Raw genomic sequence first — 72,089 nt, 5'->3', positions numbered from 1 at the left:
TTTAAATCTTCACTGGTTGCCTGGTAACCTCAAAGTTATGACAAGGATAAAAAAAAACGCCTTGCTGCTGAGACTGTATTATTTGCACAACTATTAATACATGAATGTAATCATTTTAAACTGAGGAATTAGGGAAGTCACAGCAAGAGCTCTCTGTGTGTTATGGCAACAGCAGGTCATCACAACACACACCAGTGTGAGAGAGAGAACCAACACACACAGGCAGGCAGACAGAGCTGTTCACCAGTGACAGACTGCATCCACACCAGTCGAGAGATTTGAAGGATCTACCAGCAATAAATGGAGAACAGCAGGAGGCGGCCCCTGGTCTTTCACAGGTCAACCAGAAAGTTGAGAGACTGTGAGATGGAAAAGGAGGTTCTTGAGATGCAGGTGGAGGAGCTGAGGGCTCGGCTGCAATGTGCTGCAACCTACAGCGGCCGTCAGGAGGAGAGGGTGAAACAGCTTAGCATCCAACTGGAGAGACTGTTGGAGTACGACCGAAGAAAGACAAGCAGCAGGCAGCAGGAGATGCACAGCACCCTGCAGGATGAAGTGAGGAAGCTGAACCATTTGTTGTGGCAGGCGCATGCCAAAAACCTCTGGGAGCATAACAGGAGGCTGCAGCTCTGCAAAGAACTGGAAAAGACCAAAGAGCAGCTGGCTCGTCAGAAGGGACTCAAAGAAATGTTCATCAACAGAGGGAAGGAAACACGCTATGAACTAGAGAGGCTCAATGACGCCGAGACCATGGACGCCATGAGGATCGCCACAGAGGTTTACGGTGATGTCAAAAAGAAGCAGAAGAAGGTGATTCAAAAAGAGTTGAAGGAGCTGACGGCAGCTTACACAATCAGCCAGCAAAAGTTCTCAGCAGGGCTCCAGGTTGAGAAAGATCTAAAAAAAGCTCTTCAGCAAGAACTCGAGCAGCTGAAAGTTTCACATCAGCTCAACGGGAGCTATGAAACTGAGCTAAAGGCTGACAGAGAAGAGAGCGACAGCCTTCAGAAACAGCTCGAGGATGAGATTCAGCATGAAGCCGAAAGGATGCCAGAGGAGCCGGGGGACATAAAGCAGCTGAGGGCTGAGGGCAGCGCCCCGTTTCATCGGATGGAGGAGGAGATCCAGACCCTGAGGAAACAGAGCCAGGAGCTGGTCACTAAGCTCCAGGCTGAGGCCGAGGTCAGTCGGGGCCTCCGATCTGAACTCAGCAAGCTCAAAGAAGAGCAGAAGGACAAGACCAGGAAGCTTGCCAAGGAGACTCCCTCCGTGATGATGGATGATGGAGGAAACCAAATACTAAGGAGAAGCTTGAGAATAGAAAAAGAAACTCAGCCTAGAAAAAAATGTAAGATACATCTATAAAAAAGTCAATAAAGCATTAAAAATGATACAATTTTGCCTGTTTTCTTGTATTTTAATTGTTTAGTATTTTTAGTTGGAAACAAAACATTCCACTTGTGTTGGGTCTATGCTGGACTTTTTTTTTTAAATAATCTGCTATTAGAAATCAAACCTTTTAACTAAGTCAAAGTTTCCTTTGACTCAGATAATAATATTAATATTAATAATAGGTTTATTTGACATAGCACCTTTCACAGAGTCACAAAGTGCTTCACATGATACCATTGTTAAAATAAGACCCAAACTGTAAAACGATTAAAATAGATATAAAATACCAATGGAATAAAAATTACAAAACACCAACCTGAGCCAAAGGCCAGTTTTAACGAGTGAGTCTTCAGCTGCTTTTTTAAAAGCATCAACAAAGACCACAGAACATAAGAAGAATAGGAAGGGCTTCCTGAAATCAAAATACTGAAGATCAGCACTGGGCATTCTAGTCTGCTTGTCTTTATTTATTTTAATGGCAAATATGAGACTAAATAGTTAATTTCCAAAGTTCTGGGTTTGGATAGACACAGCCAAGCCAAGCCAGCCAGGAGAGTGCAGCCACAAAGAGCTGCATGCACCTCCAACATGCATGAAGGTAAACAAATCCTTTTCATTTTCTGAGTAGCCTCCAAATGTTATTTTTTTATCATTACTTCTTTTTTTTAAATACACCGTTTAAAAGGCCCATTTTCTTTACATTTGGATAACACATTCTGTCCATTACAAATGTAGAAATAACTCTAGCACCATAGCTAGCACCTCCTTCTCATTAAGACTCCCAGCGGGAAGATTTGGTTTGCAAATCACTCACACACACACACACACACACACACACACACACACACACACACACACACACACACACACACACACACACACACACACACAAACCTGTGAAATGCCCTGTCAATCAACACACAGTGAAAGAGGAACAGTCAACTTGCAGTGACATGATGGATGAACAGAAACAATAAACCTGCTAATTACTCAGTCATTAATTATCTGGCAGCTTTACAATGCAGCCCTCTGGATCAGAGAATTGAAAACAATCGCTGTTATTACGCCTCTGCAAACAACTGCGCACTTGACCTTTTGAAATCAAAGCAGCTCGGTTGGCATTTTGCGGAGCTGCCAAAAGGAAACTGTCCCCCCCCTCTGGGAGCTCTGAGCGAAGTCATTTGGCAGCTGTGAGATCAATATGGGTTGTTGATAATATATGCACATGCAGTATATATCTAATGTAGACGATCCAGTTTTTACAGTTGATCAACTGGCTGAGAAACACTAGTGTTTACTGGGTTACACTTTACTTGAAGGTGTCTACATAAGAGTGACATGACACAGTCATGAACATGTCATAAACATTATAAACAAGTCATAAACGTTTATGACATAACGCTTCTGTCATTAAGTGTCATTCGGTTATGGTTATGGTAAGGGTTAGGGTTAGGGTTCATGTGTCATGACTGTGTCATGTGTTCCTGACACTGTCATGTCACTCTTATGTAGATACCTTCAAGTAAAGTGTTACCATTTATTGTCACTGTATGGTGGCTTAACGTCATAGAAACATAACGACTTGCCTATGGTAATATCTGTCCAGGAATTACAAGTAAAAAATAACCTTTTGCCTAAAAAAAAAAAAAAAGGAAAAAAAAAAAGCATTAAATAAATAGCTTCAACAGCTGCAATATCATTAACCAAATCCAACAGTGAAGATAAAATGTTCATGAAACCATTCTCTGACTCTAATAACTGCCACCAATCAGGGACTGCACTTTAGCCGCAGGGACTACGACTAAATTAACCAGCAACTATTTTGATAATCGAATAAAATTAAAAATCATCTACTGGTTCCAGCTTCTCTGTCATACATGTGCCGCTTTCTGTCATACATGATAGTAAACTGAGTTGAAGCCGTTTGAATCTCTTAAATTATAACAGCCATTTTTCTTTAATTTCTGACAATTGTTATGATACACGCCTTTATTGTCTCTTTTAAGAGAAATTTGTCTAGGGCATTTGAGAGAACACAGGTGACATCCCACAGCCTATATAAGTATATATCCATATACATGTACAAACAAGCAACCGTTAACATTTAGTAACACACACAGTACTTAGTACTTATACACAGAACAAACATACACACCAAGAATATTGCATGATACTGTAGAGTACACCACATACAGTATGTTGCACATTCCCCCTCAATAAAAAGCCATAATGTTGAATATTGCATGTATAGACAACAATTAGTTAGTTGCACTCTTAAAGTACTTTAACTGAATCAGTCTAGTATCTGCAGTCCTCACAGATTCGGTCATTCCCTCTGAGCTCTGTGACAGACGCGCCAACAGCTACGCCATTTGTGTCACACAGTGTGCAAATTTACACAACCTTATCCTGTTGTACAATTTAACAAATGACTTAACAAATGTTATCTCACTTAACTGAATAAAAAGCCTTTGCTTGCCACAGGCCAGGATTTATCATGAATAAAACATGAACCAACTCCTCCGCCCCTTTAATATCAAAAGAGAAAATACCCTCCTTTAAGGCTAACATTGTGATCTGTGTCTCTTTACGGTACAATGGCACACAAAGACAAAGTGCTTATTATTCGATCTGAAATCCCATTTGTTTAATAGCTGAGGTATGCATAGTGCAGCTTTGAACATCTTTAATGCATAAATTTAAAATACAAATGTTTTCTGAGGCTTTGTGTTGGGACATGATAAGAGGAGCTGTTTTTCTGCTGTTTACCCCGGGCTTCAGGCGGCATTTTTCCTGCTTTTGATACTAAAAGACAATTTGGATAGAGAGAAATAAAAACATTCTGAATGCAGGGCTGCAAATCAAAAGTCTTTTCATATATACATTTGAATTGATCCATGGCTGCATGTCCTACACAGTCACTAAAGTACTGTAGGGCAATCGCAATGTCAAGTTGTGCGACAAACCCGTCGCAAAAGGCTGCGATGTTGCACACAGGGATTTCTTGAATTAGTTGAAAGAGAGTATCATAAGGTAACTGCGCTTTAAAATGAACCTATCATCAACCTCCGCCAAGAAGGTCATGTTTTAGGGTCTGTCTGTCTGTCTGTCTGTCTGTCTGTCTGTCTGAGGAAAAACTACTGGTCCGATTTAAATGAAACTTGGTGGAAGGGTGTAGCATGGGCCATGGAAGAACCCATTCTGAGTGGAGTGGTGGTGTTGGAATAATCCTGAAAAATGAGTTCCCGACTAAAATAATTCATGTAAACGTAAAAGTCGGGAGGTTAACATTGGAACATTGGAAGATAGGGCATGCCTCGGCGTCTGTTTGCACTCTCCGACTGCCCTGGTAGTTATTTTTTTATTGGTGCCTTTTGTGTTCAGTTCAGAGTTAAATTTGGTAATAGGACTTCAGCAAGCATTATAACAAACACTGGCACTCCACAGGGATGCGTACTCAGCCCCATCCTCTACACCCTGTTCACCCACGACTGTGTTGCCTCCCACAAGGACAACTTCATCCTGTGATAGGATGCATCACTGGCAGGGACAAAGCAGCCTACAGGAGGGAGGCAGCCAGTCTGGTGTCATGGCGTGAGGACAACAACCTCATCCTCAACACGGACAAGACGAAGGAGATGATAGTGGCCATTGTACATCCGGGAGCTCGAAGTATAGAGGGTGAGCAGCTTCAATAACCTCACTTGGACACTTCTTGTTGACGTTCGAAGTATTGTCAAACAAAACGGAGGCTAGCTCGCCCCTCCCTCCTCCTCATCCCGTCCTCTCCCCCTCCCTTCCGTGCCCCAGCGCACTAACCCCCCCAACCCCCACCCCCAAATCCTTCTTCGTGGTGCAGGTTGGCGCCGTTTGTTTTTGTTGCCGTTTGTGGAGCCTGGGCTGTCTACAGAGACCGCAATATTTTTTTACAGTGTGTTCAGGGGACAGGCAGCTAGCGGATAGTGAGGAGACGTTTGCTGTATGTGACAAAAAAATGCTGTAGCCTAAAAAAACGTGTGACATTGCTTAGAGCACCTTTGACACCACACAGCTGGTAAAGAGGGCTCAACAGTGGCTGTATTTTCTACAGAGGCTGAGGAAGTTTGTTTATGTCACCTAAGATCCTCAGCAACTTGTACAGCTGCAATGTTGAGAGCATCTTGACCAGCTGCATCACCGTATGGTACGGCGGCACTACTGCTGCTAAGGACCGCAAAGGCCTGCAGAGAGTGGTGAAGACTGCAGGGAAGATCACCAGGACTCCCCAGCGGATAGGACTCATAACTCTACTCAACTCTTTACATTTCTCCAGTTTGCACATTCTTAACTTGCACTATTTACATTTGCACGGTTTATTATTATTATTATTATTGCTTTGTTTTTCACATGCATTAAAATTCGGCATTCTGTGGACAGCAAAAAGTTTCATTGTATAGGGAAACATGTTACCTTACTGTGCATATGACAATAAAACTTTGAACTTGAATTGGTTTCATTTTTTTTATTTAACAAGCAATTTGTTGTATAGCAGTATACTAATATCAGTAAAAAAAAGGAGAACCGAGTATACTTTAATATCTATTTATTGAAAGTAATATGGTTTTCACAATATTCAACATTACATCATTATATATCATATAATTTACCTCATATCGTGCAACCCTACTTAACAATCCTACAATATTAGATGTTATTTGCCCCCAATACTGCAGTACTCAGAATACCCTAAATGTCTTACGGCTAAAAGCATTTGATGGTTTCTGTCATGAGGTTCGAGGCACCATTTGAAAGCTGCTGACAGCTCAAATCTAGTCAGATACAGCATATATACATTTTAGTGAACATATCTTGTTTTATTGTTCATGTAGTTATGCACCAGTTTCCTTTTGCTTTCCTTTGCATCTTTTTTTTCTTTTGTTGTCTTTTTGCAGTTATCACAACAAATCAATTTTTTTTATATGCGATTGTAAAGAGATGTTTAAATGTGATCCATTACCTATTGTTACAATTTTTTGGATTGCTTAAGCACAATTTTCAAAACAGGGCCCGTGTTTTCAAAACACTACACACAATTAGCACAACCACACACACAATTAGCAAAACACTACAGATCCTTTGCATAATTAAACACTCTTGTAAAAACTATACACTTTTGTTTAAAAACCACACTTTGTTACCATATGAAACACACACGTTTCACATTACTATACTCTGTTTGCACGAGTTACACTCTTCTGTGATAAACCTAAAACACTTTTAGCACTTCTACTTCCCTATGATTAGAGTAGCTACCATCAACAAAGTACAAATATAATATAAATTCACCAAACACTACACAAAACCAATGTTGCAGACTGAAGAAACTCATTTATTTCTCAACACGCCCAAAATGTTGACATGGAGATTCATAATACTGTAACAAAATGTCACTTTACATATTTTACTGTAAGTTTACTGTAAAAAAATAAATAAAAAAAACTAGACATTGTCTCTTCGCCTAGCTGGATCTGTCCAGAGAATTTCATCAACATCGCAGGCAATGTTGTCAAGAAACGTCTTGAATGACGAATCCATCCTTGCATTGCTGCTACCTCCATCTGGTCACAGGCCTCCTCCATGGCTTGGATGAGGGGTACCTCAGCCTGGAGACGGAGATCATATACCTTCCACCGCCATGCCGAGAAAAACTCTTCTATAGGGTTGAGGAATGGAGAGTATGGTGGAAGATATAAGACGGTGAAATGTGGATGTTGCTGAAACCAGTTCTGAACCAGAGCAGAGCGGTGGAAAGACACATTGTGCCAGACAACAATGTATTGCATATGATCGATTTGATTTGCTGCTGTTATGTTGTAAAATTGGTCCAAGAATGTAAGTATGAGTGCTGTGTTGTAAAGGCCCATATGGGCATGGCGGTGGAGGACCCCATTCTGTGTAATGGCTGCACAGAGTGTTATATTACCCCCACGTTGCCCTGGGACATTGACTATAGCGCTGTGGCCAATGATGTTTCTTCCCCTCCTTCGTGCTCTCGTCAGGTTGAACCCACCCTCATCTACGTAAATGAACTCATGCATGATCTCCTCTCCATCCATTCGTAAAACTCTCTGAAGAACAGTGTCAGGCAAAACTGTGTAGTTCAGTGTAGATGTAGTATACATATTACAGTACAGTAAAAGATTATGAGACAGTATGCAAGATCATACTGCTAAAGTGAATACATACCTCTGCATAATCATGCCGCAGTCGTTTCACCCTGTGGGAATTGCGCTCGAAAGGCACTCGATAAATTTGCTTCATTTGAATATGGTTTTTCTTTAGGATGCGTGCCAATGTTGATGTTGAGACCTGATGGATATCGTTGAAACTGGCGTGGTCGTTGACAATGTTAGTTTGGAGCTGATTGAGTGTTATAGCATTGTTGGCCAAAACCATGTTTACTATCTCCCTCTCTTGCTGTTCTGTGAACATAGGAGGCCTTCCCCCTTGCCGTTCCTGACCCTCAATCCTATGTAGAAAAAAAAACAGTATACAATAGTACAGTAATGTCACAGGAAAAGGTAACAGAAGTGCTGATAGTGCATAGAATACAGTACTGTAAGCAGTTACTGAAACCGTGCAGATGTGTTTGATATGATGATATTTTTACAATACCTATTTTCCAGTCGAAATGTTCTTATCACACTTGCCACTGTGTATCAGCTTAGATTTGGCTGTACTCGCAGTCCAGCCTCCCTCAGCGTCAGGCCGTGGTTGACAACGTGGTCAACCAGTGTTGCGCGGATCTCATTTGTCAGATTCGGTCCTCTTTGAGCACCTTCTTGTCTTCCTCTTCCTCTTCCGCTACCGCTACCTCTACCTCTACCTCCAGCATGGCCTCCATCTCTTCCTCTGTTGATTCCTCCTCTGTTGATTCCTCTTCCTCACCTTCTTCCTCCTCCTTGTCCTCCTCCACCTCCTCGTTCTCCTCCTCGTCTTACTCTTTCTCTGACTCTTTCCATTGTGCTTGAAGACCGATGAACTCACCTGCTGCTTTTTATAGTGCTTATACACCTGATTGGTGTGTCTACAATTAAGCAAACAAGTGTTTGCACACCTGATGACTGTGTTGAACCAATTGGTTGGACGGTGCAGTAATTTGACAGTCAGGGCTTTGGTATTGCAAGGAAGTGACTTCATGATAGATTTTTGTGTGTAATGTATGTTAAGTGTGTTTAGTGTTTTGCAAATCACTGTGTGTAGAGTTTTGCAACAAGTGTGAGGTTGACAATGTGCTTATAGTTGTGCAAATATGGGCTGATGTTTTGCTTCTTGAGTGTAAGGTTTTGCTAATAGTGTACTACTTTTAATTTTAGTGTGTAAGCAATCCAAAAAAACTGTATAACAAGAAAGGTTTCTGGTTCAAACAGAATTCAGAAACAATTGGAAAACTATGCCATTCAAGGAAACTCTCGCTACAATGTGACAAGGAGCTTGTTAACTTGTCGTGGTGGCAGCAGTGCCCTGCAGTGATTTTGGTAGTTTATTGTACAAAATAAGAAATAAAATACATTTCTTGAGGTTCTTTCTTTCTTTGGATTTTCGTTTCAGTTACACCGTGTCCTTTTTGTCTCACACGTTCACTGTTATTATCTCTTGTGCCAGGCTTTTGTTATACAACACTGCAGGAAACACATCAAACAGACAGACACATATTTAAAGCCACAGAACTGTGGACAAATGATTTTCTTTCTTTGCATACAGTAATATCACATACAGTCAGGGTTCAGTTAAAACAAACATAGTGAATGGTGTTGATTTGATTGTTTTTCTATCCAGGTGGCGTATAATGCCAATCCCATAATGGCGGGTGACTAATATGAGGGCTTACGGATCACTGCCTAAACTCATTACCCTCACTGTTTCTACCGTGACTGCTCAGAATTAGAGTTGTCTGATGTTAGGATCAATTTCAAATGGTTATCAAAGTACACAAATGTGACATTGTTGCAAATGGTGTACGTCCATGGTACAAACAAAATGTAGACTTTCAGAACATTTCTGTCATTTTTTTCTTTTGGAGAGCAGGTGGTTACATGTATACAGACCCAGAGGCGTAACTTTGGGTTCAACATTCGGGGGGTTGAGATCTCCACCTATTTTGCGAGGCTGTTTGTTTCATCATTGGGGGAACAAATTCCAACCGGGGTTCTTAGGTTCTTTGAGCATCAAACACCCTCATTTCCTGCATTGTGGTGAATTTTTCTGCAACAATTTGTGGCTTTCCTGTTTCAAGTTATGGTGAAAATGTCTTAATGTATGTATAAATATTATTATAAATTAATTAATCTGCTGTATTGTTCAAAACTTTCTACATATTCAAAACATCCCACGTGTAAACTGTTATTATATTTTTCATTCACCATTATAAAGATAAGATATTTGGGGGGTTACACTGGTCAGTTTGGATTACCCCAGTTTGGGGAGGGGTGTTAAATTACGCCTATATACAGACCTAAATATGTATAATATTAGTTTATATAAGGACTTATGACTGTCCGACGTAAAACAGCCACATACGTAATTTGTTTAAGCAGCAATTATGACTTATATTTACTTTTATTTATAATGACAGTTTTTTTGTTGTGACTTTACCGGAAGTGAAGTAACATTGGATTTTAACCCAAAACACAATCTTCTTCCAAACTTAACTAAGTAGTTTTGGTGCCTAAACATAACCAATCTGAGACCGGTTCACAATATTAATGACAAAAACGTGTTTAGGTAGGGGGTTGATTTCCTGCCACCGCTAGGGGGGCTTATTTATGAAACGCTCCTGTGGGTCGTATTAGAAGGTAGGAATAAACTAACTTTATCAGTGTATAGGGGACTTGATGATGCTTTATATTTTTCTTCTGGTTCATTAAATCCATGTACCTAAAACAACAACCCCATTGGACATACAGCCAATCACTAATTAGCCTGTTCCTAATTAATCCAATTAACTGCACTTGTAGTGTTTTGTTTGTTGCTTGTGAGTTAGGAGTAACAGCACTAGTCTCTAACACTGGCCTGTTGCTTCTGCCATTTTCTTATTCTGTGATTTCAACATTAACAGTACAGTAGCTTCCTAGACTGTTACTATATTCATGTTTCCATCAACGTATTTGTATGCACATTTTGAAGAGTCGCATTAGAAAAGGTTGATGGAAATGGCAAAATTCGAAAAAACGTCCTCAAATTCAAAAACAAGTTTTTACACTCCCTTGATGTGGTTTTTGCCTTTTTCGAAAAAGAGTTAATGCGCAAAATGGGAGATCGAAACAGCTTTGCTGAATACGTTGTGCCGTGGAGAACACGTAACTCACATGACTATCGGATGGGCGAAGGATCGGGATATGGGTCCCATCCAGTGCTCCGTACACTTGTGGCACAAGGTGTGTAGTGGAGTTGCAGTACGCTATAGCCTGTGCCTCAAACACGTGGGTTAAATTGACAAATCGGTTCAACAGCCTGAAGCATATGGCATATGTGTCGCTGACACCAAATGTCTCTGCCACAACCCTGTATTATGCACAGGTGGCCAACTTGTACAATGCAACCTCTCTCCATTTAGCCAAAGAACTTAGCTTCTAAACTCTTTGATTGCAAGCCGATTTGCATTCTACAACCATGCGTAACGTCAACTTGCGACGAAACTATGCTATGAGTAGTCTAGTTTATTCGCTCCAAACCAGTTGATGGAAACGCTTCTAATTTGCATTTCCTTTTTTTTTTCTTTTTTCCGACATTTTATAAGTTGCTTAAAATTCACCATTTGACGATGGGATGGAAACATGACTATTGTTTAGTCATGTTTTCAGTGTGCAAATTAGGAATTTCTCAAGTTGGATATATATTTTTATGCTCATGATTCAGTTATAATATGACCCTAATGGATGTACTTTTTGAATCCTGCAAGTAGACACACAGTATGGAAACTATGTGAACAATGCCTTTCTTTTAAAAAAAAAAAAAGTGCTGCTGCTACTCTGTACAAATAGGTGAAAGAATCTATATTTGGTCAACTGTCAACTGATAAAAGCAGGGAGTTGAAAACATGTCTACCGTGTTGTAACCATAAAAGCCTGTCAGATATTTCTAGAATTTTAGCCCAAAATCACAAGTTGCAAAAGCTTTTTTTGAGCCTAAATTCATTAATGTATTCGCTCATATTCATAGAGCCAACGTGTGTATAGCCTCTAAAGTCAAGCTTTAATAAGATAACCCTCCTTATTGGGGTTAATCAGCTTAAACAGTTCACTGCCGTCCTGTGTGGCTCTCCCTCCCCAGACAGGTCGGAAAGTCACTAAGCCAATTTCATTTCCTCTTGGATTACTGGATTTGGAGAGAGGGAGGGGAGGGGGTGTAAAATCTGAATATTAGCCAATGCAGTAACCCTCTGTCACACAGAAAAGCAACAGGAGGGGAGGTGAATTCCTATTGGTCGAGTGTGGGAGGTGTTATTTAGCCTTTATTGTTAACACATTGACACATAGAGGGCAACTCCTCTCTGATCACTGCTCTGTCAAACTGCAGAGGAAACTTTATAGTGTTCTTTGATGCTTGTACTCATTCCACAATTTAGTATAGTTAAGTATATGCTTACTTGCTAAAACTAACTAAATATAATCAGACTGTGGTTGAATCCCCATCATACAGGTAGGATTGTGAAGTGATCTACTTGCAAGGTGCATGAGAGGTAGTCAGAAGGACCAAAGAAATGTGATTTATCTTAAACTGCATGACCATATAAATTACATTCATGACCACATGCAGTATGTGTGAAAACTCCCAATCATAATGCATGGGACATCCTGGTGACCTAGGGGTTTAAGATGCTGACGATGTCATTCCAAGTTGGGGACCTTTGTTGCATATCATTCCCCATCTTTCTCCCCTCATTTTCTGTCTGCTCTGCTATGCAAACTATGTAAAGAAATGCTAAATGTCCCCCTTAATAAATATTCTTTGAACCTATTGAAATGTTGTAAATAAAGCGATGTCTGACGATCCCGATGAAGGCCACAAGCTGAAACATGTTGGTTACATAATACAGTTGTTCTCAATTCTAAAAGGGTTGCTTGAGGATTAGTCTCGCTTTGCCAGACCATCCACACGCTGCGGAGCAGAGGAGGGTGTGGCTACTTAGCATTCCGGGATGAAAGAAATGTGCCAAATCTGTCATTTACCAAAAACTAATTTTTTTAAGAAATAACTCCTGTCACCCTCTTCCAACTGGATCACCTCCTCTCGCACTTAACTGTTTGTTCCTCCAAAACCCCTATTTTCTTTTAGTTCCTGTGTTGCTTCCTTTGCACTTCTTTTCTCCATGATCACTTCCTGAATCCGGCACACCTGGTTGCCAGATTCATTGGTATACTGGTCCAGTTATATATTATTTAGATGCCGATGACGGCCCAAGTGATACTAACATTTGATTATCATCCCAAAGCACTCCAATCCCTAAACCAAACCAAAACCTAAAACAAATCTGGCAGCCATATATGGGCCAGCCAGAGCCGGCTCACATTTGATCCTCGGGATCAACGCAGGAAAGATGCCAGCTGAGGTGAGCCAGAAATTCTGCCCTATTTGGCCCGGCTAGCAACTTTTGGTTGCTTGTAGTCTCGCTGTGCCAGACCTTCCTCCACAGCGCTGCGAAGGAGGGTCTGGCTACACAGCATTCCGGGATGGGAAAAAAACGTGCTCTAGTTTATTGGCATTTCTTTAAACCAATCACAAATGTCATGCGCTGGGCTAAACTCTGCACAGAGCTGCTGTAAAAATAGTGGAACGAGAGAAAACTCCGATTGGACAGGTAGTCTAGCTTGCTGTCTCAATTTACCCTGCAGAGATTGAGGTGCAGTTAACTATAGTCCTCATAAATCCACCGGAGATTAAAATACCAATACAAAGAAAGCAGAAATAAACGGACATCGGCGAAAATACATGCATCCGGCGGAATTTCCTGCAACACCGGAGCAATCCCAGAAGTGGAACATCAAGGATATAGACTACTTGTGCGTTGACACAGGACAGTAAATAAAGTAAGTACTATAGTAAAACTACAGGGTATAGTATTAACTCCAGTGGCCCTGGTATGTTTTTTTGTGTTGAGAGCAAACAAGTTGCCCTCTAGAAATCCATATCCCATATTGTATAATTTAGAGCAAACAACGATGCATATTTAGAAGATGTGACGTTGTCTAATTGGACAGTTCAGTAAGCTTTTCTACACTTCACTTGTGTGTACAGTATATGGCGACCGCTTCATTGGTATCACAGTTTGCCATCTGCAGATGTTTGGTTGAAGATAAGACTCTAAGGTCATGAGTCAGAGGGCAACTTGGTCTTTGTTTTTAGACCGGGAAGTTAAGTGGAAGGAACTGATGTAGAGGTGTCAAGGCTAGAACATCCACCTTGAGCCTTTCATCAAAGCATCCAAGTCGTTGAGTCACGAGACAAATATTTACAGAGGAAGATCACTCTAACCATCAGCAGGTTTGTGGAAAATGTACAATTTAAAATTGATCATGATATTTTCCAGGGTTTTTTCCATTATAGATGTGAGCATGCACAACACACAAAATATGGTGAATATTCAATTGCATTTTTCAAGTTCTATGGTGTTGAATTGTGTCCCTGGTTAATTGCAAGAAACCTGTAGTGAGACTCGGGCTGAGTATCGGTACTCAATATACCTTTAAGGTATTGACTGAAGTAACCCAGTACAAAGTAGTATCGAAACTTCAAATGATACCTGCATTCCAACACTTTTGAGACCAGATCTATAAAAAAAAAAAAAAGACTTTATATGGATTTGCTCGTATCAAATCACCACAAGCGTCCTTTGATTTAATGTGAGGTGGGAGTGGTCCATGTGGTGGTGTCAAGCCCAAATAATACTTCATTGTACAGTTTTGTAGTTATTTCATACATATTTTAATCATTTGAACAGTTTCAAAATCTATTTGTGTAAAACTATGCAACTGAATGCTAACATTCACATGATATCAAATGAAGTACTCTATTGGTATTGGTATTATTTTGAGGGTACTCGTATTGGTACTGGCATAGTCATTTTTTAAACGATACCCAGACTTAAGGGAGACCGACAGCTATGGAGAAATATGGACTAATTTGGGGTAGAAATAATGCAAATACATTTCAAAAGTTGTCTTTTTATTTAGAGATGTCTTTCTTGGTGGTTCTCTACTCAGAAATTGTTACAATGTCACATATGGGCACAGATATTTCCTCAATAACCGATCATAATAATCATCATCATCGGTAATGAAGGTCTCTTTTGAATCAGACTCCGTCACATTCAGCTAGACAAACATTTCAAGGATGAGCCGACACTATTTTGGCATCAGCAGGTCATCATTCCTAGTATGTGTGCGTGTGTGTGTGTGTGTGTGTAAGTTAGTACAGACACTTCCTTCCTTTAGTTCAAAGCACAGGCATGTGGAGGATTATCGAGCATGTCATGGAACACTAGGTATTAGATGAGCAAAGCATGAAGACACACATTTAAAAAAAAGTACAGGCCGAACTTGAGGCCAAAAGTCCCCATGACTTATAATCACAAGACCAACAGGCCCCTGCTTGCAAGTAGCCAACCATTCAACATAAACAAATCCAATCACATACAACAGATATTCTCACTGCTAGCCAGCCATCTAATTCCATCCCTGTGACTCAGTGTTCGTCAATGTGTGTACATTTGTGTGAACAGACAAGCAGCCTGCTATGGCAAGGTTACATAACATCTGAAGGCATGTGTGTGTGTGTGTGACACTGTCCAGTCTGATGCCAACTAAAGGTTAGCAGAGATCACACACACACAAGGCTCAGAGGCAGCAGCAGGACGAGGTTATGCAACCGGTCTGTGGTTGGTCTTACCTTAATTGATGGCACAAAGTCAAAAATTACATAAAGCCTGAGATCGGACTTGAAGTCCAAGAGGTAAAAAGGTTTTTGAATCTAACATTTAGGTGTAAATACATAGACCACTGTTTGTTTTCGGTTTCCAACAACACTCAAAGTCGATTTCTTTTAAACCTGACCTGTCATTTCCCAACTTTAACCAAACTAGTGCAGTGTACATTGAAAACGTGCATTGTTGGGAAAGGGCCGATAGCTAGGCCTCAGGTGTTGCTGCTTGCAGCTTTCTTTCCAAAACCACTCATCCAAACAACTTCACACTCAACACTGCACTTCCTTGGGTCCTGAGCCATACACCTGCCATGACAGGACACGGTTTGCTAACAAAGCTCTATGCGCGACAACAGCTAGCTTTTTTGGACCAGGCTGTTCCCAGCAAGAACAAAAGCCTTCGTTCTGAAAGTTACATTGAAATGTTTGAGTTTGCTACAATGTAACATCTCCGGTCTCTCTTTCTTCATCTGTTCTTGCATGTGCGAGTGACGGAGAGCGAGCTGTACCCAGCATTCTATTAGGCTGTGTAACAATTCATTGGGGTTTCCTCTATCAATACACTACACAGTGTGTACATAACCACTACTAACCAAGTTATGGTTTGGTTTTAATTGTTTTTCTGTCAGCTGCTTAGCTGGTGTGTCTGCAGGAAACAACGGTAAAAGGTACCGCCATTCTTTTTAATAATTAATTAGATAAGTGGATGATAATACATCCACAGACTACACTGTGGAGCAACCCAGATGACATCACACTGTGTTTATGAACATCTGCCATTAATATAATAAATTCAACAGGGCCATGTGGAGCCCTGTCCCTAATGCAGCCTGGGTCAGGAGTTTAATTCCCATTGTGACCACCCATGTTAAAATGTCAGTACTCATGGTACTGTATGGTGCTTTGGAATAATCTGTCCTCCAAATGGCACTTATCACATGTAAGTTCTAACAGGATTACATGCCCAATTGGACTAAAATGTCAGTGGCGTGTCAAAAAATGTCACGCTCTAAAGTATTTTACAGACAGCTGTCCTTGTCTGCTGTTCATCAGGTTTGACAGTTCAACAGAGAAATAACAGAAGAGTAAGTTGATAAAAAGAAAAAGACTGCTGCTCATGGTTTGCCTTCTTCTAAAAATATTAGAAACACTAAAGCACAACCAGGAAAACCCGAGACGTTATAAATGCGGTGTTGCTCCATTATTTCTGAGACCAGAAGTGTCAGCGACCATCTCGACCGCGTGACGTGTGTTTACAGTGTTTGGTGCGTTGGACAAAGTACAATGTGAAAGCAAACAAAATGAAAAATGTATCAATGTTGCAACTTCACCCCTAAGTCCACCGAACTATAGGTCTGAAAGCGCCCTAATACACTCTGTGAGCATTCTTGGTTGATTCCGGTTGCCAGCTATGTTACACACAAACAAATGGACGAGGAAGAAAAATGCAGCACTCTGGTTTTGGGCCACATCTACGTTCCCAGCAGTGGGTTGTTGATGTTGGAAGAAGATCAGGCCTCTGAAGGAACGCACTTTGGCTTCTGATTTCTTTGAGAAACACGTTTACATAACCAGTGCCCTTATACCAGGCCTTATGCAACCATCCTGGATTTTAGAGTTAAACAAACATGGTTCATGTGCCACACACTTATTATACCTTTCTCAGCATGGTTTAGGAGTTATGTAATGGAAGCTCTGGGTTTGTGACATTAGCAAAGGGTGAAAAATGTGAAAATGAAGTACGCATGAGAACATGTTTACATATTTTGGCAGCAGGGTGGACTCACAGACAGAAAGATCCCAAGTGCACTTCCCTGCAACAGACACTGTTGTGTCTATCAATGGGGATTCGTCAAAGTGCCCTTGAGCAAAATGCAGAATCCTAACTGGCTGATGCAAACCACATGTATGAGGATCAGCTAATTGGCTTAATTACCAGTAATTCCTATTAGTGCTGAATCAACAAGTTGATCAGTTGATTAGTCAATAGATAGATACATCACAGTTTGCATTATCAATTATTCGTTTCAAGAACTAGTTCACCATTTTGGGAAATTTACTTATTTAGGAGGCCATTAGCTGAGCTTAGCATGAAAACTAAAAGCAGAGGCAAACAGCTCACCCATCTCTGTCCAAAAGATGAAAAAAAATAAAACCTACAAATCAACTTATTGTGTCTCATTTGTTGAATCTGTGCACAAATAGAAAGCTTAAAATAAGTCTTTCCTTAATGTGTCTGGCTCTTCATCAAGAAATAGTTCCAGGACGTAACTTTGTTTAAAATCAGACATTTCTGTCTGTGTACAAATAAAAATACATTGAGTAAATTAGTGAGCTTTAGAGGCTTTGGTAGGCCTGTTTTAAACTTTGGACAAAGCAAGGCTAGCAGTTTCCCTTCACTTCTATTTATTATGCTAAGCTATGCTAATCGCTTCCCAGTTCAGGCTTCATACTTGTGCATAGACACAGAGTGGCACAGATATTCTGATCTAACTCTAAGAAATAAATCCAATATGCTGCTTCCAGAATCTTGACGTTTGTCCCTGTTTAATGTATCTGCAAACTAAATATCTTTGGGTTTTGAACTATTAGTAATACAAAACAAGCTATTTGAAAATGTCAAAATGGGATCTGTGAACTTGTGATGGACAATTTACATTACATATGTCAGAACTATAGTACTCTTAAGAAGTCTCTCAGACAAAGTATTTAGTCTTTATAGCAAAGGACTGTTAACACAGCTCCCATCAGGTTTAATGGGAGCGACTCAATCCGCTACCAAAACCCTACCTTCATTGAAGCTCACCGTATTGCTTCCTCCTCCTTTCGTTGTCATGGGAAACAAATCCCTATTAATGGGCAAAGGCTCCCGATCCATTATAAGCCATTTGGTGCGGTTTTATTCATCTTTAATTAAAAACAACGAACTACATGACAAATGACTGCAGTAAATTATCTGTAAATTACAGCAGTCATCAAATTAATTACAGTTGCATCAAAGACTTATTCTCGTCAGGCTCCATAACAGAGGTTGTTACTTTGTGTTTATTTGCATATCGAGTCTGCAATACACAACATGCAGGAAGTCTAGGCTTTTTCATCCAGTTCTACTTTACAACATGATGATAGTGTTCATCCCAGTTAAAACTCTCACTTCAGTGATAGAGGTTCATTTTCAGAGTCAAATGCAGCAGCATGTTGGATTTTTCCACTATAAAATGATGAGTACAATTGCCATAAGGGTGAAAAAATCAATAAGGATTTAGGCACAACTCTGGCTTTATTATTAGATTAATCCCACAAAGCCCCCAGATGCATGAGAGTTAAGCCGTCTGTGGGTATATCATGGCGGCTGGCTTCTCTGGCTGCTTGTCCCACTGAGAGTGCTATTGTTCGGTATGCATAATGTGTTAACATAATCCTCGGCCAGCGCCTGCCCCATTCCACCTGGGCCTTCCTAGTTTTGAGGCCAATGCAAAATCCAGAAGAGATTTCCGTAAGAGAGGAAGAGAAAACTTCACCTGACCACACAGTTCTTTAGGAAAAGGGAAATGAACCCAGAGTGGATTATCTGCATGACTTAAACCAGCTACAAAGAAAGCTTGGCATTATCTAATGTGGTGGTTCTCAATAGCTTTAGCCCATAAACCCAAAGTCTGATTCATGACCGCCCAATGGATACACATAAGCAGAGTGGGGTGATAAGTGTCAGGGATTTTTTAGCCTCTTTTTAAGCCATATTTCAGTCTCTGCATTTGCCTTAACTCCTTCACAAGAAGGCTTTGAATGATTAGGCATGGAATAAATAACTTTACAAAATAAATTACCTTATAACTTATACCTTAATTCCTTTTAAGACAAAACTCTGCTCACACAGCTACAAGATTTATTATTTATTTTAGGAAAAATTGGAATTGGTTTTGATTCAGAAATGATTATTGTAGTAGCATTAAAGCCAATATTTGGGTTTATGTTTTAAAATTAATTTTATACCAGTAGTCTGTAAATTTAAAATTTACAAAATGTGATATTGCGATATCGATTATGAATACTGCAATATCAATTTTGATATTTTTAAACGTGTAAAATTACTTAAAACACAAGGTTTATATCAACTGACAACATGAATAAATAAATAAATAGGGACCATGTCTACAGAACAGGACATGGTTACTGGTTGTACAGTATAAAATAAATAAATAAATAAATAAATAAAGAGAAACAGGACACAACTCTCTACTTCTATTCTATTCTATTTCTTCACTTACACGGTCAGTCTGTCGAAATATGCACACACATGGTACGCTCCATAGGGTTTGTCACGTAGTGGAGCCATGCGCTGACGTGTACTAACACGTGCAAGTGGCACGGTAACTGGCCAATGAAACATGATCATTATAGCGTTTCCAGGGGGCTCTAAATCGAACACAACTAAACCACACAGCTAACGGAAGTAGCGCTCCACAAAATAAACGAAACATTGCATACTTATTGCGACACTTTCGATATAATATTGCGAAACATGATATCGCGATAACAATATTGAGTCGATATATCATGCACCCCTAGTATAAACAAAGCTATAACAGTTAGGATCAGTGGAGTCTTTATCTGCTAAACATGTATCAACAGAGGGTTTCGGGTTCACATCTTTCCTCACATTAACAATCCAAACCTTAATAATCAAGTGCCAGACTTTGTTCCTCTGAGCAGCTAAAAAAAATGGATACATTCCAACAAATGACACCAAACATCAATAAGCCAGTCTGGCTTTGGTCCAGGTTTGCTCTTCAAACTCTCAAAGGGTTTAAACAAGTCTTTCACGATCAGGTTTTCCAATACATATTGTACCTGTGAATCAACACTGGACCGCCCACCCACCTGGAGTCCATGACTTAGACCAGACTGAGTAAAGACAGAGGCCTATAGACAGAGCATCCTGCTTAATGGTCACGGAGCCCAGCAGTGCTTTGGAGACCGAGCATAAAGGGACGCTTTTATTGTTTTCTGATATATGGGAAATAGACAAATCCATAAATCTGCTGGATTCATTCAATGCCGCAGGGCTAAGTAATTAAATAAGTCATGTGCTAGTTGGCACAGACTCACCACAGACTCCCCTCCTCCGATAGATGTAGCCAGGAAAACAACCGGGCAGCTTGATCATTTCCTTTGTCACTGGTTAATTGGCTTTCTGTGGCGACTGCCATCGCCATTTGCATTACAAAACTACACAGTCAGAGAACACCTTTGTGTTCCACCAAAACATGGAATCATCGACCAGTAGACAATCTTTTTGCCATCTGTCATGCTGGGAAATGCTTGAATGTATTTAAAATAAATGTATCAATATGAACAAATACACCACCATATTTAGAGAGTAAACTCAGCTCTAACACACACACAGAATTTTTATCCTCTGGAATATTATGTTATTTAAAATTCCCATTACTTTCTGTTTTTTCAATTAAAACCCAACTTCACCCATACACCCTGAAAAAACAAATGGTCTTTTTGTAAGCGTCATCGTTCAGTTAAAAAAAAAAGGTGGTGACTCACCAGTCTGTTGTCAAACAGCACTCTCTCATTGGTTAATGTCCCAAAGATTGTTGGCTGAAGAGAGGAAAGAGAAGGTTCTGTTACTTTTCATGCATGCACCAAAACATGGTAAGAAATCATGAATCATCGGTATTGATCGGCACACTTTAATCTCACACATCGAGTATATTGTGCTCATTTTAGGCCATGAGGCAGGAAAATCACAGCTATTGATTCTCCAAGGAAAGTAGACTGGGCACTAATGGCTATTAAACTTGGACTTAGAGTCTGTCACATAACACAATAGGTTTATAAAGGGAATTTCTGACATTTCAGAGCTGAAAGGTCACCTAACTCCCCCTAACACTTAAATGTTGCAAGACAGAAAACCAGCCCTGCTAAGCAACTGGGGGATGAATGCCTTGCTAAAAGCACAGTGGTAGTTGTTTTCTCTTGAATATAGTGCACTTAGACTATAGACAGTAAAAGTATTTAGCATTTCATTACCAGTTTTATGTCTGGCATAGGCCTACAGCGTGTAAAAGGACCATAATGCAAAAAGATTAGACTGAATTACTTCTAGTAAGTTATGATTTAACAGTTCAATTAAAAAAACTTCAAATCAAAATGGTTTTAGGTGAGTGGGGTTTAGGGGAAACTCAGACTCATGGTCTCCAACATACAAGTCTATGAGTGACAATGGGAACACTGTACGGCCTGTCTTTGTTGTGACTAGACCTCTTTGACAGTACAAGGCAACATATTATTGGGTCTTTGCTGAACAACAGTCGCTCCCGTATCAGCCAAGTCTGGCGGACACAATTGATCCAACAAGGTAAAACAAATAAATCCATTGGCAAGAAGATGCGACCGAGCAGAAACCTGCTGAGCTGTGCAACCGACGGCATGGGGGAAATAATGACGCTAATAAAAAAATCTAAATTTATTGCGGTGGGACAGGTGCCTTTGCCGAGAGTAATGGTAATCCTCTGCGTCTAATGTGGACCTGGATGTGCGCAGCATGTGCACGCTAATTAAAGTTAAAAGTCTGAAATACCGAAAAAGCCGACAGAGCAGAAATAACTGCTTCCCTTCGCAAGTCAGATGATGACCCAACACTGAACAAAGAGACGTAAACCAGCCAGATCTCAGGGGGTTCCTCCACACAGGCATACAGTCTCTACATGCAGAGAAATCACTGGATTAAAAAAAAGGTGAGCTCTCCGAACCAAGCATGTAATTAACAGTGTTTGTCCCGGCATTCAGAGGCAAGTCGATGAGACTATAAACAAATAGAAATTATGGAGAGCAAACAGAAGTGATTTTACACACTGTTGATTCAGCTCTCTTGTGATTAGCATCCACAACTCTTGAGTTTTACAAATTAATCAGTTACGGAACTGCAGCCAGAGAAATAAAAAAAAGGTACATGCATTTTTTGTACACCTTAAAAACACAAAAGTTTATAACTCTGTATCCTCAGTAAGTATGGATAAAAAGTCAAATATCAAGTAAAGTTTCTCTCGCTTGTCCAGAAGTGAAAAACAATTGAAAATGACCCTGCAGCGCCCACTTCCATGGGCTGCTGCTGTCAGGGTGGGCATTCGCTCAACTTTAATATCCTCCAGTTGAGCACTGGCAGGGATTTATGGGTAAAAGCCTACAGCTGCATGCTGTTGCATAACTCAGCCCTATTAGCCAACCTGTTTCTCTGTGACACAGAAACAGGAAATCAATGGGAAAGGCCACTTGGATGCTGCCACGATAAATGTTGCATTTATTCTCCTTTTGGTAGAGGTATGCAAGTGTGTGTTTGATTTGTTCGTTTGTGTGTCATCACGCTTGTGGAGAAAAAGAAAACTTGAGGATATTTTTAATGATGAACAAACATATGATGCTGAGATTAGAAAAAGGGAAATGATCTCTTCTCAGGCATTGACTTCCCTGATGCCATAACGTATAGAGGAAATCCTCTTAAACCACATTAGCAAAAAAAGAGGGATTTAACTGATTAAATCCTGGAGGTTGCGATCCATTTGCATTTTCTAGCCAGAGGATCAAGAGATCAACTCATATTTCATGAATTCTGAATACAGTCGTCTTTAACTGTACCACGCAGCCTACACAAGCCATTATACCGAGCTGTAGCAGACCATACATGGCATGAAAAATGCATGTAATGACCAATATCATTTACAAGTCCCCCAGCAGAACTTGTGGACATTTTGTCCCTGTGTGACCAGTGCAATATTAGACATTTTTGACCCTCTGCTAAGCCACCGTACCAGCTGTTCCCTAATATTATTTATTCTTATTAGTTATTAATACAGGCTCCGGCTGAGTTCTATGAATCTTTTATGGGGTAGTGCAAGGACTAATTGAAATAAAAGAACATATTGTACAGGTCATCAGTTCAGTTAGCTTTTTAGGAATTATAAGGGGAAAGCAGTGAGGGCTGCTGCAAGAAAAGTCTCAAGGTTATTTTTTTTAGACTGCAGCTATGGACAAGGCATTCATAAAGAGCCTGAATATCAAGTAATTATATTTGAGAACCGTAAGTAATTACCGCAGTAATTATAGCAAAGTTAATGTTCTTGTTACAAAATATTTTCTTGTATTTTGTAAGAATATGCTTGGACTGGTTAAACGTATTTTAGCAATATAAAAAAGGACCACCTAATAAAATCAATATCTGCTTAAGTGTACGCTATATTTACAATATTTTAACTTGCTGTATCATTCTCTTCAAAGCCATGAGACAAAATCTAAACATAGTGTACAATTAAACCTTTTTTTTTTGGGTGGTCCTTGTTTTTTTTTTAAGTGGCTAAAATATATTTAGCTGCTGCTGCCCTTCCATACGGGAGACGTGCTGACCGTCATCTACTAATACGCTGACTATTGATAAATACCTCATACAACCCCACTTCAAAAAGATCCAAACTATCCCTTTAGGACCGACTTGAGCCCTGCGTGAAAACGCTGCCTTCTCATTCATTGTCCAGTGGCGCAGCGGTGGTGCATTGCAGGGGGGCTCTGATAAAAAAAAAAAAAACGCTGGGTCGTCCTCTACACTGATGGGGACTGTGAGTTTAACGCATTAAACATCACAATACTGTCAGTCATTTGAAAGGGCAGAGTAAATGAGAGCCCTGGTAGTTTCAAAACCAATATTACTGCAGACAACTGTTTATTGCCAAAAACACCTAAGGTTGAGGAGTTAGAGAGAGAGATTGAGAAAAGGAAAGTAAAATGAAGAATGGCAAAAGAAAGGATGATATGAGGAAGGAAGCAATAAAAAGCACACATCTAGTGAACAAAAACAACATTTAGACCTTCCTCTGTGCCACTCAGCACTTTCCTTTCCAGTCACAAGATAATTGCTTTGGGGCCTTGGACCTCAAAGCAGTACTACCACCTGTAACCCCTGACCTGTGACATCTTACAACCACACAGATGCTGATATAGGATGACCACTGGGAGACCTCTGATCTATGGCATCTGAAGGGTTATTATCTTGATGACAGGGACTGGTCTGAACTCAAGATGACCCGGTAAAGTTGGATTTCCATGTTTACAACCAAGAGGAGACCCATAGCCTTTCACCCCACTGACCTCTCTTCTGCATCCTAAATGATTAATCCTGCAAAGCCAAGTAGCATTTAAACAAATACTATGTTGAGAATTAATTATGTGTTTTTCTGATTTCTCATTTAAATCTGCATAGACGCCTAGAGGTCTTCTAACCTGCAAATGACCAGAGGCCTTTGAGTTTTGACTGAATTCTTCTATGTCAGTCTAAGTTGGTGTATGAAAAGTATATTTACATGCACACCAATATTCCACTATTATTCCGAATTATGTCATGTAAACAACATATTCCAGTTGGACATGCATTTTCCGATTAAGACGTGGGATATTCTGGTTTTATAGGCATTCTTTGTACGTGTATACAGCGCATTCGGAATATGCGTCTCAATCTGGGTTTTTACCGCAGTTTACGGCCTCTTGCCCGTTTATGGCTTATGGTCAGCTCTGTGCGTTGCTATTAAGGGTGTCGATTTAAAATCGAAATCGACCGAAATTAAGTCACAATCTCAAATTTCGAATTAAAAAATGGAATCGTCGATGCTGCCACGCCCCCCAAGTCACGTCCAGTCGGCTTGCCAGAAAAAAAACAGAGAAAAATTAAAGCTGCGAGCAGTGATGGACGGGCCCTCGCAGCTCCTTGCGACCGTGCATCCGCGCGGCACTCAGATGCCGCAAATCGTCAACAATGAAAAGGTAACTCCCTGCCGAGTTCAACGATAGCTCACACAAGACTCTACGTCATACGGTTCATTAGCTGTGAAATGGGGCATGGCAAAAGCGTAGGGGGCGGGTCAAACCATCACCAATTAAAAAGGAACTTACAAAAAAAAAGTTACAAAAGAGAAACTAGATGGCAGGTTATAGATATAAGTTATTGTTACATTATGTTGTTAATACATTTGACGATGTGTCAAATGTGACAATGTATGTATCAATCTGTAAAGTTGTTCCCCAGGGCTCCATTCTGGGGCCACTTTTATTCACTATTTATATAAACTGTCTGGGGGAAAATGTCCAACATGCATTTTTCCATTTTTATGCAGATGATACTGTTATTTATTGTTGTGTAGCTACCATTGAACAGGCGTATGAATGCTTGCAAACTGCTTTCGACAGAGTGCAAGCACAGCTTTATCAATTAAAGCTTGTGCTTAATGCTGAGAAGACCAAAGTAATGGTCTTTTCAAACTCAAGAAAAAAGGAGTTAGACCTGAATATTGTTACTGATCAGGGTAAAACAATTGAGGTAGTTTCATCTTATAAATATTTAGGATTTTTAATTGATGATCACCTTTTTAAGCTTTATATACAGAACCTAGTAAAAAAGTTGAAATTGAAGCTAGGTTTTTTCTTTAGGAACAAATCTTGTTTTACTTCTTCTGCTAGAAAAAGGCTAGTTGATGCCACATTTCTCTCTATTATTGATTATTGTGATTTGTTGTACATGAGTGCCCCATCAAAGTGTCTTCAGATGTTGGATGCTGTGTATCATGGAGCTTTAAGGTTAATTTCAAATTGCAGACCCCTCACTCATCACTGTATGCTTTACTCCACAGTAAATTTGCCCTCTCTGTCAAATCGCCGGCTTACTCACCTTTATATGTTCATATACAAAGGCATTTTAGGCAGGCTCCCATGTTACATATCTGAATTTCATTGAATGTACCTCAAGCCCGGACAGAGATGTTTAAAAAGGCTTTCATGTTTGCTGCTCCTTCTACTTGGAATGACCTACAGAAAACACTCAAACTACAGTGTCTAATTTCCTTAACGATTTTAAAGGTTATGTTAAAACTAGGGCTGCAACAACGAATCGATAAAATCGATACAATTCGATTACTAAAAAAGTTGGCAACGAATTGAATTATTGATTCGTTGTGTCGCGCGACTATTACGCCACCTAGTTGCGGAGATAAAAAAAAAATTGAGTTGAGCGTAGAGCGGAGCAGCGCAGAGCAGAGCAGCGCACAGCGGAGCAGCGCACAGCGGAGCAGCGCACAGCGGAGCGGAGCGAAAGAAAAAAGAGCAGAGCGGGTGTAGAGGAAATACGGAGAGAGACCGGAGAGACCCGTAACGTTGTTCTGAAACACTCGGCGGAGGCAGAGAAATCAGTACAACATCAAGTCATCCAAGTTGTGGGAGCATTTCACACTAAATAAATCAAAAACGTGTTAATTGCAAGATAAGCAAAAGCGACACGGCATGGCACGGGCGCACCACGGTGATGAGTCAGCACCTAAAACGTAAACATGGAGTCCTTGATGAGGAGGAAGGGAGTTCAACAGCAGGGTAAAGTCACTACACTATCCTACTTCTGTTCCGTTCTGAAGTGAGGAACGTACCGTCCCTCCAGTAGCTCTTCTGGTGCTGCTGTTTACTCGTTATCCAGCTGACTAGCATGACAAGCTAGTGTTAGCTCGTTAATAACAGTAATAAAGCAGGGATGGTATAGTTTGCAAGACTAAAGACACGGTTTTATTCACTCGCCTTTTTTGGCCCATTAATTTTTCAATCTGTTGTCATGTATATATTATGTGCTTTGTCCCATATCAGTTACTGTTGACAAATACATTAGTGTGTGGTGTATAAATGAACTTAACTTGCACTTACTACAATGATAGTAATAATTTAATGAATGTGTCTGTGTCTGTGTGCGTTTGTGTGTGTGTGTGTGTGTGTGTCTGTCTGTCTGTGTCTCGTCTGTATCTGCTATTTGGGTTATTTGCCTTTACACAACTATTAACTAAAACAACAAGTATGTATGTATTGAGTTGATGTAAATTAATGCTTTTTTGTTTTGTTTATCAGATTCATTGATTAATTGAAGAAATAATCGACAGATTAATTGATTATTAAAATAATCGTTAGTTGCAGCCCTAGTTAAAACCATAGAACATGAGTCCATCCACACGTGCAAATGTTTTAACTAATGGTACTTTTATTTAATTGAAATGCACTTGAGATGTCTTTGCCTCTTTTGTGATTGTTTTGTGATTGTAAATTGTTGTTTTATGTAACATACTTGTTCTGCTATTTTGGCCAGGTCTCTCTTGAAAAAGAGATTTTATATCTCAATGAGACTAACCTGGTTAAATAAAGGTTAAATAAATAAAAATGTAGTATGGTACACTGCGAACAAAGGTCAGATATTATATTGCATAAAATTCTAGTCTAAAAATGGCATAGCAACCTGTTCTTAAAAAAAAAAAAAAATTTAAAATTGAGATTTGAATCGAACCGTGACCTTAGAATTGAAAATGTAATCAAATTGAGGATTTGGAGAATCGTGACACCCCTAGTTGCTATGGTTGCTGTAAACAAACCAACCAGCCAACAGTTTGCAAGGCTTCAGACCAGATAAGAAGGAGAAACACAGCAACTTTAAACATTATCAAAGACTTGGAGGTCAACAGGTTTTTGGATATTCGCACACACCGCCACGCCGACCTTTTCGAGAAGCTGGTTGAAGGAATGAAAGAGGGAGACTGTGTTTGCACGGTTCAACAAGTCCACCACCGTTGGTAAACTACATGTAAACGGGAATATTAGTGGAATATTTACTTTCGTTAGCCATGTAAACAGCTTAGTCGGAATACCGTCTTTTTCGGAATAAGGGCAAAAACCGGAATATTATGTGCATGTAAACATAGTCAGTGATACCAGGTTTGCTAATTCTGATTAAAACGATCAAATATCAAATAGTAGTCAAATGTTTAAACCTGAGCTACACTGTGATCAGCTGCTCCAATAGCTTTATGATGAATAAAAAAAGCTGCTGGTAAGAATATTTGGAGGCCAAGCTGTTCAGTACAGATTTAGACTAGTATCTGGAGGAGCTTTCACTACAAAGGGTCTTTAACTTACGTAACAACAACCATCTCAAAAAGAAACGGGCAGCCTGTGCCAGCACAGGTTATGTCAAGAGTACACACTGAAAAAAAGTCTCCATCTTAAAATCCCCCAATACTGCATATCTCTTAGGCTCAATTTATGCTGCCGCTAAATTAATTTATATCTTCAGTTTATCCCAAAGTAATTTCAGGTCACGATTATCTTCAACTTTAACTGACCCTGTGAGGACTGACATTTTTTGCACCACATGAATTCCTGAGATGTCCAAAACCTCTCCCGCTACCTGTCCAATATGTTGAGCCTTTAGAAGGTGTCATGTTGTTACAAAACTTGGGTCAACGTTTATATAATTTGTGCAACAGCTGCCTAGTTTGAAAAGACTTCTGGAGTATGTGTCTCGGTCCATCATTCACCATAAGGCAGGTCACGAGCCAATCTGGCCATGCTGCTGCTGAGTGTGCATTTAGAGCCAGTTGTATTATTTTGACATTGGTCAGAGATTGACTACTGTACCTTTCATTTGCCATGCAGCCCGGTTCTTCAATCCCTTATTCTGATTTCTGTAAAGGCTTAGAATGACAGTAGCATATGTATATATGTATATATGTATATTTAAATCAAAAGACTTAATAGACAACTTAATCAATGCAACCCAAAATCCATAACTGATCAAAAAAGAAAAGATGAAGGTATTTTCTACATATATTTTAATATCGTATTATTTAAATGCTGATTTCATGTCAGCAGTAGTTCCATTTTTTCCTGCTCTTGTTACAGTCTAAGATGAATAAAGATAATCCACTTTGGTGTCAACCAACATCAGTTCAGAAAGCAGCTAAACACAATAGTAAAAAAAAAAAAAAAAAAAAAAAGGTATGTTGCTTATCAGTGCAAAACACAAACTTCTCATCGACTTTAAATGCTCTCCATGGGCTCGGTCTGAAATAACACAGCAGATTGATGATCAGCTCTTTCAGGGCGAACGTAATCAGAACGGAAAGTGTTTACCTTGTGCTATATAATAAAAAACAAAGCTGACTACACAATGTTTAAATTGGAAAATAATCTTGTGGGCTTTAATGCAGAGATGGCATGCATACTGTAGGTCTGGGAGGAAATTAAAATGGAATCAGAACTCTGCAGGAAGCCTTGTATGAAGCAGATTTGTTAATGAAGAGGGAAAAGGGGGTCACCCTGTAGAGTTATTGACCAGACAAACGTATTGGTTGGTGAAGCTATAAAGTCTTGTTTACGAAGTTACTTATTAAAAAAAGGTTAATGTTCTTTAAAGAATCCTTTGCTAATTGTTTGTTTGTAAAACTAACTTTTTTTCAGCAGCTGCAGCATCAATATTGGCCATATCATAAATGTTGCTGTAGCAAAATGCAGGTGGGAAAGGAAATAATATGAGAGCATTTGCACAAATTGCACAGCTAGCAGAGTATCAACAGCACTCCTCACAATGATGAATCTTGAAATTTTGCAAAGGTCTAAAGTTTAATTAGAAAGACTTCTGCAAACCAGGCACAATCAATGTGTGACACCTGTGTCTCACTCTGTTCATTACTGGAATTAATGATTTTTACTATGATTACGTCTTTCGTCATCCTGACAAAGCTAACAGGAAAGTGACAGAGATGTCAATCAAGCCCCATTAGCACGCACCTACATCATCCTGAGAAGGTGTCTAATCAGGCATGATAAGTGAAAACCCCTGAGTGAGTAAGACTTTTAAGATGGGTAGACAATTATGCTGCAAATCAGAGTCCAACCAAATAATTAGGAAAACAATATAGGAACTACAATGTTTGTGGCACACTGGGATTCTTTCGTTTTTTTAATGGAAAATAATGAGCGCTATTAATATTTCAAGAATGGCTGGTACTGCTCCAGTCCTAAAATATACACCAACAGTAGAAAAAGTTCCTGTGGAGACAAATACAGCCAACTACTGAAAGTGTCTTAAACATGATACATATTACACATGTATATTTGTGACAAAAACACTACAGGCTGAATGTATATTATATCTGAATACCTGAATATCTACCCAGGACATTGGTATGAAAAATGTTGTTTGGTAAATGTCGTGTCCCATGAAATATTTTCAGTCTCTGCTTGTCCTCCTGTGGTGGTTTGTGTTTATCGCCTGGAGAATTCCCAAACAGATTTTCAGTCTTCAGAGCGGAACAGTAGCAGCAGTTCCGTATCCACTGCCCTGAGTCTGTACCAACTCCATCTATCATGGAAAGGTTCAGTTCTAAACATGATAGCTCAAATTTCAAACCTGCACTTTATTCATCCTCCAAAACAAACCTTTGTGTCCAGCTGACAGCTTAGGCGGTGGTGATTATGTCTTCTTCTTTTTTTTTTTATATTGACTTTACAATTCTAAAGGCCTTTTACAGTATATATGATGATCGCTATTTCTTTTAGTTCTAACTAGGGAATTTTGAAGAATGTCTTTTTATTCATCCAGTTGTTTAATTGTTGATGTAATTGGGTTTCCACCAATGTTTGACATTTACATGTATTATTTCCCTCTTCCTTTACCGGAGGCATGAGGCCTTTTAATGAAGTGCTTCAGCTTTCTTTGCTTCTTCTCTAGAGCTCATATTTGCCTCTTTTGAAGTTTTTATTCTTTTCAGTTCAATTATCGGTTGTATGGCTTATGAACTAAACCTAAAAGGCCTGCAGTATAACACACCCTATGCATGCAAATGCAGACATTTCAGCCCTACGACAGGATAAATCTATCTTCTTTGATCTGTGCTTCCATTTGGTCTAAGACGACTGTTATGGCAGTACAGTTTGACCAATTTCTTGCAAGATCTAGAAATGTATTAATGTTTAGTTTTCTCTCTTTTAGATGATCTAATTTAGTGTTAATGAAAACACTAATATTTAAACTGATCCAATTCTCTTAAAAGAAATACAGGTTATTTTGGGTGAAATTAGTTAAACCTGAAAATTATGAGCCTTTTGTATCATGCTACCTTTTAGTTTTAGAGTTAAGTTTTAGAATACAGTAGCCATTAGTTACATACACAACTGTGTTTTGGAACATTCGCCAGCATTGTCATTTATGTTTTTGTACATTGGTAAAGTATGTTGTAACCCTTTAAAAAAAAAAGAAGAAAAAAAATCACAAATTTATACTTTTATTTCTTAAAAATGTCTACATAATTTCCCCAAAACAGCTAGGCACTGTAGTCCTAATCAAACAGCATCCAAACAGGAATATATCATGCATTTTTTGAGGCTATTTTCAATGGTGGATTAATACACATTTGGCGCTTTAGTAGGCTTAGTATTTATGGCAGCAAGACAGTGTATGTAGGATTGAGTCAAAATAAACTACACTGTGTGTGTGTTTATGGTAACGAAGGAACATGTTAGCCAGTGCAACAGTGTGGCTCACTGATGCGTTTTTGCACGACAATGGAGCTCAAATCACATTTGGTTTTAGTCTTTTCATGTGTTTGTTGACGATAAAAAAAACAGGACTTATCCTTAAGCAGTTGACGCAATGGAGGCCCTACATGGTAGCAGGTTCAGGCCAGTAACATCTACCCCAACTGTTTACTTGGCACACCTATTAAAGAATCCTCTCCTGGCTCTCCGTGTCAGTAGCACTCCTGCGGTTTCAGCAGACCTGGCCAGAAAGAAAACAAGAAAGCCCAGTGCTGACCTCATGCTTCTCAAATGATCAATGCAGGGTGTCTTTCCTCTGCTTTGATCCATGGGTGAGGTAACTGCAAGCGATACACCTCCGAACCCCTGAATGCCCAGTGACCTCACAGGGCTGCTCAGTGAAACACAAAACTGACTCAGGTTTGTTCAATACTCACTAGAATGTTAAATACAATAAGGAGAGAGCATAAGATGAAAGATGTGTTTGGCTGCATTCTCAGACAGCCAGTGATTAGCTGATAGACATAGAAAGAAGAGCAAGGGGAATTAGCCCACTGATGAGCTCAAGTGGCCGGATTATTATTTACAGGTTCTACAGATCACATCCCTAACTTACCTTGTTCAAGATGATGTGATAGAATGGTCTTTTCATGCCAATGAAGGTTTTCTGAATTTAGTGATACTGTATGATATACTATAGATAAAAAGGGATGACATTGGACAAGAAAGGGTAAGATAAGAGAGAGCAAGTAGGGAGGATGGCAGTGAAACATGGAGAGAAGATCAAAGCAGTGGCCTGCAGCGTTCAGACCTGAGTGGAAAGGCACGCAGGCGTGTAAATGTGTGTTATATCATCTTCAAAGGCGCTCAAGCATATTGCCCACTGTCCATTCTAACCTCATGAGGTCTTCTGCACACACGCACACTTACACACTCACACACTCACACACTTTTTGATTCACACCCTTGGTAAGATTAAGGTTGTTGTGGGAATTCATTACCTCAATTCACTCCCAGCAAGGCTCCACACAACTTCAACTTGATCAGAGGTCCAATCTTGAGTATAACGGACTTGTAAAAGATGTATGAAAATTATGTGTAATGCTGCATTTGAACCCTCTCTAACATTGCAGCATCACAGACTTGCAGTCTACGTGATCACAGCTATCATGTGATGTTTTGAGCCACACAGTGTTTAGAGAGTGTGTGTGTGTGTGTGTGTGTGTGTGTGTGTGTGTGTGTGTGTGTGTGTGTGTGTGTGTGTGTGTGTGTGTGTGAGAGAGAAAACATCCTGTTCCTTTAGCGTGGAGAACACTATGGGAGAACACAGAGACACAAAACAAAAACAAGAAGTCATTTAAGGGTTCCAGTGTTTACCTACCCGCTGTTTGGAGGAAGGCCTCAGCCCAAGATGGGGTTGGCTCCGGCACTGCAGGGAGGCAGAGGAGAAAGAAAACTATTATGGAGAATATCAGGATAGAGTGTCATCAGAAATATGTATTATTTCATATTACCGAAACAGTATTTTTCTGTTTTAGAGACAGTTTAGAACCTCCGCCAAGGAGGTTATGTTTTCAGTTTGATTTGTTGGTTTGTCCGTTTGTTAGTTTGTTTGTCTGTCAGCAGGAATACGGAAACTCTGCTGGCCCAAATTTCATGACATGAAATGTTGGAAGGGTGAAGCATGGGCCAAGGAAGAACTCCATACATTTTGGAGCGGATCTGAATAACGGTGCAGATACACAAGTAATTTTTCACTTTCTTTAATATTGCGAGATGTAGCAAGGCCTTGGCAGAGGTCTGCGCTCTCCAAGTGCCCTTCTAGTTACTACTACTACTACTACTACTACTACTACTAGACTCTGGTGACACTGGCTTTAGCTTTCATTTATGTTGGTAGTCGCTTGGAGGCTTCAAATAATCATGTGACCAGACTCTCTATCGTGACAAGCGATCTAATGAAATGAATGATTCTGATTTAATGATAGAAATTAGGAAAATAAAACAACATCTGACAAGGGCAGAGAAGAGCAAAGTAGAATGATTTTTTTTCCCCCATTATAGCAATAGATAATTGGGCTTGATTCTCTCCTGGCTGCCCTCACTCTGTTGTTTTGTTGCATTAACATCACATCCATGCTGAAAAATGTAAGTGGCTGCATTTAAACTGCGAGCATTAAGACGAATGGAGCCATTAGTGGCGTTTAGAGACGAACATGTTCACAGAGGGGACGACTAAACAACGAATCCTAATGAGTCTTTAAAAGGCTCGATGTGAAGCTCCCAAAGGAGTTATTTACAAAGAAAAGAACTCGGCACAATGGTGATGAATTCCCATGTGGGGACAAACGCGCACAAATACACCCAGACAAGAACACACACACACACTTTGAGCACTAGAAAGACATTATTTGATCTAAAGATTGTAAGATTTCAACAACCACCCACACCCACACCCACACACGTCTTCAAGTGGCAAAGATATTGTTTGATGTATGGATTCTCTTTTATTTAAAACACACAGAATTACACACAGACACACAATCTTACACTCAAACCTTTGATTATTTGATGGGTTGTTTCTCACACACAACAAACACACACAGCCGCACAAAAAAAAAAAAAAAAAAAATCTCACACGCCTCCTTTACCCCAACAAAGATATTCAATCCAGAAAGAAAGAAACCAGGAAGCAGCCGTAAAACCTTCGGGAGGAAGCAGACTTTTTTTTTTTACGAGCTGCACCATATGTTAATTTTTGGGGGTATGAGGGAGAGTAGGTGTGAGATTGGGGTGAGGGAGGGGGGTAAAGGTGACAGTTGAGCAGGTGGTCATATGCTGCCCACATATGTGCTGTACACTAATGCAGCAGCTTTCAGCTGACGGGGTTGATGGCTGCATGGAGCTGATTTATTTATCTATCTACCTTTGATAAAAAGAGCCTAACATCCTTTCTCCGGGCTTTGTGTAACTCAGTGGGTTTTTCTCATGATGGGATGGTTTCTTTCAAAGCTGAAACATGTTCCTGGAGGTTTAAAGAATAAAATGGTTTTCTTTTTGTTTTACTCAGGCAGACAATTGCTGTGACCTTTAGAGGAATATTACAGTGCAGAGAGGAGAGAGGCACGGTGGCTATGACTGAACGTATCTTTGATGGGAGGAGATGGACGAGGTCGAGGAGACAGCAGGGCGAGGGAAATGAGAACTGGGGGAAAGAGATAGAGAGAGAATCGCATTGTCTTTTCCATCTGATCACAAGCACAGCGACAGGACATTTTGGTTCTGCCGTTTTAGTTCCAGACATCTAATCTCCCATCTTTTGTCATTGGGCCGCGGCTGTTGGTTTTGTAACATTTGCGTCAAATGAGAACGCAAATAGCTAGCAGAGTCGGGATCGCTTGTGCGCACAGACACACAAAGAAAAACTGAAGACGCAAGTTACTGGCTGTGGTCGAAAAGTCTTTCTTGCTTAGAAAGGTTCCTAACTGAGTGAAAGTATCAAAGTGTAAGCCAACAAGGAGCTGGCGGAATTATCTAAAGGCAAAGGAAAGGCGCTTCAATGCTTCCTTTCTTATCTCCTTTACTATACAGAGAACACTGAACCATTAGCCTAGAAATCTAGACGCACCCTAGCGGCAGAAAATGTAATTTGCAACCAGGGTCAGTCAAGCAACTCTCCGTTGGCTTGCGAGCTGGAAAAACCCAATTCTGGTCAGGCCAATCACATCGTGTATAGAGTCTGTGGGCGGGCTTAACATAAGGAGGGCAGAGTTGCGACAGTTCCGCGTGAATTCCCTGCTACTTGAAAACAAAGAAGATGGCTGCTGCTGCTGGCGAACAGCGGTCTTTCGAATCGGCTTCGCCCGCGACTCTGGAAGACTTAGAGTTAAGGACTGAAGTCATTCTTAAAAAAGGAAGATGTGTTTGGAGTTTTGCCGACCGGATACGGCAAAAGTCTAATCTATTAACTAGCGTTGCTCTGGTTGGCTATGAGTGCAGAGGGAATTTGAAAGACAACCGTTTATCCCGCCCCTCGGATTGAGCTCTGCCAACAGTGAGTTCCCAGACCCAACATCTTGATGTGGGTCTGGCTTGTCAGGCTACTGAACCATTCTTTACCAAAGGAAAGGAGATAATGCTGTCCCACAATTTACGCAGCAACACTTAAAGCGACGCACCATTCAGCCGTTTAGGAAAACAAAAGTAATGCCTACCTTGCATAAATTGAAACAAATTTTATACAATCATAATAATAGGGAATCATGTGGATAAATATGAGTGTTGGGCAATCAAATACACCTTAGGAAGGCCAAATTGTGGGCCGAAACGTTGTGCATGAAGCTGTTGTGCAGACTTCACCTTCTTTGATAAATGAGTGGACAGGAGGGTGAGTATTATTTAATTTCACACTTCACTAGTGACTGGTAGCTTAAATTCCTTTTTTTTTTTTTTTTATTTAAATTCCAACCTTGGTAATAAAGTCATATTTTTCACCTGGGTTGTCCATGTTTATAGAACCTGCATGGAACAACACAGTAATAATGCCTGGGATGAAGTATCTAACATTGGGATTAAGTATCTAAGATTCGCTTTAGGTAGTTCATCTTTGCAACATTGTAGTTTCACCACGGCAGGCCCACGTTATTATCATCCGCAGTGGCATAATTACAGAGCCTATAAGTGCAGTCGGATTCTCTTAGTACAGCGGTTGTCTTTTCCTTATGAATTTTTTTTTTGGACTACTTGGACCGCAGCCACTATTCACCAGGAAGAAAATAAATTTGCCAAAAAGTTAGATGTAACAATTATACACGTATGGATGAGAGTCCAGCCTGATGGTGGCCCTATAGCAAAGATCACCAAAACCCATGCATTTTTTCATCCTGTTGGGAGGGTGCACTCCAATGTTTCGGTCTCAATGACAGTCAGGTCAGGAGACAAAAGTACAAAAGTAAAAAGTGGAGGGAAGGTCACAGCATCACTGAAATCAATTGGTGTCTTTTTCTTGGGAGCGTAAAGATGTCCTTAGTTTCTCGATATTGGTCACAGAGTTTCTCGATGTTGGTCACAGAGAAACTAAATCAATTGACTGAGGTGAAAACATACCGTCTCTCTTTTTCTTTGGTATTCTCTCTCCGTCAACCCTCAATAAATTAAACAGGCCAACAAGAAGTATGTAAAGAAACTGTCCTTTTAGGGTATTTTTTGTTGTTATTTTTATGCTTCCCTTTTTAAACAGATTATTTATCCCTTATTGTGAAACGTACTATGTTTGGTAATTAGCAGTGGGTGATTAGAGTGGATGCAGTGTAATATGCATATTTTGTAGATGAATGAATTTGTTTGACAGATAACAGGATTTGCTTCTCCACTTTGTATATTTGGGTATATGATAATTACGCTTATGTAAAAGAAACAAAGACCCCCACATGACCTGGGTTTGGGTTGTAAATTGTGTGTGTCCTCTATTTATAGAAAGATTTACTGTTACATAATAGTCTCTGTCTGGTCCCATTACATTTAACTTAACTAACAGAAAACACATTTATTTCACTTCTGTTTGTCTGGGAACCTACAGCAGATAGAAGTCTTTTGACAATGTCAATGTCTTTCGTCTTGAATCAACCAATCTAATCTGCTAAACATGTCCCAGTGGGCGGCGACCCCGGCGACCCCTCACTGCTGAACCCCCTCACCCCTGCAGGTGAGCCAGTTCAGTGGGTCACACACTCATCAGGAAGTGTGCTCGCCTGCTGTGGAAGGTCAGATGCAGAAATGTGTGTGAGAGAGAGTGAGAGTGTGTGTATAAAGGGCACAAGGAACCTAAGTGCATCCGTCGTCCTGTGGTAATGAGGTATGAGGCGTCAGCGGGGTCACGGCTGACCCCCCTCCTCCCAGGTTAACGTCAACTCAGTGAGCTTTTAACAGTTTTGACTAACAGCATTAACATCAGCGCTGATGCAGTTTGGGGACATGGGTTTATTGACGGAATTAGACTAAGTGGATACAAGTCAGTGTTGCTGTGTGTGTGTGTGTGTGTGTGTGTGTGTGTGTGTGTACTGATACAGATGTAGGTCATCAAACTGTTTACTGGAAAAAAATCTGCAATGCATCTGCAAAAGGAATAGTTTGCAACACAACTAATGGGCTGTCTTAATACGGAATATGTTAAGTTTGGGTTTGCACACTTGGGGGGTTTGACCTCGGCAAGTTCAACAACAGGAGGACAGAGTACGATCAACTGGGACAACAGATACGCCACCTGCCTGCTCAGCTCAGGTGATTACATTTAACTCTACCTTACAGTGCTATAAAAAAAAACTGAACTCGTAAAAGGTCCATTAACAGACTTTTTTGGAAAATACATATTCGTATTCAGGTTTAGTAAGAAATAAAGCAAAATGTAATACACTGTTCTACCTCGGTTTATTTACATATATATTTATATTTTTTAATGAAACTCAGTGACATCTGTACATACTGTATAAGGACCCCAACAAACAACAAAAATATGAACTTTAGAGACAAACTCGTTCCAAAAGGAATTTTATCATGCATCATAATGTTACAGACATCAGAGCCAGTGGTAAATTACCAAAGGGCTCAACAAGATAAGACTGCTCACTACAGGATGACGACACACATTGACTGGCCGGTCATCCAGGGAGCTGGTTTTAAACTCCTAAATGTCCTCAGTGTGAATGTTATGCTCTGCTATAACTGGTTTGCGGAGTGGGTCACAAGAAATGTGACTTTATGTTGTTTTGCACAACACGCTCAGCCTTCAATCTCACTCTTCACAACATTCACTGTGTGCAAACATTGTGATTGTCTGCACTGAGACTCAAGCTACTATTAACATGCCCATATTGACAAGGGACCCCCTCTGCTATTGTGTGCATGTAGGAAAATGTATGTATGCAGAGCAGTGATTTCAGCAATGACTGTATGTGTGTGTGTCTGTGTGTGTGTGTGTCTGTGTGTGTGTGTGTGTGTGTGTGTGTGTGTGTCTGCCCATGAGCCTGTGTGTATGAGACACTGTTGTGTGCATATGAATGGCAGGGGGTCTCCTCTTCCTGAATGCAGAATGCATCCAGAATATCTCATTGCTATTCATGTGAATGAGCCTCCTGGAATCAAAACCACAGCCAAAAGCATATTTGCACAGAGTTAAAATGCATGCTGTACTGGAACAGAAATCTACCAGACTTTCCTCCAAAATGAAATCTACCTCACTCCATCAAGTCGCCTAATGTTTACAGTGTAACTATTGCACAATGTAGAGAGATGTTGCCACCATCTTTACATATTTGTTTTATTTTTTTTAACATATAGTACTTTCTGTGTCTGGCTTTGAATACATTCCACCAACTTTACTTTTTTCTTTTAAAGTTGAGCTAGAGAACTGATTAAAAACATCAAAGAAAACTTAAAGCACATGCTGAGAAAAAAGAAATCTCAAAGTTGCTGTCAGGTTACTGTAAATTGATGTATTGACTCTCTGCAAACCTACAGCTATAAGTTAAGAGTCAAGTCTTTTACAAATTTTAAGAAAAGTTAAACCCAGATTTTATATTTCTCTGATTTTGGTGATTTTTTTTTGTGCAGCACTCTTTGTTGATTATATTATGTACATGCATTTTGCTAAATATGCATGATGACGTTTTCGGTGCATGCAGTTATGTTGTCTTTTCTGTTAGCCATAGTTAGGGCTGCTAATGCTAACAAGCCAGTATCTTTTCGGTTTATTCTCAGCAAGGCAAAAAAAATATATTCTGTGGCGGGAAAATGTCATCACTTTACAGTATGTCTAAAAATGTCTTCACAAAGATAGAAGAGCACTGGAGTCTGGAGAGTCCCCAATTGAATCCCTTGCAGAGAGGTCAAATAAATGAAACATGCATGCTGTGGAGCAATGCACTGAACCTTCAGCTGCCCTGTGACCAGCAGCGGTGACAGACACACTGCTTATACAATGACCGACAGCTGGTGACGCCCCCTTACTGTCGTGTGAAAATCATCATCGCTCCGTTCCCTGCAGAACTCCGCCACGACTGACTCCCATTGTTTCCTTCTCTCTAACCTTCCCTTCCTTTCCTCCTCTCCTTATCCTCTCCCTTGTTATGTTAACAGTGATAAAAAGGGGGCCGTTTATGTGCATGTTCTGCAAGGCCAGCTGACAAAGGACTAGATTTCTGACAGCATGGGAACAACTTACTTATTATCTAGTGTGCGTGTGTTTAGAGCTAGCGATGCAATAGGGGATTTTTTTTTTTTTTTTTGAGAGCAACAGCCCTGATCCAAAGAAACAATACCTCTTTCGGTACACAGTTTCAAATATATAAATCTTATATATGCAGTATAATTTACAGTAAATCTGTCATTTTTCTTCAATCACTTATTGGTTGTTATTTTCGCAACACAGCTGCATGATTTTACTACAGCGGATTTTCTTAATTCATCCTAAATTAACATTTTGTCAATAACAGTACATGGAAATTAGCATATTTTTGACAAAGTAAAAACATGCAACATAATACTGTACTGTTGAGAAATCACAGTCGATCACCATCTCACTCTCTGGACCTCCTGCTGACAAAAGTTAACCAGTGAGCTGCACTTGGTTTTATATGTTGCACTCCGCCCCCTTGTGGTTAAACCATCAGAGGGTAAATACATGGACAAAGCCATGTATTCATCACATGTATATACAAACAGAATGTGATTTCTGTGCCAAACACACCCTCCACATCAGTAGGTGTTTTTCTCATCATTATTATTTTTTGTGACAGCATTATGAGAAGGCATTTCATAAAGCTCCAGCTATTGAGTCTATGAGAAATAATCTCATAAAAGCGTTGGTTATGACTCAGTATCTTGTTTGTAATGATATTTTATCAACCAATTAATCAATTTATTTGTCACATGAAATCATATATGTTGTATGATGTATGATGGGGGGCAGTCATATAACCTTTATTTAACTTTATTACGGACTCAGGGTCCAATAAAATGACAGCATAATACACACTAAAAACATAAATAATCCCAGAGGCATAATACAATTTCATAATATTTTATATATATATATATATATATATATATATATATATATATATATATATATATATATATATATATATATATATATATATATACACACACACACACACACACACACACACAGTACAGTATAAAGTTTGGACACACCTTCTCATTCAATGAGTTTTCTTTATTTTCATGACTATTTACATTGTAGATTCTCAGTGAAGGCATTAAAACTATGAATGAACACATATGGAATTATGTACTTAACAAAAAAGTGTAAAATAACTGAAAACATGTCTTATATTTTAGATTCTTCAAAGTGGCCACCCTTTGCTTTTTTGATAGCGCTGCAAACCCTTGGTGTTCTCTCAATGAGCTTCATGAGGTAGTCTTGAAACTCAACACTTAATAAAAGATAAAAGACAGTACACAAAACAAACTATAAAACTATAAAATACACAGACTAATACACTAAATCTTCAAAATTTGCCAAAGATGATGAATCGTGTCTGAAGGTGTGGTTGGCCAGAGTGTCAGCCTAAGAGACCTGCCAATCAAGGCAGTCATATCCCAAAATACACATCTCTTTAAGCCTTCAATGTCCTCTTAAAAGGGAACAATACTTTTCTAAATTGCCTCCAAGACTCCCAGTAAAAGAAGTCAAATTAGCCTTAGAAAGCCACGTTTTTGGAGAAGATTAGCTTCCTTTAGGAAAGTTGGGGTTTAATCGACTTCTGAACAGTTTTCTCAGAGCTGGTATCCATCAGCTATTAGTGAAAGTGCATCTTCAGGGACAGCGGATGGGCTTCGTCATTCAGCCGTGATGGTTGACACTTGATCACAAATGGCTGTGGATAATGGGAAAGCTGGTCGCTTTAGTACTTGGCACATTTAGAGAAAGCACAGCTGTTTTGTCATGAAGGGAAAGGAGGCTCTGATAACAGTCTTCATCAACAGTCATTCCTCTGCCAGGAAGGGGGAAAAAAACTCCCTGATTAGCAGTTAGGTTTGATGGACACCTCGCTCTAAAAAGGGACCTTTTGCTAAACAACTCTCCTGTGCAGCTGGCGTAGCTCTGACCAGTCACTTTGGTCCTAACTGACCAGGCTCACATACAGGATAATCTATATCCGCGACCTTCCACTTCCGGGATTGCTCCGTTGCCGCCAGAAAATCCGCTGTATGTCCTTTTTGGCCTGATGTCTTGTTACCTTACACTTTCTTTGTGTTGAAATTTTAAACTCTGGTGGATTTATGAGGACTATGGTTAACTGCTCCTCAGATCTCTGCAGGGTAAATCCAGACAGCTAGACTACCTGTCCAATCTGAGTTTCCTGTTGCACAACTAAAACTTTTGAACGTACACGTTTCACCAAAACAAGTTCCTTCCCGAGGCTATTTTGCAACGGTACCGGGGCTCCGTGCGGCATTTACTCTGCTGTACCGTTTTACTCTGCTGTAGCGTTCCTTTTTATTACTGTTTAACTTATTCTTTTATTTTACATTCTATTTTTATATCTTTATTAATACATACTGTGTGTATATGTTTACACTTATATTGTTTATATTCTTCTTATCTTTATATTTAGAGAATGTGTGACATGCACCAACAACACCATGACAAATTCCTTGTATGGGTAAAAAACCAGAGCACGTTTTTCTCCCATTCCGGAATGCTGTGTGGACTAGCCAGACCCTCCTGTGAGGTGCTGTGGAGGAAGGTCTGGCAATGCGAGACTTAGGATGACCAGATGAGAATGGGTAAAATTCGGGTCGAGACTGGGGGGGCGGGGGGTGTAACATGAATTTCAAAACTCCGAACAACTGACTGTCATGTCTGCGCTTTAACTCAATCAGCAACATCCAATCCAATCACTCCTTCTCGTGGCTGCCTGCACTTAACATGAATTTCAAAACTCCGGACCAAGGTTATTTATTATTTTTATTCAGAAACTGTCTGTCTTGTAAACCCGAAAATACAAATGTAAGGAGATTCAGAAATAAATTAACTTTTTCTTTTTTCTTTTGTTGTTTCTCTACTCTTCTCTCTGTTGCTGTCTCTACTTCCTGTCTCATCTTCTAGACCGACCAACAAAAAAAAAAAAATCTACACACTGGTCTGTCCCTCTTCATTCCCATATGCGCTGTACATAAAAGCATCCACTTTATACATATGGAGCCGTCAGTGTGATGGATGGACTTCCCGGTATGATCTCCGTCTCAGTAACACAGAGGAGCTACAGTAAAACATGATCTGTTCCTCACTTCATGCTGGGGTGTCTGTCTATGTTGATGATTTATAGCTCGCTTTATGATTATATAACTCTTTTTACTCAGCAATAACTGAAAATAAAACATTTCACCAATATCTATAGAAACTGTCTGTTACTGTATTCATTTGTCTTTTTGTTAGTTTCTTGTTTTTGTTGCAACTTGTAGTTCTTGTATATTATTATCCATCCATGGGTCGGGTCGCGGGGACAGCAGCTCCAGCAGCTCCAGCAGGGGACCCCAAACTTCCCTTTCCCGAGCCACATTAACCAGCTGGGACTGGGGGGATCCCGAGGCGTTCCCAGGCCAGGTTGGAGATATAATCCCTCCACCTAGTCCTGGGTCTTCCCCGAGGCCTCCTCCCAGCTAGACGTGCCTGGATTGGAACACCTCCCTAGGGAGGTGCCCAGGGGGCATCCTTACTACTGTAGATGCCCAAACTACCTCAACTGGCTCCTTTCGACGCAAAAGGAGCAGCGGCTCTACTCCAAGCTCTTCATGGATGACTGAGCTTCTCACGCTATCTCTAAGGGAGCCACTCAGCCACCCTCCTGAGGAAACCCATTTTGACCACTTGTACCCTGGATTAATATTATTATTATGTTAAATGTTGTTAACATTTTAGTTCTTCTAATGGAATTTATCCCCTTCAGCTCTCTTCACTATCCATTTTGTAAGGGCATCAACGCATCTGGGGCTTAGTACACCCAGGAGGGTTGTGATTGGTTTAAAGAAATATAAACAAGCCAGAGCCATTTTTCCCCCTATCTGAGCACAGACAAGCAGCGTTAGAGCTGTAACAATTCAAAATTTTGCTGTAGAATTAATTGTCTCAGAAATAATTGCGATTAACTATGCAATTAAGTAAAATTTATTTATCTATTTATTTTTCAAACAAATAAAGTTTAGAATGAATCCCAGGATACAGCTTTTGGTTATATATCACTGGCATGTGACCCAGATTATGTAATAACACAAATACACAGCCTATAAAGTAAACATTGCCTCTTTATTATCATAAAACATTGTATTTCTTTTCTAAAAATGAACAATTACCATCATCAGTCATACCCCTTAGGACCTTAGCTAAGGTTAGCAATTTATTGCGGTTAAACAAAGAAATGGTGATTATGTAAAAGTATGCAAACCATACTGCAGTGCTGACACAATGCTGTGGAGATAGGTCTGGCCATGCAAGACTAATTGATAGATAGTATGTAGCCACCATTTTAAAGCCCTGTGTGACAAACTTGTGATTTGGAGCTACGTACATTTAAATAAATGTATAGACGTATAGTATATTATGGGTCTGTGTTTGCAGGCTTTAATTAGTACCTGTAATGTGGCACATTTTATTCCACTTTTCTACGGTCTTTGTTCACATTGCTCTGCATGCTCACATTAAATAGTTATTTTATTCATACTTGCTATATTAGGGGGATTTGTCTTTTCTAATACAGTTACAGTAATGATCATTAAAGCAGTTATACAAGTTTTTAACAGTCTCAACGCAAAATTAAAGTTCCTTGTAGTTGCTTTAAAGCTATAGTGGGTAGTTTCTGTCGCCCCCATGAGGAATACGAAGTGCTGACAACAAAACTGTCGACGCGTCCACATGATACAAGCGTTAAGGCCGTTTTATGGTTGTGCGTAGAATCGACGGCATACCGTACCCCCTTCCACGCAGTTGCTAGTAGCCAAGGAGGACACAGAGGATAAAAAAAACATGATGGACTCTTCAGAAGAAGTAATTATCTTCACTCGAGTTTCTACACGGGAAAGTCGCCGGATAAAACAATCTTCTGAACATAGCCATACTGAGAAATACAGAGAGAGTTGTGTGGAGCTGATGGTCTTAATTAGTTTTTTAGCAACTCATTTGGCAATGGCTTGAATGTAACGGACGTTCATTAATATCAAAAAGCTTTGATGTGCACTGTCCATAATATGAAAAGTTTTATAACCATCTTACAATCATGTGAGACACACAAAGGTGTGTCAATCCAAAGCTGAATGCTGAACATGCATTTTATGTAAGACTAAATGTCTGTGAGGAGACATTCAAGGGGAAATATTGAGGCCAATTTATTGGACCAAAAAAAAAAAAAAACCTGACGTAAGATGATCGGCTCTGATCTATAAAACCTGACCGGTATTCACAGGTTTAGCTTCCTCTGGCTTTCTTTTGGACATGCAGACACGGTGCCTCCTCCTGAATGTCACTGTCTATGAAATGCAGATGCTGGGAAAGTAAAAGTTCAAACTGAACCCAAATGAGCATGACATTATGACACAGTAAAAGGTTCTAATAAAACAACTGGAAAATGTCCTGAACTGATGTGAGAGAGATATTTAGTTTCTGCTCCTTTAAGTCAACTTAAAAGCCTCTGTCTGGACCATGTGAGATTTCCTTGCCTTATCATTAAAGATTACATTTCCTTTCTCTTTTGACAGCTGTCCTCTCATACAGTTCCATTACCATTAACCTTAAATCTTCTCTATTAAAGTTTGCCTCAAAAGCCAGTGTGGTCTGAGCAAGAAATCAGCACACGTGTGCCAAAAGAATATTTTTGCACCAGAAAATTATCACAAATGAATAATTTCTGAATATCATTACACATTAAGGACTTGAGCTGAAGATCTTTGCCCGAACACGACGGGTTCGGTCTTAATTTCTATCATTTTACACGGGCTCAGGCCGGGCTTGCGCTCTGGGTCGCGCAGTAAATGAGCGGTCAGTGTGATGCGTTTCGATTAGCGCGAACATGGATGCTGAGGAGGTGAAACGGAGGCTGGCCTCTGCCCAGGGGCGATTCTAGGATCTGACCTTTGGGGGTGCTCAGCCCCTAATAAAAAGTTGATAGCAGTTAAGCTAGGGGGGTTTGGGGCATGATCCCGTAATATTTTTTTTTTTTTAAACCCTTAAATCATGACTTCTTGTGAGTTTTGGGGAAAGAAATAGACAGACTGAGATATGCAATTATGACAAACTATCAACAGATTCAAGGGGGGGGGAAGGGGACTGAGTGCCCAGGGCCCTCATGTGAGGAGGGCCCAAAAATATGCTAGAATTCATAGCTTTGGCTGCAGGGAGGGGCCCATAGAAAGTGCCTTTCACAGGGCCCAGAATTTGGAGCTACACCCCTGCTACATATTTTTAGAGAAGATTATTCATGTTTTTTTCTGCTGTTGATTTTCAACTTTTTCATCTAATCTAATAATGCCTCTGAACCAGACAGGGAAAACACAACATCTTTTTCTTAAGAGCCTAGTCCTCCATAAAATGCATATGTAAATATAATGTGAATGGAATGTTTTAAGTGTTTTTGCCCGCATAATATATGTCCACTTTCTCACCTGGTTCTTCCAGGTCCCTCTCTTTGTCCACTCTCTCTCCCTCCTTCTCTCTCTCTCCCCATCCTCCTCTCTCCCTCTATCTCCTTCCCTCCGTCATATCACTGACAATCACATACAAAACATTTTGTAATCAACTAGAAAATAATCTTCAAATAAAAGAGAAAATAAAACACAGTAGTTCTACTATATACAATGCCATTTTCTCCCCTTGTTCATCTTGCTCTCTCTGCCCTTCTCCCTCTCTATTCTCCTCGCTCCTTTGTGCTGTCAACCAGAAGGCAAATGTGATCAACTAATCAACAGAGAATGCATTGTGTAGGCTACCAAAGTAGAGCTGATGAAGGTCCTGCTACTCCCGAAAACATGTCTTTTCGCTTTTTTCTTTTATTTGAGCTGCTTGGGTAACTTTTTTTCATTTTGGCGTTTAGACCATTGACATAACAGAAAGTGGGACGGACTAGTCCATTTCATTGTGAAAGTAGGGGGTGCTGACCTCTCTCAGCAAGCAGGGCGCCTGCAGCTGCTGGGGGCGCTGATCTGCCAATTCCCCACACAGTGAAATGATAGAAAACAGAAAAACGCTTCACGGCACAGAGGATTATTTATATATTTTTTTAAGTTAAGTGGCTGCCCGGTTTGCCCGTGCCAAAAACCGCCACTACTTTGAGCACTAAACGATCTCACATTATCACAATAAGGACTTTATTTTCAGGGGTGCTGAGATGATTTTTAGGGGTGCTTCAGCACCTAGCGCCGCCTATGCCTCTGCCGATTACGTTTTAGTTGCACCGGCAAAGAAAGCAAAGTCTGAGATGTGGAAAACTTTTGACCATGTGCACTGCGCACATTTGAATAATGTCGGGCTGTAAACAGGTTTGGGGCCTTTTTAAAAACCCCTGTCATTATGAAAAGATTTGCATTACTGCCAATCTTTCGGTCCAGGAATTTCTCTCCTGAACTTGGTTGTCTTCAGCTGTGAATTTGTTGAAGTTGAAGGTAAACCCCCGCAAAGAGAAGTATTCCAGCTGAATGCTTCAAAACACATCCAACTCAATGGTGTCTACTGTTATCTGAGTGGAAGCTGTCCTGCGTCTTTGCCTCATTGAGAGATTTCAATGGTTGGCATAGCAATGGAAGCTTTTAAAAGTTGTATTTTTAAGATTACCTTGGATTTCTTTATTCTTTAGTTTTCTTTTATGCTTGCCAAATCTCTCTCTCTCTCTCAAACATTTGCACATAACAGTCTTCTTTTTTCTTCACTTCAACACTTGAAAAAGGCGGTTGATACTCAAATGAATGCTGGCTCTACACAGAGCAGACACACATGCACGCACGCACGCACGAACGCACACACACACACTAGTATCTGAGTTAAGAAACATCACTTAAAAGAAAAGTGATAATGAAGTGACAAACAATTCTGAGCACTGTGCAGACATGAAGCTGCAATTAAGTTGCTGACAAAAAACACTAACATCTCACACAGCTGCAAAAATAATTTTAAACCACACGGGGGGAGATATCTAGATCTACATATTAACAACTAGCTCTGTTGACATAGTAGTATATATAGTGCAGTAGTCATTATGCTCTAGCTGAGTGACATTACTGTAAGATCAATATGTTTGCTAGGTAGAAGCACCCTTATGTACAGTACATCACCTCCTCAACAACCCAATATAAGACTTAGAGAACCACAATATACTACAGTGGTTGTTGTGTTACTGTAATTTTTTAACATTAGTGTCCTGTCTTACATGCTGTAACGCTCCCCTAATGTGTTGTCACATTAAAGATTGAGTGTCTGGACAGTGTTGCATCCCACTCAGTACCCATACTGGCTGTAGTGCTAGCAGCAGAGGTAAACTAGCAGACCATTCAGGGTGAAACACACTTAAAAACACTGAATGCAGTGTTCAGCTGACATGCAGACGATTACAAGCAGCCAGAGAACAAGCTGCAGTAGCAAGGGAAGTGATGCACAAAGGGAGTCTTTTCACTCTAACATGTGTCAGAGTTAGCCTTGAAATTCAAATTTGTGCTGCAGTGAGACATTTTTTTGTTGGCTTTCAACCAGCAACACAATTTTATTGTCTAGAAAAGCTGCAGTTTCCATCATTTTTTTCCTGTCTCGGATTGTGTATATAAGGATCGTTTTTAAAGGTCCCATGATATGGTACTTTTTGGATGCTTTTATATAGACCTTAGTGGTCCCCTAATACTGTATCTTAAGTCTCTTTCCCAAAATTCAGCTTTGGTGCAGAACTACAGGCACTAAAGCCAGTCCCACAATGAGCTTTCCTTAGGATGTGCCATTTCTGTGTCTGAAGCTATTGAGGAGGAGGAGAGTGGGAGGGGCAAGGTGGAGGGTGGGGGTGTGGCCTTGACCAACTGCCACTTTTCTCGTTTGAAAGCCATGATGTCTCTCTCTCATGGGTTGGCCAAATTCTCTGGGCGGGCAAAGCAGAGAAAGGGAGGTAAACCTTGCTTGTTATGACCTCATAACAAGCAGATTCCAAAACGGCCCATCTGAGCTTTCCTTTTCTCAAAGGCAGAGCAGGATACCCAGGGCTCGGTTTACACCTATCCCCATTTCTAGCCACTGGGGGACCATAGGCAGGCTGGGGGAACTCATATTAATGTTAAAACACCTCATAAAGTGAAATTTTCATGCCATGGGACCTTTAAATTACAGATCAATTGAACAGTGTGTTTTCTGCAGCAGTGCTCACTGCAAATCACAGCAAACAATGTCTTCTTATAGCAAAGTCAGCTCTGAAAACGTGAAGAAAAGAATGCGGAGAAAACATTTAAAACAGAAAATCTATCACAATGGCAATGCAAAAGATCTTAAAAAGATCATGCGTCATGGAGTACAAGGAACTAGAACTAGAAGGCTATTCATTTAAGTCCAATTGGTATTCTAGCAACTTCTCCCTATTTTCAACCCATAGCCCCTTGATTCATATTCAACAACATGTCTTCGTAGCCTTGATTTGTGACAAATTACAGAAACATAATTATTGGCATAAACATTATAAAACAAATCCACACAAATTAATCTCAACAAATGAAGCATTAGAATTTAATTACAGAGAACATGATGCCCTGAACGTCCTTGTCTTTTGAACACGAACACGAACACACACACACACACACACACACACACACACACACACACACACACACACACACACACACACACACACACACACACACACACACACACACACACACACACACACACACACACACACACACACACACACGGTTCAACGTGCCCTCGTTCACTTCCCCTTGGCACATGAATCTCGCCGCCTTCATCATAAGTGTTGTTCCATTTGTCTGACAAACGGACGTGGACTTTGTGAGCTCGACCCTAGGATGGCTGAGGGTAAACCTGTTTGAGTCGTGATTCACTTGGATCTTCAACCCAAGTCTTTAAATTGAGTCATGAATCGCGAGTCTCTAGTATCATTAACTCGGATCAGTTGAGTCCTACTACAATACAAGCCATTCTTTCACTTCTGATATAATGTTCTGCGCGTTGCCTAGCTAGGCCTACTGTAGGTTTGGTGTATAAATGTAGTATGTTAAAATGCAATTAGGTCGAGCAGAAAGTCCCAAACAATGCGAGCTCGCCTCGGCTCGAGACGATGTAGCATACAACACTGACTCAAGTGACTCGCACAACCCGGATAAGTTTAGCGAGTGACTCAGAATAACCCGAATCCTTAAAAAGAAAATCGGGTTTGCCAGGCCTAGCTGAGGGAGCGACTGAACAACCGTGGTCACTCCAGAAGTGGATATCACCCACAATTCCTTGCAGTTATGCATTTGGTGCAAGGAAAATACATCCATGGTTAGGTGGCAGAAATGTAAGAAGGGGAAGATGAATTGCTCTTTTGCAAGCCATCATAATCATGATACAGATTACAAACTGAAATTCGTATCAGTAATCAGAAACTTGTGCAGCTAATTCCAGAGTGCCGACTTATTGCAATGATCGGCAGAAGACGCCTTTGCATCACTGAAATGAGTCTGCGGGTACTTCTGATGATTTGTAAAATAGGAGTATAGCGCTAAGCCTAAAAGTGCAGGTGCCTTACATTTAAATCCCCCGCTCCGCCCAAACCCACTTTCCCTCTGCTCTCCAAGTGGCCTCCATGCGACGTATGCTGTTACGTAATACCAACAGCTGGGGGGTGAGGGGAAGTGGAATTACCAATGAAATGCAGCAAAAATGTCATCTCTGAGTCTGGACCCAGACAGACCGTTATGTAACACTTGATCCCTCATATGATTATATTCGAAAGTTTAGTGATGTCGGATGATGAAAGTGCGTATTGTGTTAGAGAAGTGGAGTGTGTGTTTTTTATGTGTTGAAGTGTGTGTGTGTGTGTGTGTGTGTGTGTGGTGTATATGGAGTACAAAACAGGTATTTGCACAACTTTCTACTGACTGCATAAACGCACGGAACTGAAGAAATGTATACGTTTGAGTTTTTATACTCAGCTTTTCCATTGCATCACACTGAGCATAGAATACATGCATGTGTGTTATATACTTTAGTATTCTTGCAGTGTAACTTATTCTCTGATGTCACAACCAACGTCTACATATTTTTCTTAAACTCTCCTCCACTGAAAACCACCTCTTTAGACTTCTCTGAATTTGCGCACACAGCTTTTCAAAACTTGCAGACAAGCCTTGAGAGTACAGTTATGATAATCTTTTTCTCTGCCCTTTGAAAACCAAAAACAAGCTCCCTGCCATGAATAAAGCCTCGCTTTTAAGGCTGCAGAGAATAAAGAGAGAGAGGCGAGAGGAGGCCTGGCAGCAGTAACAGACAGTACTGCACGCGAGTGAATGACGAGTTCGAAATTGAGAGAGAAAGAACCTGAAAGAAGAAATGTGGCAAAGTGCAAGGAAAAAAGTGAGCACAAGACAAAGAAATGCAGGAGGAGGAGAGATGCACTTGAGTGTTGAGTGAACAGAAATGTGTTGATGGTTATAATTCACAAATGATAAGGTAGAAAGTATAAATGTTTTTCTTTTTTGTAGATGAGAAAGAAAACAACTTGCCTCCCAGGGGACACATTTGCTTAGGTTACAACAGTTTAATTGCATTCTAGTAGCAAATAACATGTTTGTCTTGCAACTGCTGCAGCTTGATTCTCTAGTTAATAAAACGGAAGGCCACCCTAATTTGTGAATAAACTAACAAGGATTCACTATTAGAAATGCAAATCTGAGCTAAGGATATTGCATTTCCTTTAAGTGAACGAAAGGAATCTAAACTTGTATAAATACAAGCAAGTGCTGTACTGCTGGATGAACCTCCCAGAACAGGTACATTATCACTGGACACCGCATCCAAGAACATCCCATCCTCACTAACTGCCCTCAGCCTGGTCTCATGTTTACATAATGCACATGGCAGTCTAATTATAGCCTTTATTTGGGAAATGTCAGCATTACGTATTTGTGACAGCTGCTCGCAGAATTGTGCAGCTAAGACCTTTGCAATCCTCAGACAGTGGTTACTTCTAATGTTGTGGATTCAGAAGTATAAGATTTTTATTTTTCACTTAGAAAACTATCACCGTTGTAGGCAGATATAAACGGAAACCAAAAAGTTAAAAGGTGTACCCCAGTGATTTAAATTGGAGCAGCAGAGGCCGAGTTATCTTAACTCTTGGTCGCTAAATCAGTCTCAAAATGCTTGATCCTACATTTCCCATAATGCAACACAATAGTCTCTTTTGTTATACCTCATTTCACGTCAGATGGGATGGATTGTGGTGATGGGAAAAAAAAAAGTTACAATGACTTGCAAGTGTTGTGCAAGAAAATCGTTCTGTGATTACAGAGGTTGTAGGAGGATCAAATACAGCGCATTGACAATATAACACCTCATTAATTAAATTGCGGTTGAACTACACTGAACAAGAAACAGTAATTATTGTTTTTAATCTATAGTTTAAAAAATGGCTACTGCAAAATCAAACCTGTTGTCATAAGCTGGGATCATTTGTAATTTGTCCTATGTTGTTGATCTGTAATTTATGTAATTTTTTATTGTGATTTTTACTTAATTTATTTAACTTAATTTATAGGGATCATCAACCTGTCAGGGACTAAGGATGGAAATTAGCCTTTGACTATAATCCTGTATATTTACATTCTTCAAAATGTTCATTAATATACACTGTCCCTTTTTTAAATAAATACGTCTCAAAGAAATGTCAGCAGTGCGTCTATTCAAGAAATTAATGTCTGAAGGTGGAATAGTAAATAAGGTTTTATATAACAGTCTGTGAATCTAATCTTTGTCCACTCTAAAGCCAGAATAGAGCAGGTCATCTATTCATTTTCCCAGAAGTTACTATGATTATCCTCTGACACATTTCTGAGATGATTTTAACATGTGTGAGTCAGATTGAGATGATGCCTGATGGATTAACAATCCTGTGTTGATTGTGGATTACGGCTGGTGGTTGTTTGTGTGTGTGTGTGTGTGTGTGTGTGTGTGTGTGTGTGTGTGTGTGTGTGTGTGTGTGTGTGTGTGTGTGTGTGTGTGTGTGTGTGTGTGTGTGTGTGTGTGTGTGTGTGTGTGTGTTGAGAATAAATCTAAAACCGTTTTTTGATTTAAACCTGGTGTTATGCAATGCCTGTCAGGTCCCATTTTAAACAAGAACTAAATCACAGAAACAAGGATGTATTGTTTTTGGTTTTTGGATTATTTTAAATCAAAGGAGACGGACATAAAAGTCACACTATTACAAAAGATCACATGACACAACTAATCTGTTTAATTTCCATATCCTATCATCTGTGTTACTTTCCTCTTTGGTAAAAATAGGTCTGTAACCTGAGAACATTCATAAAATGAAAACATAAATGAATAAATGTATGTTTTAAAAATACATTTGTTAATTGGGATATCTTCCTGTGTTACCTTCTTACCCAAAGTCAAACTTACTGATGGCTTTTCTCCACTCATAAAGACAGTATTTATTTATCAGTGTTTCTAGAACTTTATATTGAGAACACAGTGTAGCTAGTCCCCAACACAGATCTACTGCTGTGTCTAAAGTGGTTTTGTTTGAATTATGGTGCATGCAATTCCCATGCTGTCCTGTACTGCGAGTTAACAGTGCAGCTGGAGACCTTAGGTTTACTTGATCTAACTCACACCCTCTTTTACAGCAATAAAAACTAGTCTAGTGCTACAAATGTTCCCAGTCACTAATCTTGGCACCAAATAAGGCCAAACTTCCCTTCAGCTGCATCTATCCACCTCTCCAGTAATTCACAAGGAAAAAGCTAAAGTTAGAAAAAAAATCAGGGTCAATAATATTGAGCAGTTGTCTCATAACCTCTGAGACTACCAAGGGGAAATCATCAGCCCCACCGTTACGGAGAGGCCACTCGGTAATGGTGTACAACACATTGAGGTGTGGAACACTTCTTACATTCATACTGCACCTTCAAATGCAGGGCTGCAATATGGACTATTTATTTTTCAACTAAACTGTTGACTATTTCATTAATCAATCATCATTTTGAAGGAAATTTGAAGGAAGGTAACCAGCAAAACACTGGTATTTTACTTGATTAACGAATGCAATAATAAATCTGTCAAAAGTGCTGATAATTCACTAATCTATTAAGTCTGAGCCCTTTAGCACTGGTTTGGTGTGTGTGTGTGTGTATATATATATATATATATATATATATATATATATATATATATATATATGACACAACAGCAGTCCTACAGAGAAGCACCTGAAAAGGGGACCAAAAAAGTTCTGCTACAAGAGACATTTTCTTTCACAGCAGATTATCCATCAATCCAGGTAGAGCTGACAGTGTGTGTGTGTGTGTGTGTGTGTGTGTGTGTGTGTGTGTGTGTGTGTGTGTGTGTGTGTGTGTCACACTGACCCAAATAAGAGCAGCTTTTGAGTCCCTGCCATTTCTTACACAAAACCACTTGCTGCCACATGCAGTACAGCACAAATCACCACTATATACAGTAAAGTATAATCATGCTGAAATAATTTGTGCCAGGATTGAATTCACTCAAAAAAAAAAAAAAATTAATAATAATAATAATAATAATAATAATAAAAATCACAGAAAAAAAAACATCCACTATGACAACAACACAGCGTTAGGGCAGGAGATAGAAAAAGAACCCACCACTAAAGGTCATTACAAACTACTCATTAAGAGCGCCAGAGATAAACCATAAGCGGATATTTTGAATTTTCGTGAGCGTAAAAACGGAAATAATGCGCATTATTCCGCAGCCCGCAGAACTACTCTGGATAAACATCTTGTCACCGTAATGAAACGGTGAGTGTGCAGAGAGCACTGTTGCAGCAGCACTTTCAAACCTGAACCCACCCGCAGGGATCATTGTTAATGAAGTGCTTTACAGCATAGCAACTGTCAATCATATTGATGAACAAAGCCTTATAGCCTCCTGTTGCCATAGAGAATCCATGAAGTGAACAGACAGACAGCCTGATGTGCCCTTTTTTCTCCATGGATAAAAACTCTGCATTAGATTTGAGTATTGGTGATGGATTTTTGCAGCTGGGGGTCTAGTAAGTGCATTTTAAAAGCTTTCTTACCTCGAACAAAGGTGGAGTGCCCTTGTCTGGAAGTGTGCATCCCAGTAATTCAGCCAGGAACTTTGCCATATAGATGTGAGAGGTGTGCTCCAGAAATATTCCTGAAATGTGCCGGGTGAGGTGAGGAGAAGATCAGAGCTGAATCAACAGGAGAGTCCTCTTTCGGACAGCCTCGTGAAGTTATTTGTGGCGTTCAAGGACCCTTCGCGCATCCCTCCTTTCTTCTTCTCTTTCTTCAGAGACGAGGTGCGAAATACCGGCCGAGTGAGCGATGTATAGTCGCTCGATGTGGAGCTTACAGCCTGTTACAGCCTGTAGCTCTCGTCTGTAAAATCCTGTGTCGATGGATGGTCTCACAGCGGTGTGGAGGGGGACACATGCAGGTGGGGCCGGGCGGAGGGGGAGTGGGCGGTCCAACGAGTTGTCAGGTGGTTTTCATCGACAGGGTTGCCCCGCCATTCAGAGACGGGACTGGAAGGTAAACCTGCACCTGAAATCACTTTATCTTCATTAAACCTCAAATTCATTATGTTATTAGACTTGCTGTATCATTTTTTTTTAATACATTTTTTATTGGACGCAATATCTTAAAGTTTGACCACAAAATAGCCCAATGTTATTTCATTTCACTGTATTGTATTTGACATTTAAAAAAAGAAGAAGAAGAAACAGGTTAAACTTGACGTAAATATTTGCACGGATGTACAAAATCTCAAAAACCTTTCACATTTCACTGTTTAAATGCTGTTGTGGCTGAGCCTTGAGAGCAGCATATTAATGCCTGCTATTTAGTTCTGAGTCTACTTTATCTTGGTGTCTACATATATTTGGCCATAAAGTGGGTTTATGTAATCATTCAACTGAGTTGTTTTTTTTAAACAATCTTTCTTTGTAAATTATAGATCATAGCCCCATTTTTCTTCAATTCCCCATGGGATTAATAAATAGCTCTCTGTATCTACTGTATTACTTATAAACAACCCAGTCTCAGTTAACGGCAGTTCGTGAAATGGTCACATTATTTAATCTATTGATTCGTGTTCACGGGGACGTTTTTGTCATTTTTTTCGTGGTGGCCAGTACGAAAATGTAAACTAATGTATTTAAATGGGAAGCATATGTCGTGTTCACAGCACAACTACGGTAGCGAGTAGTATGAAATGCTGAAAATCCACGTAAGGAGGTTGGTTGGGGTGGTGGATGTGTCAAACAATTCAGGACTCCCATTTCACGAACTGCTGTGAGACCGTGTTGTTATAAATGAACAATGAGCAGTTTAGCCTGTCACCAGGGGTTTGGTTGAGTTGCATTTATTGAATAATAATGGGCTCACAGGACACCTGGCTGGATCAGGAGCTATTGCGGTGCACAGGGTGGTGGGCTTTTAATATTCTATTTCCGATTTTGCAATTTATTAGATTATTTTTCACAAGTTCACTGTTATCATGTGAGACACTGATGCATATGTTTGTCTCATGTTGTTAAATTATAGTTGTTTTTCCCCAATATTCATCAAAAACTCATAATCCATTCACAGCTTTTGTTTTTGTCCCGGGGTCAGGATGCCTCATGAGGTGAGAGATGATTTTGGTTGGCATTCATGTAATGCAAAAACATCCTTTTTTGGAATTAATATTTGACTCACACACAGTGTGTGTTAGGAAGATTAATATTCATATTTGTAATTCATCTAAAAGCCTGTAAATGATTTGACTCATTTTCACATCTAGGCATTCAGGAAGAGGTCGGGAGCCCTGCAGTAAGTCAAAGGTTGCAAACTAAAAGTGTTCAGAGCAAACGGCTGATTGAATTACCGAACAGACAGCATAACGTGACGCAGGCTGATAAAATGGTAACTTTTCAGCACAAGTAATTTAAACTATATTCAGTAATGTAATTCTAAGGATTAATGCCAAAACCACTCTGAAGAGTTTTGGTAAGCCAAGACTATATGAAGGTATTAATATTAAAATAAGATGCAACATTTAGAGATAAAAAAGTTATGTTTAAGTTCATATTGAACTATAATTTAAGTTCTGATTACTGATCAGACCTATATGGTAGCCTTCATTATTGTACAATATACAATATTAATGAACAAAGCAACGCTGACAGCTTGTTTGTTTTTTAACAATTTGTATTTTTTTTTGTTTTTTTAAACGAATATGTAAAAAAAGTATTACATTAAAAACTACAGCAACAAAAGACAAACAACGAAGGATAAAACATAACAGCTTGTTATGCTCATTGCTCTTTCTCAGGGTCGCTGCCTGAAGAAGAGCACTAGAAGAATGCTTAACATGTATTGCTCCATGTAATATTATTGCATTTGTATGTTGATTATTTGCATCTTAAGTGCTTTTATATAGAACCAAAAAGGGGTTCTATATAAAAAAAAACTTAAAATGAAGTTATACCGACTGTCATTTCGAACCTTGTCTTTCCTCATCGAGTGCAAGATTTAGTTTTACTTTATTTTATGTCTTGCCATTTTTTCTGTTATTGGACTGTTTACACTTGAGGGTGACAGGGTGACATGCAAGCAAGTAAATGAAGCAGGGATCATCACCCACAACAAGACATCTTACTCATTGTTATATCTATTTGATCCATCCATTTAGGAGCAAAGGAATTGGAAACACCATGCATATCAAGTTGTTTACCAAACTAAGGTAGTTAGGACCCGAGCGCCGACAGCGGCGAAGGCCCTATTGAAACTGAAGGAATTCTTCCTCTGGCAAATTAATCGCCTTTTTGAGGGGCTTAACATACTCAAAAACTCACCAAAATTGGCGGTCGCATCAATTCTGGTGAAAATGTACATATTTTAAGGGTTTCGGTAATAGGCGCACAAAAATGGCTCGCTAGGTCCCCCTACAAAATTAAAAAAATTTAGCCCCTGCAGTACGTTTAACGTAGACTCACGAAACTTGGTACACATATGTAGCATGTCAAGCCGTACAAGAAACGTCATGGGAGCCATACCCTAAACCCAACAGGAAGTCTGCCATTTTAAATTGAAAGTTCGAAATTAGTGCGATTTTGGCCATTTCCACATCGTACTTTAACAAACTCCTCCTAGAGATTTTATCCGATCAACTTCAAACTCGGTCTGTGCCATCTTAAGACGTTAAAGATGAAAAGTTGTTAAAAGAAAAACTTTTCGTCATAGGGCGTGGCGGCAATTTTGTGCGTTTCACCATCGAAACAGGAAGTGGGTGTAACTTCAGTGTACATTTTCCAATTGGCTCAAAACTTTTCAGGATTCATACGAGTCCAACCCTGAGGACAAATAAAGTTCAATATTTACTTAAAGTCATAGCGCCCCCTAGTGGCAACAGGAAGTAAACCTAAAAGTCAAGGTGCTAGACTTTAACGAACTCCTCCTAGAGATTTCATCCGATGGACTTCAAATTTGGTCTGTACCATCACAACACCTTAAAGATGAAAAATTATTAAAAGATAAACTTTTCGTCAAACGGTGTGGGCGTGGCGTGGTGGCCATTTTGAGTGTTTAGCAATGAACGAGAAAGTGGCTGTAACTACAGTGTACATTGTCATATCTGCTTGAAATTTCCCACAATCAACAAGAATCCAGGCCTGAGGACATCTACAGGCCAATATTGACTTTTGGTCATAGCACCCCTCGCTGGCAACAGGAAATCAGCCTTATATGACAAACATCATCCAATTTACATGAAACTTAGAATGTGTGGTCTACTTGTGATACAGAGCCGGCCCCTATACTTTAACCATGCCCATGTACGCAGGTCACGCCCCCCTTTTATGGCTTTTGAACCGTTTAAGGTAGAGTCTTGTGTGAGGTATCATTGAACTCAGCAGAGAGTTACTTTTTGATTGGTCATGGATTGGCCCGCCCCCTATGCTTTATGCCCCCTTTCACAGCTAATGAACTGTATGACATAGTCTTGTGTGAGGTATCATTGAACTCAGCAGGGAGTTCCGTTTTCATTGGTGATGATTTGCAGTGTCTGAGTGCAGCGCAAATGCATGGTCGCAAGGAGCGGCGTCCGCCAGTAACCCCGGCGCGCGCAGAGGCGCGAGGGCCCGTCCAACGCTGCTTGCAGCTTTAATTGTATTTGTGGCAGGACTGTTTAATGGGATTACAGTGTTACACTGTACCCAGGGTATACACCGTAGCACCTAGAGATGGAAGCCCTTCAGTCACATTTTATTTCAATTCAAACATTTTTGGAATAAACATAGATCTTAATTTCACATCACCACAACCTGCTCTAACCTCCTTTTTGCAATTTACTCCTGATCTTTCTTGAAGTATCCCTACTCTGAAATGCAGCATGCATGCTCTTGATAAACTGCTCATGCTCCCCAGGTATGCTCTTATTCTGTATTCTATGTCTTTCCTTTACTCCCTCCAACCCCCACCCCTCTTCTCTCTCATATCTGTCAAAGACTTTTTGCGTGTTTCCTCTGCAACGTGGGATTCATACATGTTCCTCGTCAGAGAGAGAGAGGTCAAAGGTCAGCCTGCATGAAGTTGTCAAACTGCATAGAGAAGTGAATAAATCGCTGGGACCCATCTTCTCTTTTTGCGCCACAAAGGACAGTGAATGTAACTGTTCTGACAAGGGCAGAGGAGGCAGAAGAGGGACCATGAAGTCTGAAGAGGGGAAGTGTGTGGGAGAGAAAGAACCAAAGGCAGACTGCATACAATTGTGTTTGTGTATCCTGGGTTTTAACAGGGTGTCATTTTTTTGAAATGATCACTATGTAGATTGGGTTGTCAACAAGTTATGTGAACATATATTCTCCATGAACAGCAGCTGGATTATGTGACAATATTAAAAGTTAAATGATGATTTGGATTCCCTACTGTAGACTGGTGTTTTGTGTTTAACTGGCCACATTAGAACCCCAAAGACAGCAACAGTAAATTCATATAATTTTTTTTTCATTCGTTCTTTATTTTTTTTCAATCACCTCAGTTTACACTTCTAACACAGAATTGCACACAAATATAAGCTTTAATATGTAGGAACACAATGCATATTCTATGAAAGAAAAGGAGTAGGGAGAAGAAGAAAATAGATAACAGAGATAGCTGAAGGGGAGGAGAATGCCTGAAATCTGGCGTGTAATTAGGTGTAGACACATATAGCTGACGGCCGACCGTTGACAGAAAACCCCGTCGATATGATCAGTCGCGTCCCCAAGGTCCAAAAAACTGCCACAGAACAGACCAAAAAGACGAGAGGAGACGAGACGTAATACATCTCTATAACAGCAGGCGGCGCTAATCTGTAATGTTGCCCAAGAAATGAAAACCGGCAGCTGATTGGACGAACGCGTCACATGGTTTTGTTTTCTCCGGAAATTCAAAGCCAGACTGTCATGGCCGCCGTTCAGAATACAATCTCATATTGTACTAAAATAGTTCACTGAAATGTGTTTCTGAAAACATTTAGGCCATAGGCCATGCAGTTGCTGAATCTGTCTTCATTTCAGATCAACAAAGGTCAGTTTAAAAGATTTTCATCAGATTTTGAGAGACTCTAGTCACCTCATTCTGCTCGTCATTTCCGGGTGAGTCCCGACTGCCCTGCCGCCGACTGAACATGTCAGGTCGGCCAAACATGAACGCCGACAGCCCCCCAGACGGACGATGGCATGGGACACACCGAACAGACTCGAGTCACTGACCTCGCCAGACTGTCCAACGGCCAATAATCGGCCTGGTGTGTCAGCGAGAGTCCTCCTAGGTGTTTGTACTGCATCATTCAAGCAACACCTGTTAAAAAACTTAAGTTCTCCCAAAAGTAGCTTGCTGGTGATATCGACCCTGCAGAGGGTACAAAGTGCAAAATTGTGTTAGCTGTTTAGCAAAATGTAACAAAAGCAGACACAATTCTATGCAGAAACAGCTTTTTAACAGGCAAATTATCGAGTCTCATACTATGTTTTTGTAAATGCTGAGGGAAAGTAAAAGTGTGCTTTGAATGCTCTGTTATTTTTTTATTTTTCCTAGTAGGGAATTAGGAAATCCTGTGTTCCTGCTATTTATTAAAAAAAACTGCATTATTATCTGTTAAGCACTCAAATTTGCAGACTAGTGTTCTGATCTGCTTTTATTCCAAATGCATCACACACTAGAACTCCTTTATGTACAACTTGTCTTAAACCACACCCTTTGTATTGTAAAATATGTCTTTAGTGCACACAGCTGCAGAGTAATTGATATATACTAGAATCATAACCAATGCTTGTTGTCTGCTGTCCACTTGTATTTACTTGTAATGACCCTTTATAAATGTAATGGGGTCTTGTTCTCCTTGTACTGTGTCTGTCACGGTCTTACTGGTCAAAACATCCCTGCACCAGTGACAAAAAAAAAAAAATTGCAGCTTAATTAGTGCAACCGTTTTTTTTCTAATTAAATTGACCGTGATTACAATTTTGGTCTCACCTCATGCACACTGCTCACTCTGCTCTTGTGTTAGTGTTTCCGTCTCCATAACCCTGCAATAATTGGTGGACCTGTAATAGCCTGCATCTATCACTTTTATCTAGAGGGAATCTCTTCCACCCATTAAAAGACTGTGGACACTGAGGCAAATGTCTCCAGCAGACATTTCAACATATTACTACCCACTCAACACATACATACTGTATGTACAGTTGAATTTGTGCAACATATACATCTTTTCGGTACTGGAGAAGGAACAGAAGACAGTTTTACTGAATAATGGTAACATAGTAGCCAATTTAAACTACTTTGAGCACATCCATATTTATCCACAGTTTCAAAAGAGAGATACACTGTATTTTTGTTGGACCGTTAGTTCCTTTTCATTTAACCATTTTATCCTTCAAGGTTATTGGAGTAAGAATCGGCTGTTTGTTTAACACCTAGTAGGGGAAAAAGAACGTATGTCAAGTAGCCTACTAAAGCAAAGGTGCATGCCACAATGTAAAATAACCCTACAGTAGGACTGCATTTAAAAAAAAAAAATAGTAGGAGTTGAGTGTACTTCCCAGTCAAAAGCCGTCATTTTCAATGCTGAAAGCTCAAAGCTGTAGCGCGCTGGGTTTACGTTTTTACAGGTATATCTTGCAACCCGGCCTGGCTGTCAAACTGGGCAGTTGATAAAAACACACAGGCCAAAACACAAACTGAATTTCCATCACGGAACGGAAATTTCAAAAGGAGAAAATACTGGCATTAAGGAGAAAATACTGGTTTCCTTAATATCTGATGACGCATTGGGGTCATTTTTGGATTTATTACAGTAAATATATTACATATTGGACCTTTAAGTAGTCAATGTAAAAACAGTCATCATTAACTTTGGGTTTCACGTGGGACACAAACACAAACTCCTGGGTGAAAGTCCTGTGGTTTTTATTTTGTGTTTAGCTTTTGTGGGTATACAACCTGTAACCTTCAGTTCATATTGGTCTCTCAAACCGCTAGAGCACCATAGGTGTGGCATGTTTGCATTAGTGTGACCCAAATGACTTTGATGTGACAACCTGCTGTTCCACCTGCTGCCCCGATGTTACCACATTATAGTAAACAAACACACACATACAAACCTCCCACACCCCAAAACCTAATTAGTCAATTTTCAGATGAATACACCATATTTGTCATCTAACCTCCAACACAAAAACGCAAAAAACTGACATTATGCACTTCCCATTAAACAAAATGTTGACAGAAAAAAACATAATTAATGAAGCAATCAGCCTACACCAGACAAGCCTCTCATTGACACCCCGCTGTTGTATGAGATTTTAATAATGCTGTTTAATGACATGCTCTGTGTTGGCTGGCAAACGCAGCTCCATATGTTGTTACAGCTGTGGGGAGCAGGGAATCTACATGATCGACACAGCTTCAGAGCATGGCCCCCTGCTGGGGTCTAGGGCTTTACATATGTGTGTCTGTGTGTCTGTGTGTGTGTGTGTATGTGTGTGTGTGTGTGTGTGTGTGTGTGTGTGTGTGTGTGTGTGTGTGTGTGTGTGTGTGTGTGTGCGCGCATGTATGTATATGTGCGTGTGTTGGCTGGCATTACACTTGACTTGGCCCTCCACAGAATTCTCTTAGACTCTTTCCTCTTTTACTTGCTCGTATGTGCTTCTGTGCTGAAGTAAGAATAGAGTAACTGTTGTGCTTGAGATGTGTTTTGAGTTCACTTCACAGCATGTGTTTCTCTACCACATACACTCTTTCTAGCGTGATTAATTGTACAAAATTTAATGTAGTAAATGGTTGGTATTACATTTTTTCTTTTATCATCTTTGGTGCTCTCATATTCAGATCAGATTCCGATGTGGAGACCAAACGCGAGTGTCTAATCCATGTTTTATGGACTTTGGGCAATAAGCAACAATAAGCAAACATGCACATGTATGCTACATATATGCTACAACTACAAGACAGGAACACAACACCGCATTAAAATAACGTTCAACTACAATAAACCAAGACCAGCATGCAGCTATTTGTAAACATCAATGTACCAAATTTGAAAACCACCAAGAATACCTGTATGATTTGTGAAAATCACTTGTTCATTAATCAACAAAAGAGACAATTTTGAAATGTAAAACACATCACTTCTTGCAAACCAGATATAAACATAGTATTTAAACTACTTTGAGCACAGCCATATTTATCCACAGAGTTTCAAAAGAGAGATACACTGTATTTTTGTTGGACCGTTGGTTCCTTTTCCTTTGACCATTTTCATCCTTCAAGGTTATTGGAGCAAGAATCTGCTGTTTGTTTAACACCAAGTAGGGGGAAAAGAACGTATGTCAAGTACTAAAGCAAAGGTGCCATGCCACAATGTAAAATAACCCTACAGTAGGCCTGCATTTAAAAAACAAATACTAGCAGTCGAGTGTACTTCACAGTCAGAAGCCATAACTTTAAATTATTAAACTATTGAAGTGTTAACTTACTTTTTACAATACCTTTGGCAGATGCTTTTGTCCTTGGCAACTTAGTTATTTTCCTTAGCACATGAGGAATTTTCAGGGAGCGCTGTGTCAAGCGCCGACAGGAAGAGTTTGGGATCAAACCAACAATTATTAGCTGACTAGTCTGGATCCACGACGGTTCATTTACAGGATAGTTCCCCGCGCCCCCGGAAGTTCTGCTGGATGTCCCACACCTTCCTCTTTGTGTTTACGTTAAGGAGATAAAGACATTTCAAAAGCATCGCACATATCCCAAAAACAGAACTGATAAGAGACACGTTCTTTTGTTTACGGTGCTATCTTGCGCTACATCGTCAATAAAGACAAAAAAACACAGCCAGGACGCCAACTCCGGGCTTCCTTAATGATAGCTGTCAATCAAGGTAAACTTGAAAGTGACCAATCATAAGAGGGCCAGTGCCTCCTTGGTTTCCACCCCCAAAGTGTCAAAAGGCAGTTTCATTCGGGCGTGCAGAAATCAACTTCAAGAGCGTGTTCCTCCACCGCTCGCAAAGCAGACACTCGCGGGCGTGTAGTGCACTGCTCCCTGCTGCTTGGTCTAATACATGCAGATGCCATTCTTTGCCTCTCCCTGTGTTTTGTTTCACGCTCGCAGCTGCGTGTACAACTCTTGATTGTTGAATTGGTGCGCAAAGAGTAATATCTACACGTGTGAAATTATATAATTTGCTCGTGAGCATGTTTTATTGGGCTCGTGAGATATGACATAATCCTGACGCCATAGGTCTGGCAATGCGAAACTAATGTTGTCAGACACTTAGAATATTAATCTGAGCCTGTCAATGGCAAAACGAGCACTTTTGTGAAGGTACATGCAAGCTGGACAACTGCCCTATTAACTCACATTGTAGCTTGTTTCGCCCCTGCCGACTGCAGCGATCTTGCTTAATACTGGACCAATTTCAAAGATTGTTATTCCCACCAGTCACTTAGACACAAAAACATAGGAAAATAGGGTCCAGGTTGAAGAAAAAATGGTAGTTACCAGTTACCCTTTAAGCATCCAGTACGGTGGCCGACAGGGGCAAACGCACTGCAAAAAAAAATAAAAACACAAAAGCTTCTTATAGATTTACTTTGCCCCCCTGAGTAAACCCACTGGTTGCAGATATTTCATTGAAATTCCAATGAATTGACTTTTGAAATTTTGTCCAACAATTTAGACTTAATATATTGTTTAACTACAATGAGATAAAACATGGATTTTAATATAACTTTGTTTACACTCTTCATGGGGGAATAACCAGGCTATTTTAGAATCAGATTTAATCTGTTAACGATGAGAGAATTGTCTTACAAGCAGTCACTGCTGAGCCAGATGACTGGGTGTATATACTGTACATGAGATGTGTTTTAATATCCACGTGTGTAAATTATGCTCTGTGAAATGTGTTGATCCTGCGGTGCCTGTGGTTTTATAGCCCCGCAGTGCCCACACTGTGCAAATATTAAGAACAAAGACACACTCATATTCACTGCAACTTGATATGACTGTACATATAAACACATAAAGCAAAGTGAAGCTTTCATTTATTCAACTGCCCTCCCAAACAACCAAACCAATTTTTTTATTTAGTTATCTGCTTGTTCCATTATTAATGTGAATGCGTATTACATTTTTCTGTGTATTTGTCAGTACATACCGTTTATTTTAAACACTCAAATATGAACACCACATATGTTGATATTCAAAGGCTAATCATGTCAATACTGACATTTGTATGAAAATGCCTAAATTCAGTGTTTCAATGACTCTAAAGGCAGACTGAGTCTGACCCAACACACTTACATAATTCATAGACACAGAATACATTACTGCCTGTTAGTTAAGAATGAAATCCTAAAAAACAGTAAAGTGGCAGGGCACTAACACCAAAACATTGAGCTCAAAGATGCTAAAATGATCCGTAGAGCTAAGGGGAACTTAGGTTGTGTTTTTATTTTTCTTATAAAATCACTTTGCTGAATGTCTTTTTTTCAGTTTAAAGACTCGTAGTCACTGTGTAGTTTGTTCACTTTTTTTCTAAGCTAAGCAATCGCATCACTGTTTCACCGCACTTCATCACCGTTCATCAGTAAGTGAACCCATCACCCTGTTACCAACTGTCTTCAGCTCAGTAGTGCATTCAGTCTGTTGTCTATTATAAGGTAGCTAGCACAGCAACCAACTATTAGTATAACTATTTGTGACGAAGTGAGATGCTGTGTATTACAGCTGACCACCATGCTCTCAGTCAACAGTGAAGGGAGCCCCACTGCTAAAACTGATTCGGTCATTGACAATGGATGGATTGGAACTACAGCTGCGTGAGCTGTAGTTCCAATGAGACAACCTGTAGGGGGACCGATGAGGGAAAAGTTACATAGTATGCCTTTAACGATGACTCTAAATTACACCTGCTTGGGAGACAGAGGAAAATTTGGCTAGCTGGCTCAACTGCAACCACGAAAATGATAGCTCAACGCTTAAAAAAATCCAGTATAGGTCTAACAACACCAAAGCCAAAACACCAAAATGACCAAAACACACACATGCTCTTACATCCCCACACCGTGACACTGCCTTTGCTCCCTCACACAACCCTCCCTCTGTTCACTGCAGCAGCTGCCTAATGTTGCATCAAAAGACCCAGCCGCTCACAGCCAAGCCTGTGATGGAGAGTTTCTTTCTTTTTTATCACCCTCTCTGATGGATCTTCACAGCGTTAGTGCCAAGCTGCCGCTCCATCATCAAACCCCATAAACTATTACACAGCTCCGGAGAGAGTGCGAGGGGATCATGAGAGAGCAGAAAATAAAAGAGAGGGAATAAAGAAGGGGACAGAAGAGAGGAGACTAGCCACCATGACCGGCTGCACTCTCCCTGCACTGCACCACAACAGAGGGTGTGATTTATCCGTCAGTTGGCCAGGAGGGAGCTGGGTTCCACCATTAGCAAATGAGCCCTAATTCACCCAGACAGAAGAGAACTCACTTCCTCTAGTCTTTGAGTTCTTGACTCACAGCCCAAGACCATGTTGCTCAGGAAGCTCTTTCTCCTTGAAAGTTCACACCTGTAGTTCAATTCCCTCAGACGTGCAAATAAACTTTTTTTTGTTTGTTTAGGTGGTCAAAGTTGATGCAGTAGATCAGTGCATCCTACACTTCCCATAAAGCAACCCAAAAGCATCTTTCTGTTAGACCTTCCTTGCCTAGTAAATGCCCACTTCTTCCAAACTCCACACCCCCACTTTGTAATGCAGGCTTTCTGTTAAATATTCTCCAAGCCCACTAATTACTACTTTGAAGGCAAGGCAAGGCAGCTTAATTTGTATAGCACAGGGCAATTCAAAGTGGAACAGGAACAGATTATTCTAACATTTCCCCCTGATACCTGCTGGGCTCCATTATAATGTTCTACACATACACAGGAGTCTCGACTGACTCCTCAGACTGCAAAAATGGAAAGCCCCAGATGATTCCTCACAATACTTAATTATGCTGGGATCAATCACCCTGACAGTTCATTGACAAATAGTCAAATAATGCGTCCTTCTAAGAGGCCCCTCTAAACCCTAAGGTGCTTATTGACACCTTTTGAATGCTAGAAAGACCTTCAAGAATCCCTCAGTTTAGATACAGGTGGACACCTTTTATCAGTACCTTTAGCACGACTAACACTAATAGCGAGTTTGCACTACATGATTTTTGCCCTGATTTTCCAAGGTGACAAAAGCCCAAGATCAGAGGCAAATCGGCGCTAGATCCTGTTAACGATGATCGGTATGTGTGAATTTTCAATGACTTGATCAGAGAGATATCCAGCAGGTCAATTATCTGGGCCTGTGTGAAAACAAATCATGAGCTTGTCGAGCCACAACATGAGAAGGCAGCTCCCTGCATTCATTGCAAAAAACAGTACAACAGTTAAGAACCATGCAACTATAAAATGGTCTCTGGTGTTTTTGAAAACTGGGTTTATACCAAGTACCGCAAGCCCACCGATCACAAAACACATCCAGTGCATTTAACTTTAAATTCAACCAAGAAAAACATAATCACTGTTGTGTTTTTTTACCCTGCAACTGCAGCAATGTACTTCTTTCTGATAAATCATTTATGAGGAAGGATTTGAGGGAGTGTGCTGGAAGCTCCTCACTATTAATAATGTACTGAAGACAGAAGGCAGGTAAGAGAAATACAGTTTCCCCAAAATATTTCTTCTGAGACATGTCAGATTATACGGAACAGATATTGTTGAGGTTTTACAGGTTAACGATTTCAAATTATTGAAGAAAGCTCCAACTATAACCATGTGCTCAATACCTTTATCAATCCAGATCAGCTGAATTGCACTCGTTTCGGTTTTAGTTCTGATTTGGCTGACACACAGAGTTTCTCTAACCCATGAGCATTTTAATCTGGTTTACATGTAAAACTTTAGGTTACTTAACGTAACCCCGCTTCTTTGATAACAGAGTGAGGTGTTTCACTATGGGAATCGCCTCTGCGTGACCAACTAAGGAAGCTCCAATGACACCACATCTGTCCATGACAGACAGGTCGAACTGTGCTAGGGCCACGCCCCCTCATATAATCACAGTCGACCGGCTCCTTGCAAATCATTACAGATAGGTTTCTTTCCGTGTCTATGCAAGGAGGGACGTGTTGGTGAAACACCTCACTCTGTTATCAAAGAACCGGGGTTACGTTAAGTAACCTAAAGTTCTTTTTCTAACTTTGTTCGGTGTTTCACTATGGGAGATATAGACCACTCCCGGATTGCCTGAGATCTTCCGAAGCCAAATAATATTGAACCGAGAGTTACACTAACCCCGGCGCCGTAACCTCCAGCACAGCCTGTGCCAAGGACGGTCCGGAAACATCGAGCCTGTAAAACCTCACAAAAGTGTGAGGTGTAGCCCAGCTCGCTGCTGCACAAATTTCCTTCACTGACACACCCCTAAATAGGGCCCATGAAGTGGCCATGCCTCTTGTGGAATGAGCTCTCAGACCCTGTGGGGCCTGTAAACCTTTACACTCATAGGCCAACGATATGGCCTCCACAATCCAGTGGGACAGCCTCTGGCGGGACAATGGCTTACCCTTGTGGGGAGTAGCCCAGGACACGAACAGCTGATCCGCCTTTCTGAACCCAGCCGCCTGACTCACATACATGTGCAGAGCCCGGACAGGGCATAGCATGTGAAGTCTACAGAGGGTACAGAGGGTTTCACCCGTGACAGGAGATCTGCACCCCTGTTTAAAACGCCTGGCACGTGTGTTGCTCGAAGAGACAGCAGTCTCCCGCTGCTCCACAAAAGCACTGTGCAGGCCAACTTGTGCAGCTGCAGAGAGCGAGTGCCGCCCTGGCGGTTGATGTACGCAACCACTGTGGAGTTGTCTGTTTTCACTAACACATGACGACCTTGGAGAAAGTGCAGAAAATGTTTCAGAGCCAGAAACACCGCCATAAGCTCCAAGACATTTATGTGAGCCTGGGCCAATCTCCGGCTCCATGTGCCATTCACTGTTCTCCCCAATAGTGTCGCTCCCCATCCTGACAGGGAAGCGTCCGTTGTCATGGTTACTCTGGATGACACCGCCCCTAGCAGGACGCCCGATGCGAGCGCCGCCGTGTCTCTCCATGAGCGGAGGGCTGCTACGCACGCCGGAGTTATTTTCACCCTCCGGTTGAGATGACGGTGTGGGCACAGATGTAAAGCTGCAACCCAACGCTGAAAATCCCTCATCATTAACAGCCCTAAATGTACCACAGACACTACTGATGCCATCAGGCCGAGCAGGCGTAGGCACAGTCTGAACGGCATGGCTTTGCTCAGCCGGAAAAGAGAGAGACACTGCCCCAGAGACGCCAATCTCCCCTCCGATAGCGTGACGCGGTAAGAGAGGGAGTTTATTTTTAGAACCAAATACTCCGTACATTGCGTGGGTTCTACTCGGCTCTTTGCCCAGTTTATGTTGAACCCCAAATCCGTGAGATGAGTTATCACCGTAGTGGAATCTTTGACTGCCTGCTCCCGGGAGTGGGAGCAGATCAGATACTCGTCTATGTACGAAAATATTCTGATACCGCTGTTCCTTAACGGTGACAGCGCTGCCTCCACACACCTGGTGAACACCCTCGGCGCTAACGACAGCCCGAATGGGATGGCTTGGTATTCGTAGGCTCTGCCCCGATACGCAAACCTCAGAAATTGTCTGTGTGCGGGATACATGGCAATGTGGAAATATGCATCTGAAAGATCTATCGTCACAAACCAATCCCCCGGGCGGATTGAACGACAGAGCACTTTGTGTGTAGGTGTCTGTTTAACACACGGAGATCTAAAATCGGGCGAAGTGATGCGGAGTAAAACCCTTGATGCGATTCCTCGCTCGGCACCGCCCTGATGGCTGGTTTGTTCAATAGGGATGTTATTTCGTCCTCTAGAACTTGTGCTGCATCCCCTTTCGTCACTGAAACTAACACACCGTTGAATCTGGGTGGTTTCATAGCAAACTGTAGCCTGTAACCCTGACAGACAGTGAATAAAACCCACGGGTGAACTGCGCATGCGCGCCACCGGTCTGCTTGAGCAGAGAGGGGGCCCCTGGAGCCGCACTGAAGTGACGTCACCTCCCTGGGCTGGAGGGAGCGGTCACCAGGGGCCCTGAACCACAAACCTCGGGGCTCTGCTTTACCTCTCTAACCTTCCTCCTCTTTGTAGAAGGGGTGGAGGGAGAAGCTGGGGGGGTTAGGACGGCCGCTTTTTCTTCCCCTCACCGGGGTGGGAGTTGCGGCTCTTTGCCGCCACAGCCGCGAAGGAGTGTTTCCCCCACGGCTTGGGATTGTCTGACCGAGACTGCTGGCTAGTCTGTTGACCAGCGGCTTGTCTATGTGGCTTTGCAGCCCCTTGCTTTGCCTTCGCTGCCGCTGCGGCAAAGCCACCCTTCTGACCCTGCTGGGGCCGGGGTGTGTGTTTTCGGGGTAGGCAGAGGTCAAAGGCTTCACCCTCCTGTTTCCTGAGGGTGCTGGCCTCTCTCATCTTCTCCAAAGCTGGGCCAAACAGACCTTTGGTGGGGTCGTATGTTGCGTCCATAACCTCTGCTTTCTGTGTGTCACTCAGGCCCGACAGGTTCAGCCACAAGGCCCTCTCACCTGTGACTGCGAGCCCCATTACACGGCCGCAGCCCTGCACCGCACCCCGTGAGGAGCGCAGCACCAGGTCGTTGACCACACAGATTTCGTCCCAGAGGACCGGGTTAGGAGCCCCTGAGTCCAGCTGACGGCCCATCTCCTCAAGGATTTCAGCCTGGTACGCAGCCAGCAGAGTCATTGCATTTAGAGAGCACACAGACTGCGCTGCATACCTGTACATCCTCTGAAACATGGAGGCGGTGAGGCGCTCCATTTTGTTAGGCAGAGGAATGCTGTGGGAAGCTGAGAGAGAGCGGCGGTTTGGGTGGAGGTGATTAGCCACTGAGGGCTCCACCACTGGGGGTTCGGTCAGCCCCAGTGCCTCCATCCCGTGGATCTCCAGCTTAGAGCAGCCCTTAGTCGGGAGCCTACTCTTAAATGGGCTGGACCAGTACCGACTCATTTCCTTCATGCAGGCAGGCACCGCCGGCAGAAGCTGTTTCGCAGGCGGCTGACAGGTGGGAGCCTCTTGCCGTCGTATAGGTCTCTCTCCGCCCCCTCGGGGTCCTGGGCTGCCGGCCATTGTATTCCCAATTTGGCCGCGGCCCGCTTACAGACCTCGTACAAGCTCCTCCTCGTCCTCCATTCCGTCCATGTCGAGGATATCAGAGATGGCATCGCCCTCTGCGTCCTCGCCGCCCGGTTCCACTTCGAAGAGGTCCTCAAAAAGTGGAGGCATGGCAGAGGACTCCTCGTCCATCATGTCCGCCCAGCTAGGTGTAGCTCGCGGCTAATGGGTACTGCTTGTGGCTTTTGGGGTGGTTCCCAACAGACATGGGTCATGACTCTTGGCCATGGCCACTCTCAGCCGCCTTTCCAGTATCGTAGGGTGTTTAATGCTCATGCAGGCTATG

The 72,089-nt window shown here is 40.8% G+C and overlaps 2 long non-coding RNA genes across 3 annotated transcripts; one reads left to right on the top strand and one right to left on the bottom strand.

The window, feature by feature from the left end:
• Positions 1 to 20,909: 20,909 nt before the first annotated feature.
• On the bottom strand, positions 20,910 to 55,455 carry LOC114555064 (uncharacterized). 2 transcript variants are annotated; one of them, XR_003692528.1, is made up of 3 exons: positions 55,068 to 55,455; positions 33,128 to 33,175; positions 20,910 to 20,964 (listed from the first exon to the last, which is right to left on the bottom strand). It is a non-coding gene; the product is annotated as an uncharacterized LOC114555064 (long non-coding RNA). The 2 variants fall into 2 exon arrangements; XR_003692527.1 differs by lacking the exon at positions 20,910 to 20,964 and adding an exon at positions 31,478 to 31,987.
• A 26-nt stretch (positions 55,456 to 55,481) lies between these two features.
• Positions 55,482 to 59,921, top strand: LOC114555063 (uncharacterized). Its single transcript, XR_003692526.1, has 4 exons — positions 55,482 to 55,545; positions 56,605 to 56,641; positions 56,798 to 56,826; positions 59,502 to 59,921. It is a non-coding gene; the product is annotated as an uncharacterized LOC114555063 (long non-coding RNA).
• Positions 59,922 to 72,089: the final 12,168 nt, after the last annotated feature.

The sequence above is a fragment of the Perca flavescens genome, chromosome 5 (assembly GCF_004354835.1).
Source record: "Perca flavescens isolate YP-PL-M2 chromosome 5, PFLA_1.0, whole genome shotgun sequence".
Classification (NCBI taxonomy): domain Eukaryota; kingdom Metazoa; phylum Chordata; class Actinopteri; order Perciformes; family Percidae; genus Perca; species Perca flavescens.
This window is presented reverse-complemented; position numbering and strand designations above follow the sequence as displayed.